This window comes from Hemiscyllium ocellatum, chromosome 35 (assembly GCF_020745735.1).
Source record: "Hemiscyllium ocellatum isolate sHemOce1 chromosome 35, sHemOce1.pat.X.cur, whole genome shotgun sequence".
Taxonomy (NCBI): Eukaryota; Metazoa; Chordata; class Chondrichthyes; order Orectolobiformes; family Hemiscylliidae; genus Hemiscyllium; species Hemiscyllium ocellatum.
Genome location: NC_083435.1, coordinates 15,167,052 through 15,239,140, shown reverse-complemented (window position 1 = coordinate 15,239,140; position 72,089 = coordinate 15,167,052). Strand labels below are relative to the sequence as shown.

General features: G+C 48.7%; 2 protein-coding genes across 3 annotated transcripts in view; both read left to right on the top strand.

Moving 5' to 3' along the window:
- The window catches only part of LOC132832750 (uncharacterized), a 58,868-nt gene extending 48,609 nt beyond the window's left edge, over positions 1–10,259 (top strand). For both annotated transcript variants that reach the window (XM_060850875.1, XM_060850876.1), the window contains exon 7: positions 7,574–10,259. In XM_060850875.1, coding sequence (XP_060706858.1) covers positions 7,574–7,807 — 234 coding nt within the window. In that variant the 3' untranslated portion in view covers positions 7,808–10,259. The remainder of the gene's footprint in view (positions 1–7,573) is intronic.
- A 3,073-nt stretch (positions 10,260–13,332) lies between these two features.
- Positions 13,333–70,910, top strand: LOC132832435 (vesicle-trafficking protein SEC22b-like). The gene is made up of 5 exons (XM_060850419.1): positions 13,333–13,611; positions 54,062–54,171; positions 61,126–61,286; positions 65,906–66,052; positions 69,852–70,910. The coding sequence occupies exons 1-5, from the start codon at positions 13,537–13,539 to the stop codon at positions 69,998–70,000; spliced, it is 642 nt and encodes a 213-aa protein (XP_060706402.1). The 5' UTR covers positions 13,333–13,536; the 3' UTR covers positions 70,001–70,910.
- Positions 70,911–72,089: the final 1,179 nt, after the last annotated feature.

Genomic DNA, 72,089 nt, shown 5'->3' with positions numbered 1-72,089 from the left:
TCAGAAGAGATTTACAAGGATGTTGCCAGGGTTGGAGGGTTTGAGCTATAGGGGGAGGCTGAACAGGCTGGGGCTGTTTTCCCTGGAGCGTCAGAGGCTGAGGGGGTGACCTTATAGAGGTTTATAAAATCATGAGGGACATGGATAGGGTAAATAGACAAAGTCTTTTCCCTGGGGTGAGGCAGTCCAGAACTAGAGGGCACAAGTTTCGGGTGAGAGGGGAAAGATATAAAAGAGACCTAAGGAGCAACATTTTCTCACAGAGGGTGGTACGTGTATGGAATGAGCTGCCAGAGGATGTGGTGGAGGCTGGTACAATTACAACATTTAAGAGGCATCTGGATGGGTATATGAATAGGAAGGGTTTGGAGGGATATGGGCCGGGTGCTGGCAGGTGGGACTAGATTGGGCTGGGATATCTGGTCGGCATGGACGGGTTGGACCGAAGGGTCTGTTTCGGCGATGTACACCTCTATCACTCTCCCTAACTCTATATTTATCTAACAGCCAATAACTTTTCCAATATACTGGTCAATATGACACTGCCACTTTCTTGAGGGCAATTGTGACTGGCCTGGTCAGTGATGTCCATACCCCAGGGGCACATCTGAAAAGGTGTTGCTGATGTTGAAGAAGGAGCCAAAAAGTGACCCTCTAGCAAACCCCAGGAAGGCGTTTCAGGGAGCTGGGGGTGTCGGGGGTGGGGGAGAGATGGTTTATTCTATGTCCTGTGTATTTATTGACTTGGCTGACGCTGCTGAGTATGTGCAAAACAAATCTACTGATGTTACAGAAACAGAGAGGAAGGCAGATTGGATTCAACGTCTGCAAAGTGAGCTGGATCAGGCGGGGTTGGGGGTTTGCAAGGGTTTGGCAGGTGGAGTAGAGTGTGGTAAAATGGGAGGCTGGGTCAGAGGAACAGAAATGTTCCGATGGGGGAAGAGCTATGAACAGGCCCCTCAGTCCAGCTATACCATCCAACACGATGATGGTGATCTGTCCGGGCCCCCACCCCATATTCATACAGCACAGACACAGGCCGTTCGCTCCAACCAGTCCATGCTGACCATAATCCAAAACTAAATGAGTCCCACCTGCCTGCTCCTGGCCCATATCCCTCCTAACCGTTTCCTATTTACGTACTTATCCTATTTCCTATTTACAAAGCTCATTCCTCACACACAAACCACGCTCTGTGTAAAATAAAGTTGCCCCTCCTGTCTTTTTTAAAGCTTTCTCCTCTCAACTCCGAACTTTGACCCCTGGTCTTGAAATCCCCTCCCTGAGGGAAAAGTCACCTTCCACGCACCTTATCTACGTCCCTCATGATTTTGATAAACCTCTGTAAGGTCACCTCTCAACTCCTAAGCTCCCAAAGAAAAAGTCCCAGCCTCTCCTTACAACACAAAGCCCTCCGTTCGTGGTAACATCCTGGTAAACCACTTCTGAGCCCTCTCCAGTTCAATAACATCCTTCCTGTCACGGAATGGGGCACAGTATTCCAAAGGTGGCCTCACCAACATCCTGTACAACATCAACGTGATGTTCCCAACTCCTCCACTCAAAGAACTGAGCAATGAAAGCAAGCATGTTAAACACCTTCTTAACCACCCTGTCGACAAATTCTGTATTCGGACCTTCAAGGGATCCCTCACGGCATCCTTCAGCCTGTATTGCTGGAATGATTACCTTCCAGTTCATGTCCTGGGTCGGAAAGGACAAAGGTAGTTTTGCACACCATTCTGGATGTGGTCTCTCCAATGGCCTGTACAAGTGTAGAAACATACCCCTACCTTCATGTTCCAATCCCTTTGCAATACGTGACGATGTTGCATCCTCCTGCATAATGTGCTGCAGATCTGTTAGCTATTTATGTTAATATTGGCCTTTATTAGATTAGATTACTTACAGTGTGGAAACAGGCCCTTCGGCCCAACAAGTCCACACCGACCCACCGAAGCGCGACCCACCCATACCCCTACATATACCCCTTACCTAACACTACGGGCAATTTAGCATGGCCAATTCACCTGACCCGCACATCTTTGGACTGTGGGAGGAAACTGGAGCACCCGGAGGAAACCACGCAGACACAGGGAGAACATGCAAACGCCACACAGTCGCCTGAGGTGGGAATTGAACACTGTGAGGCAACAGTGCTAACCACTGTGCCACCCTTCTAAAGGTGATGGAGTGTCAAAGTCAAGACGTCTCACCGGAACTGTGCAAATGAACAGGAAGGGTTTAAAATGATGTGCTGACAAATGGAACTCAGTTAGGTTAGGATATCTGGTCGGCATGGACGAGTCGGGCCGAAGGGTCTGTTTCCGTGCCTGTACGTCTCCATGACTGGGAAGTGGGCCGGAGGCAGTTGGGGAGTGGGAGTGAGTTGGGAAGGTAGGGGTTGTAATGAGGTGGGGTCTTTGTTGTGCTTGCAGGGGTTTGAGAACGGAGATGGGAGGGAACGGGAGGTGAGTGAGGGAATGCCGAATCTAGGGGACGCAAATATAAGATTATCATTGGTAATTCCAGGCTTGCTGGCTGAGCTGGAAGGTTTGTTTTCAGACGTTTCGCCACCATGCTCGGTAACATCATCAGTGAGCCTCTGGTGAAGCACTGGTGTTGGTGACCCACTTTCTACTTACATGTCTCGGTCTGTTGTGGTAGGTGATATCGTTTAGGGTTCTGTTTCTCAGAGGTTGGTAAACGGAGTCCAAATCGATGGGTTTATTGATGGAGTTAAAAATCACACAGGTTATAGCCCAACAGGTTTATTTTGGTGATTGTGGAGAATAAGATTGTAAGACGCAGAATTTGTTGCTCAGGGTTACAGTGTGATATAACTGGAATTATACATTGAAAAAGACCTGGATTGTTTGTTAAGTCTCTCATCTTTTAGAATGACCATGTTGGTTTTAGTTCTTTCATTTGTCAAGCACAAAACTTCTTAAAAAGTTACATTCTCAAGTGAATGCTAACAATTGGTGTCATGCCGGCCTGGAGAATGCATTGTAGGTGTTAACTCCCTGTGAGACACTGTCTGTACCACAACGGTCAGACTGACTCTATTCCAAAAAAAAAACAGAGTTACAGAATCTTACATGGATTCATGCAGTTTTTGAGCAAAATAAAATGTAATTCTCCAATTTATTGATGGAGTTCTGGTCTGAATGCCAGGCCTCTAGGAATTCCTGTGAGTGTCTCTGTTTAGCCTATCCCAGGATGGATGCGTTATCCCAGGCAAACTAATGTCCCTCTTTGGCTGTGTGTAAGGATACTAGTGATAGTGGATCATATCTTTTGGTAGCCAGTCGGTGTTCGTGTATCCTGATGGCTAATTTCCTGCCTGTCTGTCCCATGTCGTGTTTGTCACCGTCCTTGCAGGGTATTTTGTAAATGACATTAGATTTTCTGGTTGTAGGTACTGGGTCCTTTCGGGTTGTCAGGAGCTGTTTCAGTGTCTTGGTAACTTTTGTGGGCTCCCACGATGCCAACAGGTCGGGATAACTCAGATCGGGAATCCGGGCGAAATGACCTCAAAAGGACCGGGTCAAGAATACGGCATGGTGGCTCAGTGGTTAGCACTGCTGCCTCACAGCTCCAGGGACCCAGGTTCGATCCCAGTCTCGGGCGACTGTCTGGGTGGAGTTTGCACGTTCTCCCCGTGTCTGCGTGGGTTTCCTCCGGGTGCTCCGGTTTCCTCCCACAGTCACAAAGATGGTGCAGGTTAGGGTGGATTGGCCTTGCTAAATTATGTTAGGTGCATTAGGCAGGGGTAAATATAGGATTGGGATGGGTTACTCTTCAGAGGGTCGGTGTGGACTTGTTGGGCCGAAGGGCCTGTTTCCACATTGTAGGGAATCTAATCTATTCTAATATCCTAATGCGCAGGCCGTGTGGAGGATCGTGGCAGTCCATTCAAAGGGAAACTATGATTTTCCATCAGGGAGGCGGGAACAGAAGGATTTGTTAATGAGGAACAGGGGCCAGCACAGAGTAGATGGACCGAACGGGCTGGACGTTTTCCACTTAACGCTCTGTAAAGGGACGTGGCTACCTATTAGTCAGAATCGGTTTGGTTATTGAAAAATATTTCGAGATATTTGAGCTGTAGGGGGAGGCTGGGATTTATTTTCACGTGGAGCACAGGAGACTTGAGGGGGTGACTTGCATAGAGGTTTATAAAACCTTGAGAGGCAGAGATAAGGCCTACTCCAGGTAGGGGTGAGGGCAGAGGCTTCAGGTGAGTGGGGAAGAGATACAAAATGGGCAAGGTTTTCACACAGAGCGGCCTGGTGTCAGGGGTAGGACTGAAGGCCAACCTGATTTTGTCGTCTTTGAAGGCAGAGGTAGATGTATCCTTGATGGCCCAGGGAGGTGGGGGATTACCAGGAGTAGAGACATTCCCCCGTGACCTCCTGGCCCCTGACCTCCGCCCTTCGCACCACCCACCTCCCCCCCTACCCCCCCGCGCCTCTCCTCCCTCGTCACTGCGCGGGATTTCCCCCGGCCTCCCGTCTGAGTTGTGAACTCGTGATCCAGCCCTCACCTGGGGGGAGGGGGAGGGGGGGGTGAGGGGGCGAGACAGAGAGAGAGGAGAAATGGCGAAGGCAAACGGGATCGGAATTCCTGGTTTTCCACGTTTCCTTCCGGAGTTACCCCGGGTTCGACGGCGGTCGATGCCCCACCTCCCGTTACCAACGTCTCGAACTCGTCGCGACTCGCGCCCAGCTGTCCGTCTTCTGTCTGCCGCACTCTCCCGAGGGGGGGATGGGTGGGGTGGTGGGGGGGGGGGAGCTCACCATCTCAGCCAGATGGCGACCCCCCTCCCCCCTCCCACGCGCGGAGCTCAGCAATTTCCGATCCTCCCTGGCCTCCAATCTGCTCTGCCCATTCTTGCTCCTTCCCTTTGGGATTTTCTGGCCGTTCTGGGATTTTGGCGTTTTCTATTTTGGTGCGGCCTTTGAGCTGTTGCCCTTGGTGTTGGGCCACCAGGGCCAGAGTTAGCCCATTGCCTCCTCGCCGCGGTTATACAGAGCCACGGTGAGGCCCCCACCTCGAGTGCGGTTACGGCCTCCTGCTCAGAGGAAGGGCACTGTTGCTACTGACCGAGTCCAGAGTCGAGAGTGTGGCGCTGGAAAAGCACAGCAGGGTCAGGAGGAGCGGGAGGGTCAACGTTTCGGGCATAAGCCCTTCATCAGGGATGAGGCTTGTGGGCCGGGGAGCTGAGAGATAAATGGGGGGGGGGGGGGGGGGGGGGCTGTGGGGTTGAGGGGGGATGGTAGCTGGGAATGGGATAGGAAGATGAAGGAGGGGTGGGGGTGGGGAGGAGGGTGGAGCGGAGAAATGGGAAGGACGACGGACAGGTCAAGAGGGCGGGTGCCGAGTTGGAAAGTTGGGGCTGGGGATAAGGTGGTGGGGGTGGGGCTGGAGGATGTGGAGAAACTGGTGAAGTCCACGTTGATGCCCTGGGGTCGGAGGGTCCCAAGGGGGAAGTTGAGGTGTTCTTCCTCCAGGTGTCGGGTGGTCAGGGTTTGGCGATGGAGGAGGCCGAGAGTCCGGCGACGGTTCCCAGGTTCGGCGGGACGGGCGCGCAAGGAAAGACTGGGCTCGGCCGGGATTTTACTCACTGGAATTTCGAATACTGGAGGGGGGGGGGGGGGGGGGGGGGGTAGTCTCGTCGAAACGTCAAAAATCCTGTGAGGGAGTGGACAGGCTAGATGCAGGAAGGATGTTCCCGATGAGGCGGAAGTCTGGGGCGAGGGGGGGGGGTGGGGAGGCAAGGTCACAGTCTCAGAATGAGGGGCAACCGATTCAGGACGGAGATGGGGATGAATTTCCTGTAGCTATCTCTCCCACAGGAAGATGGGGGAGGGGGTGTGGGGGGGTGCAGTTTGCTAGATATATTCAAGAGGCAGCCGGATGTGTCCCTTGAGACTAAAGGGACCAAGGGGTATGGAGAGAAAGCGGGAATGCGAAACTGAGATTGTATGGTCAGCCACTTCCCTGTCTTTTTCCCAAAAACCCTTGATTCCCCTCCTGATTAAAAAAATCTGTCAGTCACAGCCTTGATTAGACTCAATGACCCAACCTTAACAGTAAAGAAATCCACAGATTCACTCCCCTCTGAGAGAGGAAACTCCCCCTCACCTCTCTGTGTGAAATGTGTGACTCCTTACCCTGAGACGCTGCCCTGTGGTCCCTGCCTCTCCCACAACACTCTCTTCAGAAGGCATACGGTGTGCTAGCCTTCGCTGATGGAGGGATTGAGTCTCAGAGCCATGAGGTTATGCTGCAGCTGTACACAACTCTGGTGAGGCCGCTTTATTGTGTACAGTTCTGGTCACCGCATTATAGGAAGGATGTGGACGTTTCGGATACGGTTCAGAGGAGATTTAGATTAGATTCCCTACAGTGTGGAAACAGGCCCTTCGGCCCAACAAGTCCGCACCGACCCTTCGAAGAGTAACCCAACCAAACCCATTTCCCCTCTGACTTTTGCGCCTAATACTATGGGCAACTTAGCATGGCCAATTCACCCTGACCTGCACATCTGGGAGGAAACCAGAGCACCCGGAGGAAACCCACGCAGACACGGGGAGAATGTGCAAACTCCACACAGACAGTCACCCGAGGGTGGGATCGAACCCAGGTCCCTGGCGCTGTGAGGCAGCAGCGCTAACCACTGAGCCATCCCAGGATGTTGCCTGGTATGGAGGGCAGATCTTACGAGGAAAGGCTGAGGGACTCGAGGCTGTTTTCGTTAGAGAGAAGGAGGTTGAGAGGTGACTTAATTGAGAGATAGAAGATAATCAGAGGGTTAGGTAGGGTGGACAGGGAGGGCCTTTTTCCTCAGATAGTGATGGCCAGCACGAGGGGACATAGCTTTAAAGTGAGGGGTGATAGATATAGGACAGACGTCAGAGGTAGGATCTTTACTCAGGGAGTAGTAGGGGCGGGGAACGTCCTGCCTGCAACAGTAGTAGACTCGCCAACGTTAAGGGCATTTAAATGGTGATTGGACAGACAAATGGACGAGAATGGAATAGTGTAGGTTAGATGGCCCTCACATTGAGGGCCTGTACTGTGCTGTCATGTTGCCTATTTTTAAATTCCATTAAAACAAATGGCGACATCCCACTTGCCTTCCCCTTTAACCCCATCGAGATTTTAACCTCCGTGCCCTCTGACCTCGCCTATCCTCCAGCCAATCACTGACCGAGCTATGGTCTTCGAGCCACCAATCCCACGTCGAGGATCAAGTTTTGACAGCACGAAAGGGGCTGGGGGATGGGGTGGGGAAGATGGCGCTCAACGCCCAGTGGCGGCACAGCGACGCGAACAGCCGAGGGTCACTCCCTCTGTCTCTCCCCCCCACCCTCCCGCCCGAGGGCGAGCGGAGGGGATTTGAGCTCAGGACCCTGTAGTGAACCCCGAGCGGAGTTTGGAGGGGAGGGTGATGGGATCGCGGTGAGGGGGGGAACCGGGGCCAGGGAAGGTATTTGGGAATCGTGTGTGACGGGGCGTTGTTTGTTTGTTTTCTCTGTGTCCCCTCCCCCCTCCCCACCCGCAGTCGGCCAGTGCCCGGATTGAAGACCAGCGCTGTCACCCTCCGGCCTACAGCTCCCAGGCTCTCCTTGATCTGCTGCAGCGGCTGCAGGAGCAGCGAATGGACGAGCAACGAGCACCCCTCCCACCGGGACTGGCACCCAAGAGGGTGTCCCCCCGGGCCCAGGAGGACAGGCGATCCTCCATCTTCGCTCCCCTACTGAAAGGCATGTCGCAACGACGGGCCAACTCCAGCTAAAGGGACACGGCAGCGGGACAGGAGCAGCGGGACGAACACCCACCCCCCACACACACACACACACACACACACACACACATACACTCACACACACAGACACACACACATTCTCACACACACACACATGCACAGACACACACACTCACACACACACACACATACACACACACAGATACAGACTCATACATACACACACGCACAGATACAGACACACACATACACACATATATCCACACACACACACACAGACGCACACACATACACACACACATACACACACACACAGACACAAACATACTCACACACACAGACGTGCACACACACACAGACACACACACACAGAGGCAGGCAGACAGACACACACAAAACACACACACACACACACACACACACAAACACACACACACAGACAGACACACACAAACACACAGACACACACACACAGAGACACACACACACACACAGACATACATACACACAGACACGCACACACAAAAACAGAGACAGACACACAGACACATACACACACAGAGGCAGACACACACACAGACAGAGGCAGACAGACACACAGATAGACAGACACACACAGACACATACACACAAAGACAGACACACACGCACAAAGACACACACACAGACACATACAGACACACACACACAGACAGACACACACATACATACACACAGACACATACACACAAAGACAGACACACACACACAGACAGAAACACACATACATACACACACAGACACATACACACAAAGACAGACATAAAGACAGACATACACATACAGACACACACAGAGACAGACACACACACACAGATACACACACAAACAGATACACACAGAGACAGGCACATACACAGACACACACACAGAGATGGACACAGACACGCACACAGACACACACGCACATACAGATGCAGACACACACACATGGGCAGACAGACACACACAGACAGACAGCCACATGGACACATACATACACAGACACACACACACAGATACAGATACACACACATACACACAGACAGACAGAGGCAGACGCAGACACACTGACACCAAAATTCCCATCAGTCGGCTGATATGAGGTGGTACCAGTGAACTGACTGCAGTCAGCAGGAAAACTGGGAAAAATGCCTTGTTGTAGACTGTAATCCCCAGAGAGGGGTCAAACCCCCCCCACAACCTTAATGTTTGTCCCTTTCCTTCCACCTTCAGCTGGATTGTTGCTTCTGGGGGAAAGCGCCCCCTCCCCCAGCGTGTTTCCATTCAGGGACGGAGGGGTGTGCTGGTCCGGGAGAGTGAGTGGGGGGGGGCACAATGGGGAATCTCACCGTCCATCCCCATCGTTCACACCCCCTCCCCGGAATAACGCCAGGCCATGTGACTGCTCAGAGCTGTGCTCCTGTCCACCCCTCCCGGAGTCTGGGTGGGGGAGGGGGGTGGTGCGGAGGAGAGGGTGGGGTAGTTACGTGTTCCCCTTGCCTCATTTACCACAGGCCCGCTAACGGCAGACGGCCTCCACTCACCTCGCAACCACCCCTCAACTCGCGCTCCCCCCCCGCTTCAACACCAACGCAAAGCCCTCCTCTTCCTCGCCCCCACCCTGTCTCACCCCAGCTGGTCCTGTAGCTAACCCGACCCTCTTTCTTAATCGCCTGGACCCTCTCCCCTTAAGATACTGTCTGTAAACCCCCACCACTGTCAATAGTTTACCGCGACAACGTCCCCTTGGGCATATGCCCCCTTGCGCCACACAAATGCAGGTCAGAGTTGCCAAGTGTCTCCTCTCCGGGATGGGAGTGGGTGGGATTAGGGCCATGTCTAACTATATCCGTCCCCCCAGCATCAATGGAGGCTGAGAGGAGTGGGGGTGGGAGGGGTTGGATGACCACTGAAGTGGGCGCGTGTGTGTGTGTGTGTGAGTGTGTGTTGGGGGGTCCACCCCCCCAACCCCACCCCCCTTTCTCTCCAACGAGGGGAGACGCTGCGCCTTGCCCCTCCCAACCCCCACGCCTGTCCCATCCCTAGCGCGCCCTCGGCCTGGAATTGGATCCGGCACATGTCGGTTAACCCGGTTGTCTGGGGCCATCGCCCGTCCCTAGTTGCCCCCCACCCCTTGAGAAGGTCCGGGGGGTGGGGGGGGGGGGGGGTGAGCTGCCTTCTTGAACCGCTGCTGCCCACCTGCTGTGGGTTGACCCTCAGTGCCCCTGAGGGAGGGGGAATTCCAGGATTCAGTCCCAGCGACAGCGAAGGAACGGCTGATGTATTTCCAAGTCGGGACGGTGAGGGGGTCGGAGGGGAACTTGCAGGGGGGTGGTGTTCCCGCGTATCTACTCCCCCTTATCCTTCCAGACGGAAGTGGCCGTGAGTTTGGAAGGTGCTGCCTGAGGATCTTTGGTGACTTCCTGCAGTGTGTCTCGTAGATGGTACACACTGCTGCTACTGAGCGTGGGTGGGGGGGAAGGAGGGAGGGAGGGGATGTGGTTCCATTCAAACTGGGTTGGGGTGGGGTGGGGGCTGCTTTATCCTGGGCGATGTCGAGTTACCTGAGTGTTGTCGGAGTTGCAAAAATAAAATTTGGATTATCCTCACCCCATCCCAGGGTCGTGTCGTATCTCTCTGTCTCTCTGTCTGTGTGTGTGACGGTGGTCTCTGAGATGGATGGGGTCCCACACCATGGCCGGGCCTATCGTTTACTGAGACAGGGCATCCTCACCCGCCCAGGACGATAACGCCAACACAGGGCAAATAAAAGCCAGCTCACTGGGCAGTGGAACCTTCTGGAAAGATTGGTTCGAGGGGCTGGTCTGGGTGTCCCGCTCTCCCACATTACCATTAGCTCAACCAGCTGCTGCTGGTGACGGTGGGTGCGTGGGGGGGACGGGGAGGGGGAGGATGATATTTGACCAGGACCCCTCACCCCCACCCTGCCCTGTGACAGTACCTCATGGCAGAGTAAGATGGGGAGGGGAGGGGAGGGGAGGGGTGGGGAGGTTTCTCGCTTCCACACCCCCGACCCGTCTCCTGTGCTGTCCCTCCTTCCTGGTGCACCCCTCTCCTACCCTTCACTCTCCTGCCCCCTCCTCTCTCTCCCTCCTCCCCCACCCACTTCTCCCCCTCCCCCTCAAACTCCCTCTTCCATACCTCTCCCCTCTTCCTCTCTACTCCCTCCTGCTCTCTATCCCTCTGTCCTTCCCCCTCCCCTCCCCATTCCTTTCTGCTCCCCATCCACCTCCTCTCCCCACCCCCATCTCCCTCCCCTCACCCTCGCCTCCCCCATCCCCCTCCCCCATCGTCCTCTCCACCGGCATCCCCCTCCCCATATCCCTCCCCTCCCTCATCCCCCTCCCCTCCAATCCCCTCCCCTCCCCCTCCCCCTCCCCAACCCCCATCCCCATCCCCTCCCCCATCTCCCTCTGCTCCACATGCCCCTCCCCTCCCCCTCTGCTCCACATCCCCTTCCTCTCCCCATCCCCCTCCCCTCCCCCATCTCCCTCTGCTCCACATGCCCTTCCCCTCCCCATCCCTTTCCCCTCCCCATCACCCTCGCCTCCCCCATCCACTCCCCACTCCCGTCCCCTCCCCATCCCCTTCTGCTCCCCATCCCCCATCTCCCTCTGCTCCACATGCCCTTCCCCTCCCCATCACCCTAGCCTCCCCCATCCCCTCCCCTCCCCATTCCCCTCCCCTCGCCATCCCCCTCCCCTTCCCTCCCCAATCCCCCTCTCTCCTCCCCATCCCCCTCCGCTCCCCATCCCCCCTCTCCCCATCCCCCTCCCCTCCCCATTCCCATCCCCTCTCCCATCTCCCTCTGCTCCACATGCCCTTCCCCTCCCCATCCCTCTCCCCTCCCCATCCCCCTCCCTTCACCCATCCCCTTCTGCTCCCCATTCCCTTCCCCCATCCCCTTCAGCTCCCCCATCCCCCTCCCCATTCCCCTATCCCCCATCCCCCCTCCCTTCCCACATTCCCCTCCCCATCCCCCTCCTCTCCCCATCCCTCTCCCTTCCCTAACACCCGCCACCCCCATCCCCTCCCCCATCCACTGCCACTCCCCCAAACCCCTTCCCTCCCCTTCCCCATCCTCTCCCCTCACCAATCCTTCTCCCCATCCCCCTCCCCTCCCCATCCCCCTCCTGTCCCCATCCCCCTCCCCTCCCCCCATTGCATCCTCTTCCCCCTCCACTTCCCCTTCCCATCCCCATCCTCGTCCCATCCCCCTCCCCTCCCCCTCCACATCCCCTTTCCATCCCCATCCCCTCCCCATCCCCCTCCCCTCCACATCCCCTCCCCATTCCCCTCCCCACTCCCCTCCCCACCTCCATCCCCCTCCCCTTTCCCATCCCACACCGCTCTCCCTATCCCTCTCCCCTCCCCTCCCCTCTGTTTGTGTGCTTGTGTATGTGTGTCTGTGTCCATGTACGTATCTGTATCTGTGTCTGTTAGTGTGTGTATGTGTTGCTGTGTATGTGTCTGTGTCTGTGTATCTGTGAGCGTGTGAGTGTGTATCTGTGACTGTGCCTGTGTGTATCTGTGAGTGTATCTGTGAGTGTATCTGTGAGTGTGTGTATTTGTGTGTATCTGTGAGTGTGTCTGTGTGTGTATCTGTGAGTGTGAGTGTATGCATATATCTGTGTCTGTGTGTGTATGTCTGTGTATGTATTTGTGAGTGTGTTTGTGTGTGTGTATCTGTGAGTGTGAGTGTATGTGTATATCTGTGTGTCTGTGTGTGTATATCTGTGCCTGTGTGTGTGTATATCTGTGTGTGAGTGTGTCTGTCAGTGTGTATATCTGTGTGTGTGTGGGGGGGTGTGTGCCTGTGTGTATATCTGTGAGTGTGTGTCTATGTGAGTGTGTGTGTGTCTGTCTGTGTGTATATCTGTGAATGTGTCTGTGTGTATATCTGTGTCTGTGTGTCTGTGTGTGTATATCTGTGTGTGTGTGTCAGTGTGTATATCTGTGAGTGTGTGTGTCTGTCTGTGTGTACATCTGTGAATGTGTCTGTGTGTATATCTGTGTCTGTGTGTGTGTATATCTGTGTGTGTGTCAGTGTGTATATCTGTGAGTGTGTGTGTCTGTCTGTGTGTACATCTGTGAGTGTGTGTCTGTATACCTGTGAGTGTGTGGGTATGTGTATATCTGTGAGTGTGTGTGTGTCTGTCTGTGTGTATATCTGTGAATGTGTCTGTGTGTGTATATGTGTGTCTGTGTGTGTGAGTGTGTCAGTGTGTATATCTGTGTGTGTGGGGTTGTGTGCCTGTGTGTATATTTGTGTGTGTGTGTATATATATCTCTGTGTGTATGTGTGTGTGTCTGTCTGTGTGTATATCTGTGAGTGTGAGTGTGTGTGTGTCTGTCTGTGCGTATATCTATGTGAGTGTGTCTGTGTGTGTGTATATCTGTGAGTGTATGTGTGTGTGTGGGTGTGGGTGGTGAAGGTGCTGACGCGGAGCTGCAGTGTGGAAACAGCCACGTCACTCTCTCCCTCCCTCTCTCTCTCTCCCTCCCTCCCTCTCTCTCTCTCTCCCTCTCCCTCTCCTGGGGCTCTCGGAGTTTACTTCCAGCTGCTGCGGCTCTCTCTCTCCCTCCCTGTGTGTCTCTGTGTGTGTGTGTGTATCTCTAACACACACAGCCAGCCCCCCAGCAGCAGCAGCAGCAGCAGCAGCTCTGTGTGTGTGTCTCTCTCTCTCTCTAACACACACTCAGCCCCCTACAGCAAGATGATCCTGATGACCATGATCGCCCGGGTGGCGGATGGACTACCCCTGGCCGCTTCCATGCAGGAGAACGAGCAGGTAAAGGTGCTGGGGAGGGAGGGGAGACTGGCTGGAGATAGGAGGGCTGCTGCAGGGACCGGGAGTGAGACAGCCTCTGTCTGTGTGTGTGTCCCACACACTCACACTGACCATCCCCAGCTGCTGAGACCCTGAGGGCAGAGCAGCCAGACGGACCGTGATCACACACACACACGGCTGGGTTTGTGTGGAACACAAGGACAGTCAGATTAGTACAGGGCCCTTTCTGTTGTTATAAAGAGGGGTGAGCTCTGTGCATCCATCCCACTATAGACACACACACACACAGGGACACATACAGAGGCACACAGACACACACACATATAGAGACACAGGGACACACACACGTAGAGACACACAGACACACACACACATATATATATAGAGACACACAGACATAGAGAGACACACAGGGACACACACACATATAGAGACACACACACACTTAGAGAGAGACACACACAGTCACAGGGACACACACATATAGAGACACACAGACACATATAGAGACACACACACACAGAGAGACACACACAGTCACAGGGACACACACATAGAGAGACACACACACGGACACACACAGAACACAGACACACACACACACAGACACAGACGCACACAGGGACACACACACACACAGTGACACAGACACACACACACAGACACACACACAGACACACACATACAGAGACACACACAGACACAGACACGCGCACACACACACACACACACAGGGACACACACACTCAGACACACACATACACACAGGGACACACACATACAGAGACACAGACACACGCGCGCGCGCGCGCACATACACACACACAGACACACACACACACACACACACAGGGACACACCCCCACAGAATGTGTCCCACATCTGGTAGGTTGCATGCTAACGGTCCCATACGGCCTGTTGCTGTCCTCCTGGAGCCGGTGTAGTGGAGGGAGGGAGGGAGGGAGGGAGGAGGTGGAGCTGTGAACTTGTTTTGCTAGGATTGTGTCACCCCATACCACCTGGGAACCCGCGGCTGGGTCACACCCTCCCTGTAGTGCCAGCCTGCCCCAGCTCTGTGTTCATTCAGTCAGAGGGCTGAGTGTGTTTGGGATTCACAGAGAGAGAGAGAGAGAGAGTCAGAATGAGAGTGGGGGTGGGGAAGGTGCACAGAGCCCTCCTGTATATCTCAGGGTGAGGTAGATGGGTTCTTGACCAGTAGGGAAATCGATGGAAAAGGGTAGGAATGCTGGTGTTGGATCAGCCACAGACTCCCGTGTGGTGTGGGAACCGGTCGGCCTGTCTAGTCCGTACTGGCCCTCCAAAGGGCATCCCACCCAGACCCGACCCACCCCACACCCCTGTAACCCTGCGTTTCCAGGGCTAACCCACCTCACCGGCACATTCCTGGTCACTAGGCTGTAATCTAGAACGGCCAATCCACCCTGACCCGCAAATCTTTGGACTGTGGGAGGAAACCGGAGCACCCGGAGGAAACCCACACAGACACAGGGAGAATGTGCAAACTCCACACAGTCAGTCGCCTGAGGGTGGAATTGAACCCGGGTCCCTGGTGCTGTGAGGATGGGGATGGGGATTCAACTGTTATTAATATCCCGTGGGCGGCACGGTGGCACAGTGGCTCAGTGGCTAGCACTGCTGCCTCACAGCCACGGGGACCCAGGTTCGATTCCAGCCTCGAGCGACTGTCTGTGTGGAGTTTGCACATTCTCCCTGTGTCTGCGTTGGCTTCCTCCAGGTGCTCCAGTTTCCTCCCACAGTCCAAAGGTGTGTAGGTCAGGGCCATGAGAAATGTGGGGTTAAAGGGATAGGATGGGGAGTGGGGGGAGAATGGTTTGTGTCTGAGTGGGATGCTCTTCGGAGGGTCAGTGTGGACTCAATGGGCCAAACGGCCTGCGTAGGGACTCTATGGCGTTCGTCGGTGTTGCGAAACATTGCGAGGAGTGACCGCCAGCTGATGGAGAGATCGTGGCAGAGGAGAGCAACTGAAATGCAGAGAGTAACTTCACGGTGACAGACTTTGGAGAGGTCATGGACAAAAGACTCTTGGCTGTCCTTCACTCATAAGGCACTGGGAGGACAGGCGACTGAGAAGGCCAGTCGGCCATCTTGGATCTGAGTATAAAGCAGCGGGGTGTGTCTGAATCCGATTTATCGGCGTGACCACTCCTGGACTATTACAGGTTTAGTTTCCACACTGACGGGAAGGTGTGCCAGGAATGCCAAACGCATCCCTTCCTTCGAGGGATCCTCCAACAAGGAATGATGAAATGGCTGAGAAGAGGGAACGGCTAAGGCTAGAACAGCGAAAGCTTTCAAGAAGCAGTTGTGACGTGATCCTCAGGGGTTTGGGCGGCATGGTGGCACAGTGGTGAGCACTGCTGCCTCACAGCGCCAGAAACCTGGGTTCAATTCCCACCTCAGGCAACTGACTGTGTGGAGTTTGCGCGTTCTCCCCGTGTCTGCGTGGGTTTCCTCTGGGTGCTCCGGTTTCCTCCCACAGTCCAAAGATGTGCGGGTCAGGTGAATTGGCCATGCTAAATTGCCCGTAGTGTTAGGGGTAAATGTAGGGGTATGGGTGGGTTGCGCTTCGGCGGGTCGGTGTGGACTTGTTGGGCCAAAGGGCCTGTTTCCACACTGTAAGTAATCTAATCTCATCTAAAAGTTAACGAGATTGTGGGGGAAACAGGGCACTGAGCTAGACAATTGTGTGGGATAGCACAACAGGCTCAAAGGGCTGAATGGCCCACCCCTGCTCTGGTTTTCTCTGACTCGTTTAAACACAGATACTGCCCGGCGTGGGAAGGTTGTTCCCTCTGGCGTGGGGAGGGAAAGTTTAGATTCAGTGCCGGGATGGAAAGGAATTGGTCACTCAGAGGTTGGTGGGTCTCTGGAATCCCGTGCCACTGAGCGTTGTGGACACTCTAGAGTAGAAATGGAACATGGAACAGAAATGCGAGAGAACGAGTGCAGAATTTGAGGCGTGGAGGGGTCTGGGTGTCCGAGTGGCAAAATGTTAGCGTCCAGCCCCAACACGTGATTAGGCGAATTGATACAACACCAGGGGACTTGGGTGTAAAAGGACATCGTGCTACAGTTATAGTGGACATTGGTGAGACCACATCTAGGACACGGTGTGCAATTCAGGCTCCTCATGGTAAGGATGTAAGTTGACCGACACCTGAAATGAGATGGTTTTTGAGGATAGGTGCAACAAGAGCACGTACCACGTTAACACTGTACACGACGTTGGTTCGGCTGCATTTAGAATACTGTGTACAGTTCTGGGCGTCACATTACCAAAAGGATGTGGTCGCTTGGGAGAGGGTGCAGGTTTCCCAGGATGTTGCCTGGTCTGGAAGGTGCTAGCTATGAAGAGAGGTTGAGTAGGTTAGGTTTGTTTTCACGAGAAAAAAGGAGATTGAGGGGAGACCTGATTGAAGTTTATAAAATCATTGAAGGGTATAGACAGGGTGGATAGAGACAAGCTTTTTCCCCAGGGTGAGGGATTCAGTAACGAGAGGTCACGCTTTCAAGGTGAGAGGTGGAAAGGTGATACACGCGGCAAGTACTTCACACAGAGGGTGGTGGGTGTCTGGAACATGTTGCCAGCAGAGGTGGTAAAGGCAGGCACAGTAGATTCATTTAAGATGTGTCTGGACAGAGGCATGAGAAAGTGGAGAGCAGAGGGACACAGATGCTCAGGAATTGACCAACAGGTTTAGACAGAACGTTTGGATCGGCTCAGGCTTGGAGGGCCGAAGGGCCTGATCCTGGGCTGTAAAGTTTCTTCTTTGCTCTTTAAAGAGTGGCACGGTGGCTCAGTGGTTAGCACCGCTGCCTCACAGCAGCGTCAGGGACCCGGGTTCGATCCCAGCCTTGGGCGACTCTCTGTGTGGAGTTTGCATATTTTCCCCGTGTCTGCCTGGGTTTCCTCCGGGTGCTCCGTTTTCCAACCACAATCTAAAGATGTGCAGGTCAGGGTGAATTGACCGTGCTAAATTGCCCGTAGTGTTCATCGATGTACAGGCGAGGGGAATTAGCCATGGGGAATACAGGGATAGGGGGATGGGTGTGGATGGGATGCTGTGCGCTGTGGGACAAACTGCCTCACAGTTTTGATACTGAAAGGAATCTGTGAAAATTCTATGAAGCCGGGGCTTGTATCCGCTGGAGTTGGGAAAAGTGGGGAACAATATGATGAAGGGTATACAGGACTGGACAAAGTGGTTCCAAATGGACAGGTCCAGGAAGAAGGACACTGCGTTAAGCTGAAAGCCACCGTTACAGGGCAGAGATGAAGGGAATTTTATATGGCTGTACCACGTTGAAACTCTTCACCTCACGAGAGGGGAGTGGATGATTCCAAGACAGAAGAAGATACCTGTCAGGCAAGGGAACTGAGGGGTCTAGGGAATAGATAGGAATTCACAAAAACAAAGAGATCAGCAGTGAGCTCATTGAGTGACAAAGCAGAGAGTAAGCATCTGCCTCTACCTCATGTGTCAGAAACACAAGACAGGTCTTTGTCTTCAAAACATCAAGGGACACAGGGCTAGGGGTAGGAGAGGAGTGCAGTATTCCATATATAAACCATCTGAACCCCTCGATTAGATTCCAACCTGTAACTCACTCCCAAGTGTCCGTTATTCTGTACATAAACCATCGGAACCCCTCGATTAGATTCCAGTCTGTAACTCACTCCCAGGTATCCATTATGCTCTATATAAACGAAATGAACACCTCGATTAGAATCCAGTCTGTAACTCACCCCCAGGTATCCATTATTCTCTATTACCTTAGATTACTTACAGTGTGGAAACAGGCCCTTCAGCCCAACAAGTCCACACCGACCCGCCAAAGCGCAACCCACCCATACCCCTACATTTACCCCTTATCGAACACTACGAGCAATTTAGCATGGCCAATTCACCTGACCCGCACATCTTTGGACTGTGGGAGGAAACCGGAGTACCCGGAGGAAACCCACGCAGACACGGGGAGAATGTGCAAACTCCACACAGTCAGTCGCCTGAGTCTGGAATTGAACCTGGGTCTCTGGCGCTGTGAGGCAGCAGTGCTAACCACTGTGGCACCATGCCGCCCACTAACCAAATATCAACCATCTGAACCTCTCGATTAGATTCCAGTCTGTAACTCACTCCCAGGTATCCATTATTCTCTATATAAACCATCTGAACCCCTCGATTAGATTCCAGTCTGTAACTCATTCCCTGGTACCCATTATTCTGTATGTAAACCATCTGAACACCTCGATTAGATTTCAGTCTGTAACACACTCCCAGGTATCTGTTATTCTGTAAATAAACCATCTGAAGCCCTCGATTAGATTCCAGTCTGTACCTCACATGCAGGTATCCATTATTCTGTATATAAACCATCTGAACACCTCGATTAGATTCCAGTCTGTGACTTACACCCAGGTATCCATTATTCTGTATATAAACCATCTGAACCCCTCGATTAGATTCCAGTCTGTAACTCACTCCCAGGTATCCATTATGCTCTATATAAACGAAATGAACACCTCGATTAGAATCCAGTCTGTAACTCACCCCCAGGTATCCATTATTCTCTATTACCTTAGATTACTTACAGTGTGGAAACAGGCCCTTCGGCCCAACAAGTCCACACCGACCCGCCAAAGCGCAACCCACCCATACCCCTACATTTACCCCTTATCGAACACTACGGGCAATTTAGCATGGCCAATTCACCTGACCCGCACATCTTTGGACTGTGGGAGGAAACCGGAGTACCCGGAGGAAACCCACGCAGACACGGGGAGAATGTGCAAACTCCACACAGTCAGTCGCCTGAGTCTGGAATTGAACCTGGGTCTCTGGCGCTGTGAGGCAGCAGTGCTAACCACTGTGGCACCATGCCGCCCACTAACCAAATATCAACCATCTGAACCTCTCGATTAGATTCCAGTCTGTAACTCACTCCCAGGTATCCATTATTCTCTATATAAACCATCTGAACCCCTCGATTAGATTCCAGTCTGTAACTCACTCCCTGGTACCCATTATTCTGTATGTAAACCATCTGAACACCTCGATTAGATTTCAGTCTGTAACACACTCCCAGGTATCTGTTATTCTGTAAATAAACCATCTGAAGCCCTCGATTAGATTCCAGTCTGTACCTCACATGCAGGTATCCATTATTCTGTATATAAACCATCTGAACACCTCGATTAGATTCCAGTCTGTGACTTACACCCAGGTATCCATTATTCTGTATATAAACCATCTGAACCCCTCGATTAGATTCCAGTCTGTAACTCACTCCCAGGTATCCATTATGCTCTATATAAACGAAATGAACACCTCGATTAGAATCCAGTCTGTAACTCACCCCCAGGTATCCATTATTCTCTATTACCTTAGATTACTTACAGTGTGGAAACAGGCCCTTCGGCCCAACAAGTCCACACCGACCCGCCAAAGCGCAACCCACCCATACCCCTACATTTACCCCTTATCGAACACTACGGGCAATTTAGCATGGCCAATTCACCTGACCCGCACATCTTTGGACTGTGGGAGGAAACCGGAGTACCCGGAGGAAACCCACGCAGACACGGGGAGAATGTGCAAACTCCACACAGTCAGTCGCCTGAGTCTGGAATTGAACCTGGGTCTCTGGCGCTGTGAGGCAGCAGTGCTAACCACTGTGGCACCATGCCGCCCACTAACCAAATATCAACCATCTGAACCCCTCGATTAGATTCCAGTCTGTAACTCACTCCCTGGTACCCATTATTCTGTATGTAAACCATCTGAACACCTCGATTAGATTTCAGTCTGTAACACACTCCCAGGTATCTGTTATTCTGTAAATAAACCATCTGAAGCCCTCGATTAGATTCCAGTCTGTACCTCACATGCAGGTATCCATTATTCTGTAGATAAACCATCTGAATCCCCCGATTAGATTCCAATCTGTAACTCACTCCCAGGTATCCATTATTCTGTATATAAACCATCTGAACCCCTCGACTAGATTCCAGTCTGTAACACACTCCCAGGTATCCATTATTCTCTATATAAACCATCTGAACCCCTCGATTAGATTCCAGTCTGTAACTCACTCATAGGTATCCATTATTCTGTATAAAAACCATCTGAACCCCTCGATTAGATTCCAGTCTGCAACTCACCCCCAGGTATCCATTATTCTCTATATAAACGAACTGAACACCACGATTAGATTCCAGTCTGATACACACTCCCAGGTATCCATTACTCTGTATATAGACCATCTGAACCTCTCGATAATATGCCAGACTGTAACCCAATCCCAGGTATCCACTAACCATATATCAACCATCTGAACCCCTCGATTAGATTCCAGTCTGTAACTCACCCCCAGGTATCCATTATTCTGAATATAAACCATCTGAACCCCTCGATTAAATTACAGTCTGTAACTCCCCCCACCAGGTATCCATTATTCTCTATATAAACCATCTGAACCCCTCGATTAGATTCCAGTCTGTAACTCACACATAGGTATCCATTATTCTGTATATAAACCAACTGTGCCCCTCGATTTGATTCCAGTCTCTAACTCATCCCCAGGTATCCATTATTCTCTTTATAAACCATCTGAACCCCTCGATTATATTCCCGTCTGTAACTCACCCCCAGGTATCCATTATTCTCTATATAAACCATCTGAACCCCTCGATTAGATTCCAGTCTGTAACTCACTCATAGGTATTCATTATTCTGTATATAAACCAACTGAGCCCCTCGATTTGATTCCAGCCTCTAACTCACCCCCAGGTATCCATTATTCTGTATATAAGCCATCTGAACCCCTCGATTAAATTACAGTCTGTAACTCACCCCCAGGTATCCATTATTCTCTATATAAACCATCTGAACCCCGCGATTAGATTCCAATCTGTAACTCACTCCCAGGTATTCATTATTCTGTATATAAACCATCTGAACCCCTCGATTAGAATCCAGTCTGTAACTCACTCCCAGGTATCAATTATGCTCTATATACACGAACTGAACACCTCGATTAGATTCCGGTCTGTAACACACTCCCTGCTATCCATTATTCTGTATACAAACCAACTGAACCCCTCGATAAGATTCCAGTCTGTAACTCACTCCCAGGTATCCATTATTCTGTATATAAACCATCTGAACCCCTCGATTAGATTCCAGTCTGTAACTCACTCCCAGGTATCCATTATTCTGTATATAAACCATCTGAACCCCTCGATTAGATTCCAGTCTGTAACTCACTCCCAGGTATCCATTATTCTGTATACAAATCATCTGAAGCCCTCGATTAGATTCCAGTCTGTAACTCACTCCCAAGTGTCCGTTATTCTGTAGATAAACCATCTGAACCCCTCGATTAGATTCCAGTCTGTAACTCACTCATAGGTATCCATTATTCTGTATATAAACCATCTGAACCCCTCGATTAGATTCCAGTCTGCAACTCACCTCCAGGTATCCATTATTCTCTATATAAACGAACTGAACACCTCGATTAGATTCCAGTCTGATACACACTCCCAGGTATCCTTTATTCTCTTTATAAACCATCTGAACCCCTCGATTATATTCCAGTCTGTAACTCACCCCCAGGTATCGATTATTCTCTATATAAACCATCTGAACCCCGCGATTAGATTCCAATCTGTAACTCACTCCCAGGTATCCATTATTCTGTATATAATCCATCTGAACCCCTCGATTAGATTCCATTCTATAACACACTCCCAGGTATCCATTATTCTCTATATAAACCATCTGAACCCCGCGATTAGATTACAATCTGTAACTCACTCCCAGGTATCCATTATTCTGTATATAAACCATCTGAACCCCTCGATTAGAATCCAGTCTGTAACTCACTCCCAGGTATCCATTATGCTTGATATAAACGAACTGAACACCTCGATTAGATTCCGGTCTGTAACACACTCCCTGGTATCCATTATTCTGTATTTCAACCATCTGAACCCCTCGATTAGATTCCAGTCTGTAACTCACCCCCAGGTATCCATTATTCTGTATATAAACCATCTGAACCCCTCGATTAGATTCCACTCTGTAACTCACACATAGGTATCCATTATTCTGTATATAAACCAACTGTGCCCCTGATTTGATTCCAGTCTCTAACTCATCCCCAGGTATCCATTAGTCTCTTTATAAACCATCTGAACCCCTCGATTATATTCCAGTCTGTAACTCACCCCCAGGTATCCATTATTCTCTATATAAACCATCTGAACCCCTCGATTAGATTCCAGTCTGTAACTCACTCATAGGTATCCATTATTCTGTATATAAACCATCTGAACCCCTCGATTAGATTCCAGTCTGTAACTCACTCCCAGGTATCCATTATTCTGTATATAAACCATCTGAACCCCTCGATTAGATTCCAGTCTGTAACTCACCCCCAGGTATCCATTATTCTGTATACAAACCAACTGAGCCCCTCGATTTGATTCCAGTCTCTAACTCACCCCCAGGTATCCATTATTCTCTATATAAACCATCTGAACCCCGCGATTAGATTCCAATCTGTAACTCACTCCCAGGTATCCATTATTCTGTATATAAACCATCTGAACCCCTCGATTAGATTCCATTCTGTAACACACTCCCAGGTATCCATTATTCTCTATATAAACCATCTGAACCCCTCGATTAGATTCCATTCTGTAACACACTCCCAGGTATCCATTATTCTCTATATAAACCATCTGAACCCCTCGATTAGAATCCAGTCTGTAACTCACTCCCAGGTATCCATTATGCTCTATATAAACGAACTGAACCCCTCGATTAGATTCCAGTCTGTAACTCACTCCCAGGTATCCATTATTCTGTATATAAACCATCTGAACCCCTCGATTGGAATCCAGTCTGTAACTCACTCCCAGGTATCCATTATTCTGTATATAAACCATCTGAAACCCTCGATTAGATTCCAGTCTGTAACTCACTCCCAGGTATCCATTATTCTCTATTAGATTAGATTACTTAGAGTGTGGAAACAGGCCCTTCGGCCCAACAAGTCCACACCGACCCGCCGAAGCGCAACCCACCCATACCCCTACATATACCCCATATCTAACACTACGGGCAATTTAGCATGGCCAATTCAACTGACCAGCACATCTTTGGACTGTGGGAGGAAACCGGAGTACCCAGACGAAACCCACGCAGACACGGGGAGAATGTGCAAACTCCACACAGTCAGTCGCCTTAGTCGGGAATTGAACCTGGGTCTCTGGCGCTGTGTGCCACCATGCCGCTAACTAGCCAGATATCAACCATCTGAACCCCTCGATTAGATTCCAGTCTATAACTCACTCCCAGGTATCCATTATACTATATATAAACTATCTGAACCCCTCGATTAAATTACAGTCTGTAACTCACCCCCAGGTATCCATTATTCTCCATATAAACCAACTGAACCCCTCGATACGATTCCAGTCTGTAACTCACTCCCAGGTATCCATTATTCTGTATATAATCCATCTGAACCCCTCGATTAGATTCCATTCTATAACACACTCCCAGGTATCCATTATTCTCTATATAAACCATCTGAACCCCGCGATTAGATTCCAGTCTGTAACACACTCCCAGGTATCCATTATTCTGTATCTAAACCATCTGAACCCCTCGATTAGATTCCAGTCTGTAACTCACTCCAGGTATCCATTATTCTGTACATAAACCATCTGAACCCCTCGATTAGATTCCAGTCTGTAACACACTCCCAGGTATCCATTATTCTGTATATAAACCATCTGAACCCCTCGATTAGAATCCAGTCTGTAACTCTTTCCCAGGTATCCAATATGCTCTATATATACGAATTGAACACCTCGATTAGATTCCAGCCTGTAATACACTCTCCCAGGTATCCATTATTCTGTATATAAACGACCTGAACACCTCGATTAGATTCCGGTCTGTAACACACCCCCAGGTATCCATTTTTCTATATATAAGCCATCTGAACCCCTCGATTAGATTCCAGTCTGTAACTCACCCCCAGGTATCGATTATTCTCTATATAAACGAACTGAACACCTCGATTAGATTCCGGTCTGTAACACACTCCCAGGTATCCATTATTCTGTATATAAACCATCTGAACCCCTCAATTAGATTCCAGTCTGTAACCCACTCCCAGTTATCCATTATTCTGTATATGAACCATCTGAACCCCTCGATTAGATTCCAGTCTGTAACTCACTCATAGGTATCCATTATTCTGTATATAAACCGTCTGAACCCCTTGATTAGATTCCAGTCTGTATCTCATCCCCAGGTATACACTCTTCTGTGTATAAACCATCTGAACCCCTCGATTAGAATCCATTCTGTAACTCACTCCCAGGTATCCATTATTCTGTATATAAACCATCTGAACCCCTCGATTAGCTTCCAGTCTGGAACTCACTCCCTGGTATCCATTATTCAGTATATAAACCATCTGATCCCCTCGATTAAATTCCAGTCTGTAACTCACTCCCAGGTATCCATTATTCTGTATATAAACCATCAGAACCTCTCGATTTGATTCCAGTCTGTAACTCACCCCCAGGTATCCATTATTCTGTATATAAACCATCTGAACCCCTCGATTAGATTCCAGTCTGTAACTCACTCCCAGGTATCCATTATTCTGTATCTAAATCATCTGAATCCCTCGATTAGATTCCAGTCTGTAACTCACTCCCAGGTATCCATTATTCTATATATAAACCATCTGAACCCCTCGATTAGACTCCAGTCTGTAACTCACCCCCAGGTATCCATTATTCTCCATATAAACCAACTGAACCCCTCGATACGATTCCAGTCTGTAACTCACTCCCAGGTATCCATTATTCTCTATATAATCCATCTGAACCCCTCGATTAGATTCCATTCTATAACACACTCCCAGGTATCCATTATTCTCTATATAAACCATCTGAACCCCGCGATTAGATTACAATCTGTAACTCACTCCCAGGTATCCATTATTCTGTATATAAACCATCTGAACCCCTCGATTAGATTCCAGTCTGTAACACACTCCCAGGTATCCATTATTCTATATATAAACCATCTGAACTCCTTGATTAGATTCCAGGCTGTAACTCACACCCAGGTATCCGTTATTCTGTATATAAACCATCTGAACCCCTCGATTAGATTCCATTCTGTAACTCACACCCAGGTATCCGTTATTCTGTATATAAACCATCTGAACCCCTCGATTAGATTCCAGTCTGTAACTCACTCCCAGGTATCCATTATTCTGTATATAAACTATCTGAACCCCTCGATTAAATGACAGTCTGTAACTCACCCCCAGGTATCCATTATTCTCTATATAAACCATCTGAACCCCTCGATTAGATTCCAGTCTGTAACTCACTCATAGGTATCCATTATTCTGTATATAAACCTTCTGAAACCCTCGATTATATTCCAGTCTGTAACTCACCCCCAGGTATCGATTATTCTCTATGTAAACGAACTGAACACCTCGATTAGATTCTGGTCTGTAACTCACTCCCAGGTATCCATTATTCTGTACATAAACCATCTGAACCCCTCGATTAGATTCCAGTCTGTAACACACTCCCAGGTATCCATTCTTCTCTACTAGATTAGATTAGACTTACAGTGTGGAAACAGGCCCTTCGGCCCAGCAAGTCCACACCGACCCGCCGAAGCGCAACCCACCCATACCCCTACATTTACCCCTTACCTAACACTACGGGCAATTTAGCATGGCCAATTCAACTGACCTGCACAACTTTGGACTGTGGGAGGAAACCGGAGTACCCAGACGAAACCCACGCAGACACGGGGAGAACGTGCAAACTCCACACAGTCAGTCGCCTGAGATGGGAATTGAACCTGGGTCTCTGGCGCTGTTTGCCACCATGCCACTAACTAGCCAGATATCAACCATCTGAACCCCTCGATTAGATTCCAGTCTGTAACTCACTCCCAGGTATCCATTATTCTGTATATAAACCATCTGAACCCCTCGATTAGATTCCAGTCTGTAACTCACTCCCAGGTATCCATTATTCTGTATATAAACCATCTGAACCTCACGATTAGGTTCCAGTCTCTAATTCACTCCCTGCTACCCATTATTCTGTACATAAACCATCTGAACCCCTCGATTAGATTCCAGTCTGTAACACGCTCCCAGGTAACCATTATTCTGTATATAAACCATCTGAACCCCTCGATTAGATTCCAGTCTGTAACTCACTCCCAAGTGTCCGTTATTCTGTATATAAACCATCTGAATCCGCCGATTAGATTCCAATCTGTAACGCACTCCAGGTATCCATTATTCTGTATATAAACCTTCTAAACCCCTCGATTAGAATCCAGTCTGTAACTCACTCCCAGGTATCCATTATTCTGTATATAAACCATCTGAACCTCACGATTAGGTTCCAGTCTCTAATTCACTCCCTGCTACCCATTATTCTGTACATAAACCATCTGAACCCCTCGATTAGATTCCAGTCTGTAACACGCTCCCAGGTAACCATTATTCTGTATATAAACCATCTGAACCCCTCGATTAGATTCCAGTCTGTAACTCACTCCCAAGTGTCCGTTATTCTGTATATAAACCATCTGAATCCCCCGATTAGATTCCAATCTGTAACGCACTCCAGGTATCCATTATTCTGTATATAAACCTTCTAAACCCCTCGATTAGAATCCAGTCTGTAACTCACCCCCAGGTATCCATTATTCTCTATTACCTTAGATTACTTACAGTGTGGAAACAGGCCCTTCGGCCCAACAAGTCCACACCGACCCGCCGAAGCGCAACCCACCCATACCCCTACATTTACCCCTTATCGAACACTACGGGCAATTTAGCATGGTCCATTCACCTGACCCGCACATCTTTGTGACTGTGGGAGGAAACCGGAGTACCCGGAGGAAACCCATGCAGACACGGGGAGAACGTGCAAACTCCACAAAATCAGTCGCCTGAGGTAGGAATTGAACCTGGGTCTCTGGCGCTGTGTGCCACCATGCCCCCCCCTAACCATATATCAACCATCTGAACCCCTCGATTAGATTCCAGTCTGTAACACACTCCCAGGTATCCATTATTCTCTATATAAACCATCTGAACCCCTCGATTAGATTCCAGTCTGTAACTCACTCATAGGTATCCATTATTCTGTATATAAACCAACTGAGCCCCTCGATTTGATTCCAGTCTCTAACACATCCCCAGGTATCCATTATTCTCTTTATAAACCATCACACCCAGGTATGCGTTATTCTGTATATAAACCATCTGAACCCCTCGATTAGATTCCAGTCTGTAACTCACTCCCAGGTATCCATTATGCTCTATATAAACGAATTGAACACCTCGATTAGATTCCAGTCTGTAACTCACTCCCAGGTATCTATTATTCTGTATATAAACCATCTGAAACCCTCGATTAGATTCCAGTCTGTAACTCACTCCCAGGTATCCATTATTCTGTATATAAACCATCTGAACCCCTCGATTGGAATCCAGTCTGTAACTCACTCCCAGGTATCCATTATTCTGTATATAAACCATCTGAACCCCTCGATTAGATTCCAGTCTGTAACTCACTCCCAGGTATCCATTATTCTGTATATAAACCATCTGAACCCCTCGATTAGATTCCAGTCTGTAACTCACTCCCAGGTATCCATTATTCTGTATATAAACCATCTGAACCTCACGATTAGGTTCCAGTCTCTAATTCACTCCCTGCTACCCATTATTCTGTACATAAACCATCTGAACCCCTCGATTAGATTCCAGTCTGTAACACGCTCCCAGGTAACCATTATTCTGTATATAAACCATCTGAACCCCTCGATTAGATTCCAGTCTGTAACTCACTCCCAAGTGTCCGTTATTCTGTATATAAACCATCTGAATCCGCCGATTAGATTCCAATCTGTAACGCACTCCAGGTATCCATTATTCTGTATATAAACCTTCTAAACCCCTCGATTAGAATCCAGTCTGTAACTCACTCCCAGGTATCCATTATTCTGTATATAAACCATCTGAACCTCACGATTAGGTTCCAGTCTCTAATTCACTCCCTGCTACCCATTATTCTGTACATAAACCATCTGAACCCCTCGATTAGATTCCAGTCTGTAACACGCTCCCAGGTAACCATTATTCTGTATATAAACCATCTGAACCCTCGATTAGATTCCAGTCTGTAACTCACTCCCAAGTGTCCGTTATTCTGTATATAAACCATCTGAATCCCCCGATTAGATTCCAATCTGTAACGCACTCCAGGTATCCATTATTCTGTATATAAACCTTCTAAACCCCTCGATTAGAATCCAGTCTGTAACTCACCCCCAGGTATCCATTATTCTCTATTACCTTAGATTACTTACAGTGTGGAAACAGGCCCTTCGGCCCAACAAGTCCACACCGACCCGCCGAAGCGCAACCCACCCATACCCCTACATTTACCCCTTATCGAACACTACGGGCAATTTAGCATGGTCCATTCACCTGACCCGCACATCTTTGTGACTGTGGGAGGAAACCGGAGTACCCGGAGGAAACCCATGCAGACACGGGGAGAACGTGCAAACTCCACAAAATCAGTCGCCTGAGGTAGGAATTGAACCTGGGTCTCTGGCGCTGTGTGCCACCATGCCCCCCACTAACCATATATCAACCATCTGAACCCCTCGATTAGATTCCAGTCTGTAACACACTCCCAGGTATCCATTATTCTCTATATAAACCATCTGAACCCCTCGATTAGATTCCAGTCTGTAACTCACTCATAGGTATCCATTATTCTGTATATAAACCAACTGAGCCCCTCGATTTGATTCCAGTCTCTAACACATCCCCAGGTATCCATTATTCTCTTTATAAACCATCACACCCAGGTATGCGTTATTCTGTATATAAACCATCTGAACCCCTCGATTAGATTCCAGTCTGTAACTCACTCCCAGGTATCCATTATGCTCTATATAAACGAATTGAACACCTCGATTAGATTCCAGTCTGTAACTCACTCCCAGGTATCTATTATTCTGTATATAAACCATCTGAAACCCTCGATTAGATTCCAGTCTGTAACTCACTCCCAGGTATCCATTATTCTGTATATAAACCATCTGAACCCCTCGATTGGAATCCAGTCTGTAACTCACTCCCAGGTATCCATTATTCTGTATATAAACCATCTGAACCCCTCGATTAGATTCCAGTCTGTAACTCACTCCCAGGTATCCATTATTCTGTATATAAACCATCTGAACCTCTCGATTAGATTCCAGTCTGTAACTCACTCCCAGGTATCCATTATTCTCTATTAGATTAGATTACTTACAGCGTGGAAACAGGCCCTACGGCCCAACAAGTCCACACCGACCCGCCGAAGCGCAACCCACCCATACCCCTACATTTACCCCATATGTAGCACTACGGGCAATTTAGCATGGCCAATTCAACTGACCTGCACATCTTTGGACTGTGGGAGGAAACCGGAGTACCCAGACGAAACCCACGCAGACACGGGGAGAATGTGCATACTCCACAAAGTCAGTCGCCTGAGTCGGGAATTGAACCTTGGTCTCTGGCGCTATGTGCCACCATGCCGCTAACTAGCCAGATATCAACCATCTGAACCCCTCGATTAGATTCCAGTCTGTAACTCACACCCAGGTATCCATTATTCTGTTTCTAAACCATCTGAACCCCTCGATTAGATTCCAGTCTGTAACTCACTCCCAGGTATCCATTATTCTGTACATAAACCATCTGAACCCCTCGATTAGATTCCAGTCTGTAACACACTCCCAGGTATCCATTATTCTGTATATAAACCATCTGAACCCCTCGATTAGAATCCAGTCTGTAACTCTTTCCCAGGTATCCAATATGCTCTATATATACGAATTGAACACCTCGATTAGATTCCAGTCTGTAACTCACTCCCAGGTATCCATTATTCTATATATAAACCATCTGAACCCCTCGATTAAATTACAGTCTGTAACTCACTCCCAGGTATCCATTATTATCTATATAAACCATCTGAACCCCTCGATTAGATTCCAGTCTGTAACTCACTCATAGGTATCCATTATTCTGTATATAAACCAACTGAGTCCCTCGATTTGATTCCAGTCTGTAACTCATCCCCAGGTATCCATTATTCTCTTTATAAACCATCTGAACCCTTCGATTAGATTCCAGTCTGTAACTCACCCCCACGTATCCATTATTCTGTATATAAACGACCTGAACACCTCGATTAGATTCCAGCCTGTAACACACCCCCAGGTATCCATTATTCTATATATAAGCCATCTGAACCCCTCGATTAGATTCCAGTCTGTAACTCACCCCCAGGTATCGATTATTCTCTATATAAACGAACTGAACACCTCGATTAGATTCCGGTCTGTAACACACTCCCAGGTATCCATTATTCTGTATATAAACCATCTGAACCCCTCAATTAGATTCCAGTCTGTAACCCACTCCCAGTTATCCATTATTCTGTATATGAACCATCTGAACCCCTCGATTAGATTCCAGTCTGTAACTCACTCATAGGTATCCATTATTCTGTATATAAACCGTCTGAACCCCTTGATTAGATTCCAGTCTGTATCTCATCCCCAGGTATACACTCTTCTGTATATAAACCATCTGAACACCTCGATTAGATTCCATTCTGTAACTCACTCCCAGGTATCCATTATTCTGTATATAAACCATCTGAACCCCTCGATTAGCTTCCAGTCTGGAACTCACTCCCTGGTATCCATTATTCAGTATATAAACCATCTGATCCCCTCGATTAAATTCCAGTCTGTAACTCTCTCCCAGGTATCCATTATTCTGTATATAAACCATCAGAACCTCTCGATTTGATTCCAGTCTGTCACTCACCCGCAGGTATCCATTATTCTGTATCTAAATCATCTGAACCCCTTGATTAGATTCCATTTTGTAACTCACTCCCAGGTATCCATTATTCTGTATATAAACCATCAGAACCTCTCGATTTGATTCCAGTCTGTAACTCACCCCCAGGTATCCATTATTCTGTATCTAAACCATCTGAACCCCTCGATTAGATTCCAGTCTGTAACTCACTCATAGGTATCCATTATTCTGTACATAAACCAACTGAGCCCCTCGATTTGATTCCAGTCTCTAACACATCCCCAGGTATCCATTATTCTCTTTATAAACCATCACACCCAGGTATGCGTTATTCTGTATATAAACCATCTGAACCCCTCGATTAGATTCCAGTCTGTAACTCACTCCCAGGTATCCATTATTCTGTATATAAACCATCTGAACCCCTCGATTAGATTCCAGTCTGTAACTCACTCCCAGGTATCCATTATTCTCTATTAGATTAGATTACTTACAGCGTGGAAACAGGCCCTACGGCCCAACAAGTCCACACCGACCCGCCGAAGCGCAACCCACCCATACCCCTACATTTACCCCATATGTAGCACTACGGGCAATTTAGCATGGCCAATTCAACTGACCTGCACATCTTTGGACTGTGGGAGGAAACCGGAGTACCCAGACGAAACCCACGCAGACACGGGGAGAATGTGCATACTCCACAAAGTCAGTCGCCTGAGTCGGGAATTGAACCTTGGTCTCTGGCGCTATGTGCCACCATGCCGCTAACTAGCCAGATATCAACCATCTGAACCCCTCGATTAGATTCCAGTCTGTAACTCACACCCAGGTATCCATTATTCTGTATCTAAACCATCTGAACCCCTCGATTAGATTCCAGTCTGTAACTCACTCCCAGGTATCCATTATTCTGTACATAAACCATCTGAACCCCTCGATTAGATTCCAGTCTGTAACACACTCCCAGGTATCCATTATTCTGTATATAAACCATCTGAACCCCTCGATTAGAATCCAGTCTGTAACTCTTTCCCAGGTATCCAATATGCTCTATATATACGAATTGAACACCTCGATTAGATTCCAGTCTGTAACTCACTCCCAGGTATCCATTATTCTATATATAAACCATCTGAACCCCTCGATTAAATTACAGTCTGTAACTCACTCCCAGGTATCCATTATTCTCTATATAAACCATCTGAACCCCTCGATTAGATTCCAGTCTGTAACTCACTCATAGGTATCCATTATTCTGTATATAAACCAACTGAGTCCCTCGATTTGATTCCAGTCTGTAACTCATCCCCAGGTATCCATTATTCTCTTTATAAACCATCTGAACCCTTCGATTAGATTCCAGTCTGTAACTCACCCCCACGTATCCATTATTCTCTATATAAACGAACTGAACACCTCGATTAGATTCCAGCCTGTAATACACTCTCCCAGGTATCCATTATTCTGTATATAAACGACCTGAACACCTCGATTAGATTCCGGTCTGTAACACACCCCCAGGTATCCATTATTCTATATATAAGCCATCTGAACCCCTCGATTAGATTCCAGTCTGTAACTCACCCCCAGGTATCGATTATTCTCTATATAAACGAACTGAACACCTCGATTAGATTCCGGTCTGTAACACACTCCCAGGTATCCATTATTCTGTATATAAACCATCTGAACCCCTCAATTAGATTCCAGTCTGTAACCCACTCCCAGTTATCCATTATTCTGTATATGAACCATCTGAACCCCTCGATTAGATTCCAGTCTGTAACTCACTCATAGGTATCCATTATTCTGTATATAAACCGTCTGAACCCCTTGATTAGATTCCAGTCTGTATCTCATCCCCAGGTATACACTCTTCTGTATATAAACCATCTGAACACCTCGATTAGATTCCATTCTGTAACTCACTCCCAGGTATCCATTATTCTGTATATAAACCATCTGAACCCCTCGATTAGCTTCCAGTCTGGAACTCACTCCCTGGTATCCATTATTCAGTATATAAACCATCTGATCCCCTCGATTAAATTCCAGTCTGTAACTCTCTCCCAGGTATCCATTATTCTGTATATAAACCATCAGAACCTCTCGATTTGATTCCAGTCTGTCACTCACCCGCAGGTATCCATTATTCTGTATCTAAATCATCTGAACCCCTTGATTAGATTCCATTTTGTAACTCACTCCCAGGTATCCATTATTCTGTATATAAACCATCAGAACCTCTCGATTTGATTCCAGTCTGTAACTCACCCCCAGGTATCCATTATTCTGTATCTAAACCATCTGAACCCCTCGATTAGATTCCAGTCTGTAACTCACTCCCAGGTATCCATTATTCTGTATCTAAATCATCTGAACCCCTCGATTAGATTCCAGTCTGTAACTCACTCCCAGGTATCCATTATTCTATATATAAACCATCTGAACCCCTCGATTAGACTCCAGTCTGTAACTCACTCCCAGGTATCCATTATTCTATATATAAACCATCTGAACCCCTCGATTAGACTCCAGTCTGTAACTCACTCCCAAGTATCCATTATTCTCTATATAACCATCTGAGCCTCTCCATTTGATCCCTGTCTGTAACTCAACCCCAGGAATCCGTTATTCTGTCTATAAACGATCTGAACCCCTCGATTTGATTCCAATCTGTAACTCACACCCAGGTATCCATTATTCTATGTATAAACCATAGGAACGCCTCGATTAGATTCCAGTCTGTAACTCACTCCCAGGTATCCAGTATTCTGTGTATAAACCATCTGAACCCCTCGATTAGATTCCAGTCTGTAACTCACTCCCTGGTATCCATTATTCTGTATGTAAACCATCTGAACCCCTCAATTAGATTCCAGTCTGTAACTCACTCCCAGGTATCCATTATTCTGTATATAAACCATCAGAACCCCTCGATTAGATTCCAGTCTGTAACGCACTCCCAGGTATCCAGTATTCTGTATATAAACCATCTGAACCCCTCGATTAGATTCCAGTCTGTACCTCACACCCAGGTATCCATTATTCTCTTTATAAACCATCTGAACCCCTCGATTATATTCCAGTCTGCAACTCACCCCCAGGTATCCATTATTCTCTATATAAACGAACTGAACAGCTCGATTAGATTCCAGTCTGTAACACACTCCCAGGTATCCATTATTCTGTATATAAACCATCTGAACCCCTTGATTAAATTCCAGGCTGGAACTCACTCCCAGGTATCCATTATTCTGTATATAGACCATCTGAACCCCTCGATTAGATTCCAGTCTGTAACTCACTCCCTGGGATCGATTATTGTGTATATAAATCATCTGAACCCCTCGATTAGATTCCAGTCTGTATCTCACCCCCAGGTATCCATTATTCTGTATATAAACCATCTGAACCCCTCGATTAGATTCCAGTCTGTAACTCACTCCCAGGTATCCATTATTCTGCATCTAAATCATCTGAACCCCTCGATTAGATTCCAGTCTGTAACTCACTCCCAGGTATCCATTATTCTATATATAAACCATCTGAACCCCTCGATTAGACTCCAGTCTGTAACTCACTCCCAAGTATCCATTATTCTCTATATAACCATCTGAGCCTCTCCATTTGATCCCTGTCTGTAACTCAAACCCAGGAATCCGTTATTCTGTCTATAAACGATCTGAACCCCTCGATTTGATTCCAATCTGTAACTCACACCCAGGTATCCATTATTCTATGTATAAACCATAGGAACGCCTCGATTAGATTCCAGTCTGTAACTCACTCACAGGTATCCATTACACTGTATATAAACCATCTGAACCCCTCGATTAGATTCCAGTCTGTAACTCACTCCCAGGTATCCAGTATTCTGTATATAAACCATCTGAACCCCTCAATTAGATTCCAGTGTGTAACCCTCTCCCTGGTATATATTATTCAGTATATAAACCATCTGAACCCCTCGATTAGATTGCAGTCTGTTCTCACCCCCCGGTATCCATTATTCTGTATATAAACCATCTGAACCCCTCGATTAGATTCCAGTCTGTAACTCACCCCCAGGTATCCATTATTCTGTATATAAACCATCTGAACCCCTCGATTAGATTGCAGTCTGTAACTCACTCCCAGGTATCCATTATTCTGTATCTAAATCATCTGAACCCATCGATTAGATTCCAGTCTGTAACTCACTCCCAGGTATCCATTATTCTATATACAAACAATCTGAACCCCTCGATTAAATTACAGTCTGTAACTCACCCCCAGGTATCCATTATTCTCTATATAAACCATCTGAACCCCTCGATTATATTCCAGTCTGCAACTCACCCCCAGGTATCCATTATTCTCTATCTAAACGAACTGAACCCCTCGATTAAATTCCAGGCTGGAACTCACTCCTAGGTATCCATTATTCTGTATATAAACCATCTGAACCTGTTGATTAGATGCCAGTCTGTAGCTCACTCCCAGGTATCCATTATTCTGTATATAAACCATCTGAACCCCTCGATTAAATTCCAGGCTGGAACTCACTCCCAGGTATCCATTATTCTGTATATAAACCATCTGAACCTGTTGATTAGATGCCAGTCTGTAGCTCACTCCCAGGTATCCATTATTCTGTATATAAACCATCTGAACCCCTCGATTAAATTCCAGGCTGGAACTCACTCCCAGGTATCCATTATTCTGTATATAAACCATCTGAACCCCTCGATTAAATTCCAGGCTGGAACTCACTCCCAGGTATCCATTATTCTGTATATAAACCATCTGAACCTGTTGATTAGATGCCAGTCTGTAGCTCACTCCCAGGTATCCATTATTCTGTATATAAACCATCTGAACCCCTCGATTAGACTCTTATCTGTAACTCAGTCCCAGGTATCCATTATTCTGTATCCAAAACATCTGAACCCTGATTAAATTCCAGTCTGTAACTCACTCCCAGGTATCCATTATTCTGTATATAAAACATCTGAACCTGTTGATTAGAATCCAGTCTGTAACTCTCTCCCAGGTATTCATTATTCTTTACGTAAACCATCTTAACCTCTCGATTAGATTCCAGTCTGTAATTCACTTCCTGGTACCCATTATTCTGTATATAAACCATCTGAACCCCTCGATTAGATTCCAGTCTGTAACTCACTCATAGGTATCCATTATTCTCTATATAACCGAACTGAACACCTCGATTAGATTCCAGTCTGATACACACTCCCAGGTATCCATTATTCTGTATATAGACCATCTGAACCCCTCGATAATATGCCAGACTGTAACCCAATCCCAGGTATCCACTAACCATATATCAACCATCTGAACCCCTCGATTAGATTCCAGTCTGTAACTCACCCCCAGGTATCCATTATTCTGAATATAAACCATCTGAACCCCTCGATTAAATTACAGTCTGTAACTCCCCCCCAGGTATCCATTATTCTCTATATAAACCATCTGAACCCCTCGATTAGATTCCAGTCTGTAACTCACACATAGGTATCCATTATTCTGTATATAAACCAACTGTGCCCCTCGATTTGATTCCAGTCTCTAACTCATCCCCAGGTATCCATTATTCTCTTTATAAACCATCTGAACCCCTCGATTATATTCCCGTCTGTAACTCACCCCCAGGTATCCATTATTCTCTATATAAACCATCTGAACCCCTCGATTAGATTCCAGTCTGTAACTCACTCATAGGTATTCATTATTCTGTATATAAACCAACTGAGCCCCTCGATTTGATTCCAGCCTCTAACTCACCCCCAGGTATCCATTATACTGTATATAAGCCATCTGAACCCCTCGATTAAATTACAGTCTGTAACTCACCCCCAGGTATCCATTATTCTCTATATAAACCATCTGAACCCCGCGATTAGATTCCAATCTGTAACTCACTCCCAGGTATTCATTATTCTGTATATAAACCATCTGAACCCCTCGATTAGAATCCAGTCTGTAACTCACTCCCAGGTATCAATTATGCTCTATATAAACGAACTGAACACCTCGATTAGATTCCGGTCTGTAACACACTCCCTGGTATCCATTATTCTGTATATAAACCAACTGAACCCGTCAATTTGATTCCAGTCTGTAACTCACTCCCAAGTGTCCGTTATTCTGTATATACACCATCTGAACCCCTCGATTAGATTCCAATCTGTAACTCACTCCCAGGTATCCATTATTCTGTATATAAACCATCTGAACCCCTCGATTAGATTCCAGTCTGTAACTCACTCCCAAGTGTCCGTTATTCTGCAGATAAACCATCTGAATCCCCCGATTAGATTGCAATCTGTAACTCACTCCCAGGTATCCATTATTCTGTATATAAACCATCTGAACCCCTCGACTAGATTCCAGTCTGTAACACACTCCCAGGTATCCATTATTCTCTATATAAACCAACTGAACCCCTCGATAAGATTCCAGTCTGTAACTCACTCCCAGGTATCCATTATTCTGTATATAAACCATCTGAACCCCTCGATTAGATTCCAGTCTGTAACTCACTCATAGGTATCCATTATTCTGTATGTAAACCATCTGAACCCCTCGATTAGATTCCAGTCTGCAACTCACCTCCAGGTATCCATTATTCTCTATATAAACGAACTGAACACCTCGATTAGATTCCAGTCTGATACACACTCCCAGGTATCCTTTATTCTCTTTATAAACCATCTGAACCCCTCGATTATATTCCAGTCTGTAACTCACCCCCAGGTATCGATTATTCTCTATATAAACCATCTGAACCCCGCGATTAGATTCCAATCTGTAACTCACTCCCAGGTATCCATTATTCTGTATATTATCCATCTGAACCCCTCGATTAGATTCCATTCTATAACACACTCCCAGGTATCCATTATTCTCTATATAAACCATCTGAACCCCGCGATTAGATTACAATCTGTAACTCACTCCCAGGTATCCATTATTCTGTACATAAACCATCTGAACCCCTCGATTAGATTCCAGTCTGTAACACACTCCCAGGTATCCATTATTCTGTATATAAACCATCTGAACCCCTCGATTAGAATCCAGTCTGTAACTCTTTCCCAGGTATCCAATATGCTCTATATATACGAATTGAACACCTCGATTAGATTCCAGTCTGTAACTCACTCCCAGGTATCCATTATTCTATATATAAACCATCTGAACCCCTCGATTAAATTACAGTCTGTAACTCACTCCCAGGTGTCCATTATTCTCTATATAAACCATCTGAACCCCTCGATTAGATTCCAGTCTGTAACTCACTCATAGGTATCCATTATTCTGTATATAAACCAACTGAGTCCCTCGATTTGATTCCAGTCTGTAACTCATCCCCAGGTATCCATTATTCTCTTTATAAACCATCTGAACCCTTCGATTAGATTCCAGTCTGTAACTCACCCCCACGTATCCATTATTCTCTATATAAACGAACTGAACACCTCGATTAGATTCCAGCCTGTAATACACTCTCCCAGGTATCCATTATTCTGTATATAAACGACCTGAACACCTCGATTAGATTCCGGTCTGTAACACACCCCCAGGTATCCATTATTCTGTATATAAACCATCTGAACCCCTCGATTAGATTCCAGTCTGTAACTCACTCCCAGGTATCCATTATTCTGTATATAAACCATCTGAACCCCTCGATTAGATTCCAGTCTGTAACTCACCCCCAGGTATCCATTATTCTGTATACAAACCAACTGAGCCCCTCGATTTGATTCCAGTCTCTAACTCACCCCCAGGTATCCATTATTCTCTATATAAACCATCTGAACCCCGCAATTAGATTCCAATCTGTAACTCACTCCCAGGTATCCATTATTCTGTATATCAACCATCTGAACCCCTCGATTAGATTCCATTCTGTAACACAATCCCAGGTATCCATTATTCTCTATATAAACCATCTGAACCCCTCGATTAGATTCCATTCTGTAACACACTCCCAGGTATCCATTATTCTCTATATAAACCATCTGAACCCCTCGATTAGAATCCAGTCTGTAACTCACTCCCAGGTATCCATTATGCTCTATATAAACGAACTGAACCCCTCGATTAGATTCCAGTCTGTAACTCACTCCCAGGTATCCATTATTCTGTATATAAACCATCTGAACCCCTCGATTGGAATCCAGTCTGTAACTCACTCCCAGGTATCCATTATTCTGTATATAATCCATCTGAAACCCTCGATTAGATTCCAGTCTGTAACTCACTCCCAGGTATCCATTATTCTCTATTAGATTAGATTACTTAGAGTGTGGAAACAGGCCCTTCGGCCCAACAAGTCCACACCGACCCGCCGAAGCGCAACCCACCCATACCCCTACATTTACCCCATATCTAACACTATGGGCAATTTAGCATGGCCAATTCAACTGACCAGCACATCTTTGGACTGTGGGAGGAAACCGGAGTACCCAGACGAAACCCACGCAGACACGGGGAGAATGTGCAAACTCCACACAGACAGTCGCCTTAGTCGGGAATTGAACCTGGGTCTCTGGCGCTGTGTGCCACCATGCCGCTAACTAGCCAGATATCAACCATCTGAACCCCTCGATTAGATTCCAGTCTATAACTCACTCCCAGGTATCCATTATACTATATATAAACTATCTGAACCCCTCGATTAAATTTCAGTCTGTAACTCACCCCCAGGTATTCATTATTCTCCATATAAACCAACTGAACCCCTCGATACGATTCCAGTCTGTAACTCACTCCCAGGTATCCATTATTCTGTATATAATCCATCTGAACCCCTCGATTAGATTCCATTCTATAACACACTCCCAGGTATCCATTATTCTCTATATAAACCATCTGAACCCCACGATTAGATTACAATCTGTAACTCACTCCCAGGTATCCATTATTCTGTATATAAACCATCTGAACCCCTCGATTAGATTCCAGTCTGTAACACACTCCCAGGTATCCATTATTCTATATATAAACCATCTGAACCCCTTGATTAGATTCGAGGCTGTAACTCACACCCAGGTATCCGTTATTCTGTATATAAACCATCTGAACCCCTCGATTAGATTCCATTCTTGTACCTCACACCCAGGTATCCGTTATTCTGTATATAAACCATCTGAACCCCTCGATTAGATTCCATTCTGTAACTCACTCCCAGGTATCCATTATTCTGTATATAAACTATCTGAACCCCTCGATTAAATTACAGTCTGTAACTCACCCCCAGGTATCCATTATTCTCTATATAAACCATCTGAACCCCTCGATTAGATTCCAGTCTGTAACTCACTCATAGGTATCCATTATTCTGTATATAAACCTTCTGAAACCCTCGATTATATTCCAGTCTGTAACTCACCCCCAGGTATCGATTATTCTCTATGTAAACGAACTGAACACCTCGATTAGATTCTGGTCTGTAACTCACTCCCAGGTATCCATTATTCTGTACATAAACCATCTGAACCCCTCGATTAGATTCCAGTCTGTAACACACTCCCAGGTATCCATTCTTCTCTACTAGATTAGATTAGACTTACAGTGTGGAAACAGGCCCTTCGGCCCAGCAAGTCCACACCGACCCGCCGAAGCGCAACCCACCCATACCCCTACATTTACCCCTTACCTAACACTACGGGCAATTTAGCATGGCCAATTCAACTGACCTGCACATCTTTGGACTGTGGGAGGAAACCGGAGTACCCAGACGAAACCCACGCAGACACGGGGAGAATGTACAAACTCCACACAGTCAGTCGCCTGAGATGGGAATTGAACCTGGGTCTCTGGCGCTGTTTGCCACCATGCCGCTAACTAGCCAGATATCAACCATCTGAACCCCTCGATTAGATTCCAGTCTGTAACTCACTCCCAGGTATCCATTATTCTGTATATAAACCATCTGAACCCCTCGATTAGATTCCAGTCTGTAACTCACTCCCAGGTATCCATTATTCTGTATATAAACCATCTGAACCTCACGATTAGGTTCCAGTCTCTAATTCACTCCCTGCTACCCATTATTCTGTACATAAACCATCTGAACCCCTCGATTAGATTCCAGTCTGTAACACGCTCCCAGGTAACCATTATTCTGTATATAAACCATCTGAACCCCTCGATTAGATTCCAGTCTGTAACTCACTCCCAAGTGTCCGTTATTCTGTATATAAACCATCTGAATCCCCCGATTAGATTCCAATCTGTAACGCACTCCAGGTATCCATTATTCTGTATATAAACCTTCTAAACCCCTCGATTAGAATCCAGTCTGTAACTCACCCCCAGGTATCCATTATTCTCTATTACCTTAGATTACTTACAGTGTGGAAACAGGCCCTTCGGCCCAACAAGTCCACACCGACCCGCCGAAGCGCAACCCACCCATACCCCTACATTTACCCCTTATCGAACACTACGGGCAATTTAGCATGGTCCATTCACCTGACCCGCACATCTTTGTGACTGTGGGAGGAAACCGGAGTACCCGGAGGAAACCCATGCAGACACGGGGAGAACGTGCAAACTCCACAAAATCAGTCGCCTGAGGTGGGAATTGAACCTGGGTCTCTGGCGCTGTGTGCCACCATGCCCCCCACTAACCATATATCAACCATCTGAACCCCTCGATTAGATTCCAGTCTGTAACACACTCCCAGGTATCCATTATTCTCTATATAAACCATCTGAACCCCTCGATTAGATTCCAATCTGTAACTCACTCATAGGTATCCATTATTCTGTATATAAACCAACTGAGCCCCTCGATTTGATTCCAGTCTCTAACACATCCCCAGGTATTCATTATTCTCTTTATAAACCATCACACCCAGGTATCCGTTATTCTGTATATAAACCATCTGAACCCCTCGATTAGATTCCAGTCTGTAACTCACTCCCAGGTATCCATTATTCTGTATATAAACCATCTGAACCCCTCGATTAGATTCCAGTCTGTAACTCACTCCCAGGTATCCATTATGCTCTATATAAACAAATTGAACACCTCGATTAGATTCCAGTCTGTAACTCACTCCCAGGTATCTATTATTCTGTATATAAACCATCTGAAACCCTCGATTAGATTCCAGTCTGTAACTCACTCCCAGGTATCCATTATTCTGTATATAAACCATCTGAACCCCTCGATTGGAATCCAGTCTGTAACTCACTCCCAGGTATCCATTATTCTCTATTAGATTAGATTACTTACAGCGTGGAAACAGGCCCTACGGCCCAACAAGTCCACACCGACCCGCCGAAGCACAACCCACCCATACCCCTACATTTACCCCATATGTAGCACTACGGGCAATTTAGCATGGCCAATTCAACTGACCTGCACATCTTTGGACTGTGGGAGGAAACCGGAGTACCCAGACGAAACCCACGCAGACACGGGGAGAATGTGCATACTCCACAAAGTCAGTCGCCTGAGTCGGGAATTGAACCTTGGTCTCTGGCGCTATGTGCCACCATGCCGCTAACTAGCCAGATATCAACCATCTGAACCCCTCGATTAGATTCCAGTCTGTAACTCACACCCAGGTATCCATTATTCTGTATCTAAACCATCTGAACCCCTCGATTAGATTCCAGTCTGTAACTCACTCCCAGGTATCAATTATTCTGTATCTAAATCATCTGAACCCCTCGATTAGATTCCAGTCTGTAACTCACTCCCAGGTATCTATTATTTTCGAGATAAACCATCTGAACCCCTCGATTTGATTCCAGTCTGTAACTCACTCCCAGGTAACCATTATTCTGTATATAAACCATCTGAACCCCTCGATTAGAATCCAATCTGTTCCTCACCCCCAGGTATCTGTCATTCTGTATATAAACCATCTTAACCTCTCGATTAGATTCCAGTCTGTAATTCACTTCCTGGTACCCATTATTCTGTAAATAAATCATCTGAACCCCTCGATTAGATTCCAGTCTGTAACACACTCCCAGGTATCCATTATTCTATATATAAACCATCTGAACCCCTCGATTAGATTCCAGTCTGTAACTCACTCCCAGGTATCCATTATGCTCTATATAAACGAATTGAACACCTCGATTAGATTCCAGTCTGTAACTCACTCCCAGGTATCTATTATTCTGTATATAAACCATCTGAAACCCTCGATTAGATTCCAGTCTGTAACTCACTCCCAGGTATCCATTATTCTGTATATAAACCATCTGAACCCCTCGATTGGAATCCAGTCTGTAACTCACTCCCAGGTATCCATTATTCTGTATATAAACCATCTGAACCCCTCGATTAGATTCCAGTCTGTAACTCACTCCCAGGTATCCATTATTCTGTATATAAACCATCTGAACCCCTCGATTAGATTCCAGTCTGTAACTCACTCCCAGGTATCCATTATTCTCTATTACCTTAGATTACTTACAGTGTGGAAACAGGCCCTACGGCCCAACAAGTCCACACCGACCCGCCGAAGCGCAACCCACCCATACCCCTACATTTACCCCATATGTAGCACTACGGGCAATTTAGCATGGCCAATTCAACTGACCCGCACATCTTTGGACTGTGGGAGGAAACCGGAGTACCCAGACGAAACCCACGCAGACACGGGGAGAATGTGCATACTCCACAAAGTCAGTCGCCTGAGTCGGGAATTGAACCTTGGTCTCTGGCGCTATGTGCCACCATGCCGCTAACTAGCCAGATATCAACCATCTGAACCCCTCGATTAGATTCCAGTCTGTAACTCACACCCAGGTATCCATTATTCTGTATCTAAACCATCTGAACCCCTCGATTAGATTCCAGTCTGTAACTCACTCCCAGGTATCCATTATTCTGTACATAAACCATCTGAACCCCTCGATTAGATTCCAGTCTGTAACTCACTCCCATGTATCAATTATTCTGTATCTAAATCATCTGAACCCCTCGATTAGATTCCAGTCTGTAACTCACTCCCAGGTATCTATTATTTTCGAGATAAACCATCTGAACCCCTCGATTTGATTCCAGTCTGTAACCCCATCCCAGGTAACCATTATTCTGTATATAAACCATCTGAACCCCTCGATTAGAATCCAATCTGTTACTCACCCCCAGGTATCTGTCATTCTGTATATAAACCATCTTAACCTCTCGATTAGATTCCAGTCTGTAATTCACTTCCTGGTACCCATTATTCTGTAAATAAACCATCTGAACCCCTCGATTAGATTCCAGTCTGTAACACACTCCCAGGTATCCATTATTCTGTATATAAACCATCTGAACCCCTCAATTAGATTCCAGTCTGTAACTCACTCCCAGGTATCCATTATTCTGTATATAAACCATCTGAGCGTCTCCATTTGATTCCAGTCTGTAACTCAACGCCAGGAATCCGTTATTCTGTCTATAAACCATCTGAACCCCTCGATTTGATTCCAGTCAGGACCTCCCTCCCAGATATCCATTAATCGATATGTCAACCATCTCAACCCCTCGATTAGATTCCTGTCTGTAGCTCACCCACCGGAATCCGTTATTCTGTATATAAATCATCTGAACCCCTGAATTTGATTCCAATCTGTAACTCACACCCAGGTATCCATTACACTGTATATAAAACATCTGAACCCCTCGATTAGATTCCAGTCTGTAACTCACTCCCAGGTATCCAGTATTCTGTATATAAACCATCTGAACCCCTCGATTAAATTCCAGTCTGTACCTCACACCCAGGTATCCATTATTCTGTATATAAACCATCTGAACCCCTCAATTAGATTCCAGTCTGCAACTCACCCCCAGATATCCATTATTCTCTATATAAACGAACTGAACAGCTCGATTAGATTCCAGTCTGTAACACACTCCCAGGTATCCATTATTCTGTATATAAACCATCTGAACCCCTCGATTAAATTCCAGGCTGGAACTCACTCCCAGGTATCCATTATTCTGTATATAGACCATCTGAACCTGTTGATTAGATTCCAGCCTGTAGCTCACACCCAGGTATCCATTATTCTGTATATAAACCATCTGAACCCCTCAATTAGAATCCAGTCTGTAGCTCTCTCCCAGGTATCCATTATTCTGTATATAAACCATCTGAACCCCTCGATGAGATTCCAGTCTGTAACTCACTCCCAGGTATCCAGTATTCTGTATATAAACCATCTGAACACCTCGATTAGATTCCAGTCTGTGACTTACACCCAGGTATCCATTATTCTGTATGTAACCCATCTGAACCCCTCAATTAGATTCCAGTGTGTAACCCTCTCCCTGGTATATATTATTCAGTATATAAACCATCTGAACCCCTCAATTAGATTCCAGTCTGTAACTCACTCCCTGGGATCGATTATTGTGTATATAAACCATCTGAACCCCTCGATTCGATTCCAGTCTGTATCTCACCCCCAGGTATCCATTATTCTGTAGAGAAACCATCTGAAACGCTCGATTAGATTCCAGTCTGTAACTCACCCCCAGGTATCCATTATTCTGTATATAAACCATCTGAACCCCTCGATTAGATTCCAGTCTGTAACTCACTCCCAGGTATCCATTATTCTGTATCTAAATCATCTGAACCCCTCGATTAGATTCCAGTCTGTAACTCACTCCCAGGTATCCATTATTCTATATATAAACCATCTGAACCCCTCGATTAGACTCCAGTCTGTAACTCACTCCCAAGTATCCATTATTCTCTATATAACCATCTGAGCCTCTCCATTTGATCCCTGTCTGTAACTCAACCCCAGGAATCCGTTATTCTGTCTATAAACGATCTGAACCCCTCGATTTGATTCCAATCTGTAACTCACACCCAGGTATCCATTATTCTATGTATAAACCATAGGAACGCCTCGATTAGATTCCAGTCTGTAACTCACTCACAGGTATCCAGTATTCTGTATATAAACCATCTGAACCCCTCGATTAGATTCCAGTCTGTAACTCACTCCCTGGTATCCATTATTCTGTATGTAAACCATCTGAACCCCTCAATTAGATTCCAGTCTGTAACTCACTCCCAGGTATCCATTATTCTGTATATAAACCATCAGAACCCCTCGATTAGATTCCAGTCTGTAACGCACTCCCAGGTATCCAGTATTCTGTATATAAACCATCTGAACCCCTCGATTAGATTCCAGTCTGTACCTCACACCCAGGTATCCATTATTCTCTTTATAAACCATCTGAACCCCTCGATTATATTCCAGTCTGCAACTCACCCCCAGGTATCCATTATTCTCTATATAAACGAACTGAACAGCTCGATTAGATTCCAGTCTGTAACACACTCCCAGGTATCCATTATTCTGTATATAAACCATTTGAACCCCTTGATTAAATTCCAGGCTGGAACTCACTCCCAGGTATCCATTATTCTGTATATAGACCATCTTAACCTGTTGATTAGATTCCAGCCTGTAGCTCACACCCAGGTATCCATTATTCTGTATATAAACCATCTGAACCCCTCAATTAGAATCCAGTCTGTAGCTCTCTCCCAGGTATCCAGTATTCTGTATATAAACCATCTGAACACCTCGATTCGATTCCAGTCTGTGACTTACACCCAGGTATCCATTATTCTGTATGTAACCCATCTGAACCCCTCAATTAGATTCCAGTGTGTAACCCTCTCCCTGGTATATATTATTCAGTATATAAACCATCTGAACCCCTCAATTAGATTCCAGTCTGTAACTCACTCCCTGGGATCGATTATTGTGTATATAAACCATCTGAACCCCTCGATTAGATTCCAGTCTGTATCTCACCCCCAGGTATCCATTATTCTGTAGAGAAACCATCTGAAACCCTCGATTAGATTCCAGTCTATAACTCGCCCCCAGGTATCCATTATTCTGTATATAAACCATCTGAACCCCTCGATTAGATTCCAGTCTGTAACTCACTCCCAGGTATCCATTATTCTGTATATAAAACATCTGAACCTGTTGATTAGAATCCAGTCTGTAACTCTCTCCCAGGTATTCATTATTCTTTACGTAAACCATCTTAACCTCTCGATTAGATTCCAGTCTGTAATTCACTTCCTGGTACCCATTATTCTGTATATAAACCATCTGAACCCCTCGATTAGATTCCAGTCTGTAACTCACTCATAGGTATCCATTATTCTGTATATAAACCAACTGAGCCCCTCGATTTGATTCCAGTCTGTAACTCATCCCCAGGTATCCATTATTCTCTTTATAAACCATCTGAACCACTCGATTATATTCCAGTCTGCAACTCACCCCCAGGTATCCATTATTCTCTATATAAACGAACTGAACACCTCGATTAGATTCCAGTCTGTAACACACTCCCAGGTATCCATTATTCTGTATATAAACCATCTGAACCCCTCGGTTAAATTCCAGGCTGGAACTCACTCCCAGGTATCCATTATTCAGTATGTAAACCATCTGAACCTGTTGATTAGATTCCAGCCTATAGCTCACACCCAGGTATCCATTATTCTGTATATAAACCATCTGAACCCCTCGATTAGAATCCAGTCTGTAACTCACTCCCAGGTATCCATTATTCTGTATATAAACCATCTGAACCCCTCGATTAGATTCCAGTCTGTAAGTCACTCCCAGGTATCCACTATTCTCTATATAACCGTCTGAGCCTTTCCATTTGATCCCTGTCTGTAACTCAACCCCAGGAATCCATTATTCTGTCTATAAACCATCTTAACCTCTCGATTAGATTCCAGTCTGTAATTCACTTCCTGGTACCCATTATTCTGTATATAAACCATCTGAACCCCTTGATTAGATTCCAGTCTGTAACTCACTCCCAGGTATCCAGTATTCTGTATATAAACCATCTGAACCCCTCGATTAAATTCCAGTCTGTACCTCACACCCAGGTATCCATTATTCTCTATATAAACCATCTGAACCCCTCGATTAGATTCCAGTCTGTAACTCACTCCCAGGTGTCCATTATTCTATGTATAAACCATCGGAACGCCTCGATTAGATTCCAGTCTGTAACTCACTCCCAGGTATCCATTATTCTATATATAAACCATCTGAACCCCTCGATTAGATTCCAGTCTGTAACTCTCTCCCAGGTATCCATTATTCTGTATATAAACCATCTTAACCTCTCGATTAGATTCCAGTCTGTAACTCACTCCCAGGTATCCATTATTCTGTATGTAAACCATCTGAACCCCTCAATTAGATTCTAGTCTGTAACTCACTCCCAGGTATCCATTATTCTGTATATAAACCATCTGAACCCCTCGGTTAGATTCCAGTCTGGAACTCACTCCCAGGTATCCATTATTCTCTATATAAACCATCTGAACCCCTCAATTAGATTTCAGTCTGTAACTCACTCATAGGTATTCATTATTCTGTATATAAACCATCTGAACCCCTCGGTTAGATTCCAATCTGGAACTCACTCCCAGGTATCCATTATTCTGTATATAAAACATCTGAACCTGTTGATTAGAATCCAGTCTGTAACTCTCTCCCAGGTATTCATTATTCTTTACGTAAACCATCTTAACCTCTCGATTAGATTCCAGTCCGTAATTCACTTCCTGGTACCCATTATTCTGTATATAAACCATCTGAACCCCTCGATTAAATTCCAGTCTGTAACTCACTCATAGGTATCCATTATTCTGTATATAAACCAACTGAGCCCCTCGATTTGATTCCAGTCTGTAACTCATCCCCAGATATCCATTATTCTCTTTATAAACCATCTGAACCACTCGATTATATTCCAGTCTGCAACTCACCCCCAGGTATCCATTATTCTGTATATAAACCATCTGAACCCCTCGGTTAAATTCCAGGCTGGAACTCACTCCCAGGTATCCATTATTCAGTATGTAAACCATCTGAACGTGTTGATTAGATTCCAGCCTATAGCTCACACCCAGGTATCCATTATTCTGTATATAAACCATCTGAACCCCTCGATTAGATTCCAGTCTGTAACTCACTCCCAGGTATTCACTATTCTCTATATAACCGTCTGAGCCTCTCCATTTGATCCCTGTCTGTAACTCAACCCCAGGAATCCATTATTCTGTCTATAAACCATCTGAACCCCTCGATTTGATTCCCATCTGTAACTCACACCCAGGTATCCATTATTCTATGTATAAACCTTCGGAACGCCTCGATTCAACTCTATTCTGTAACTCAGTCCCAGGTATCCATTACTCTGTATATAAACCACCTTAACCTCTCGATTAGATTCCAGTCTGTAACTCACTCCCAGGTATCGTCATTCTGTATATAAACCATCTGAACCCCTCGATTAGATTCTATTCTGTAACTCCCTCCCAGGTATCTATTATTCTGTATATAAACCATCTGAACCCATTTAAATTCCAGTCTGTAACTCACTCCCAGGTATCTCTTATTCTGTATGGAAACCATCTGAATCCCTCGATTTTATTCCAGTCTGTATCTCACCCCCAGGCATACATTCTTCTGTATATAAACCATGTGAACCACTCGATTAGATTCCAGACTGTAACTCACTCCCAGGTATCCATTATTCTGTATATAAACCATCTTAACCTCTCGATTAGATTCCAGTCTGTAACTCACTCCCAGGTATCCGTTACTCTGTATATAAACCATCTTAACCTCTCGATTAGATTCCAGTCTGTTACTCACCCCCAGGTATCGTCATTCTGTATATAAACCATCTGAACCCCTTGATTTGATTCCAGTCTGTAATTCACTCCCTTGTACCCATTATTCTGTATATAAACAATCTGAACCCCTTGATTAGATTCCATTCTGTAACTCCCTCCCAGGTATCTAGTATTCTGTATATAAACCATCTGAACCCAGATTAATTTCCAGTCTGCAACTCTGTACCAGGTGATCCATTATTCTGTGTATAAACCATCTGAACCCCTCGATTTGATTCCAGTCTGTAACTCACCCCCAGGTATCCATTATTCTGTATATTATATTACTTACAGTGTGGAAACAGGCCCTTCGGCCCAACAAGTCCACACCGACCCGCCGAAGCGCAACCCACCCATACCCCTACATATACCCCTTACCTAACACTACGGGCAATTTAGCATGGCCCATTCACCTGACCTGCACATCTTTGGACTGTGGGAGGAATCCAGAGCACCCGGAGGAAACCCACGCAGACACGGGGAGAACGTGCAAACTCCACACAGTCAGTCGCCTGAGATGGGAATTGAACCCGGGTCTCGGGCACTGTGAGGCAGCAGTGCTAACCACTGTGCCACCGTGCCGCCCACCGTCTGAACCCCTCGATTCGATTCCAGTCTGTAACTCACACCCAGGTATCCGTTTTTCTGTATTTAAATCTCTGTCAGAGAGTCAGTCGTGACGGTGTGTTGCACTGTCATGAGTGTGTGAGTCAGTCTTTACATTGCAACAACTCCTCCTTTCCCTTCGTTCCTCTTTCCCCAATTCCACTCCAATTCACATTCAACACGTACTCTCATGTTACTGCTTTACCCATCCAGTCTTCGTGGCCCTGGTGAACATTGGATCTAGAACCATAGAATCCCTGTTGTGTGGGAGCTGGGAATTCATCCATCGAGTCCACCGCTTCCCATTGGCCAGCAGCCTATTCCTTTAACCCTGCGTTTCCCATGGTGAACCCATTTCACCTGCGTGCCTTTGCCCTGATGGGGAGAAGCTGGAGCACCCGGAGGAAACCACGCAGACACGGGGAGAGTGTGCAAACTCCACCCAGTCACCCGAGGCTGGGTTCGAACTCGTGTCCCCGGGGCTGTGAGGCAGCAGTGCTAACCACCGGGCCACTGCACTTGCCGTGGTAACAGCATCTCTGTCCACTCCAAGTATTCCACGTCTTATTGCAGACCTGTCCCTACACCTGGTGCAGCAATAGACGTAAACATCACCACGGGAGAAGGCCCAGGGTAGTCAGATAGTGGGCCTGGTCAGCGGGTCAGGAAAGTACCTGATTCTCCCTCCCATTGTGTCAATGTTTGCCTGTATCGGAACAGATTCTCATCTCAGCAAACACAAACAGTCGATTGCAAACTGCTCAGGGCGGACGAGCCCTGGTGCTCAGCAAGGATGGTCAGAATCTGTCACAGATCCACAGTTCTGTCTGTCAGAGAGCCTGGCTGTCACCAGGTTGTACAGAGTGATGGGGAGTGAACGGCAGAGTCCACTCTCACCATGCTGATGTGCTCTGCAAATACTTCAGCACAGTGTTGGGGAGCATTTCCCAGTATCTAACCCTGTACTGTCCCTGTCCCAGTATCTAATCCCGTACTGTCCCTGTCCCAGTATCTAACCCTGTACTGTCCCTGTCCTGGGAGGGTTTGATGGGGACAGTGTAGAGGGAGCTTTACTCTGTATCTAACCCCGTGCTGTCCCTGTCCTGGGAGTGTTTGATGGGGGACAGTGTAGAGGGAGCTTTACTCTGTATCTAACCCCGTGCTGTCCCTGTCCTGGGAGTGTTTGATGGGGGACAGTGTAGAGGAAGCTTTACTCTGTATCTAACCCCGTGCTGTCCCTGTCCTGGGAGTGTTTGATGGGGGACAGTGTAGAGGAAGCTTTACTCTGTATCTAACCCCGTGCTGTCCCTGTCCTGGGAGGGTTTGGTGGTGCTGAACCTTATGCTGATGTACTCTACAATAACACTGCTCTGTGAAGTTCATGTGAGGGTACTGTAGTTACTGTAATGTGGTCAGCCAAGTGCACCACTTGGAACATGAGTGCGCTGCCTGGACCAGATTACCAGCCCCAATCAGGGAGTCCTGGCTGACAGGTACAAACTGGAGTTGGCTCTGAGGGAGCTGGGTCAGTGTCCCGGACTCACCGTTTGTGAACAAAGGGGGACTTGTTGATGGCATACCCGCCTCTGTAGAACTATTTCAGGTTGTTTTTCAGATTTGTGGAGGGGAGTGGTCTGATGTCTCAATATTGGAGCATAATTTCAACATTGGTTCCTTGCACAAAAGCAGGACATATAAGAGAAGACAATCATAGACCCTCCGTAGCGTAATTAACCCAGACCCATTCCCCTACCCTATTACTCTACATTAACCCCTGACTAATGCACCCAACCTACACATCCCTGAACACTGTGTACAACCTCGCACGGCCAATCCACCCTAACCTGCACATCTTTGGACTGTGGGAGGAAACCGGAGCATCCGGAGGAAGCCCACGCAGAGAATGTGTAAACTCCACACAGACAGTCGCCCGAGGCTGGAATCGAACCCAGGTCCCTGGTGCTGGGAGGCAGCAGCGCTAACCACTGAGCCGCCATGCCACCCCTGAATAGGCTCTTACCTGGGGAAGGGCTTCTTGCCCGATTTTCCTGCCTCTTGGATGCTGTGTGACCTGCTGTGCTTTTCCAGCACCTCACACTCGACTCTATTACCTGGGGAAGACAGGCGAACAGCTCGCACTGATAATGGGAAGGTTGGAAATTACGCCAGAAGGGCTTCAGATTGGAAATGTAGTGAGGTAGCTGAGATGTGTGGGCCAAAGACTGGGGGCTCTGTATGTAACACAGGGTGTAGTGAAGGGACGGTGAGCTGACTGTGTGGTATCTCCCAGACCACAAAAGAGTGGAGTGCGAATTATGGGGGTGTTAGAGGGAGCTTATGTAACTCTGGTTAAGAAACGGCCAGTGCATGGGTCCCAGCCCTGAAAGGGTCTTTGAGAGGCAGGAAGTCGGTGGCACAGTGGTTAGCACTGCTGCCTCACAGCGCCAGAGACCCGGGTTCAATTCCCGCCTCAGGCGACTGACTGTGTGGAGTTTGCACATTCTCCCCGTGTCTGCGTGGGTTTCCTCCGGGTGCTCCGGTTTCCTCCCACAAAGATGTGCAGGTTAGGTGAATTGGCCATGGTAAATTTCCTGTAGTGTTAGGTAAGGGGTAAATGTAGGGGTATGGGTGGGTTGTGCTTCGGTGGGTCGGTGTGGACTTGTTGGGCCGAAGGGCCTGTTTCCACACTGTAAGTAATCTAATCTAATTAAAGTGACACAGGATTTTTCTAGGCAATGTTTGCGAGGGTTTGACCCATTGGGTTCGGTGGGAGAAGCTGGGGGATCGATTCTCCCTGGGACAGAGAGGGTAGGGACGGAGTGAGGGGAGCGGGGAATCTGATGGGATTGTCCCAATCCGTGACAAGTACCACCCCCGCAAACCCTCCTCGATGTTCTGAAGACGTTGAGGGCTCAGGAGGATTGGAAATGGGACCAGCGCTCAAAGGGAAATCAGCTTCCAAGACTCAGGGGATCGAGGTGGGGGAGAGGGGACAGGTGGAGTCAGATGGAGGGTTGTGCTCTTAAAAACGGGCAGGCAGGTGTTGGATAGGCCGAATGGTCGGTGAGTAATGCTGTTTGTCCTTACAGTCAGGGCGAAACCTGCAGGAGTATCAGAACCAGGCCAAGCAGCTCTTCCGGAAGTTGACGGAACATTCTCCGACCCGGTGCACCCTGGAGACCGGCCTCCTGATGTTTCAGTAGGTATCAGGGAGCGCAGGGTGATGGATTGGTGTGGGTGCGGTGCAGCAGCGTTACTGTGCAGGGACCCGCGAGGGGGAGGAGGGGGCCAATGCCAGAATATCTGGTCACCCTGGCCATAGGGGAGCAACTTCAGCAGAGGATAACGCTGAGGGACATTGGGAAGCTGTTACCCCCCAGTTACTGTGTGAGTGTAGGTGCTGAGGGTAACACTGAGGGACATTGGGAAGCTGTTACCCCCAGTTACTGTGTGAGTGTAGGTGCTGAGGGTAACACTGAGGGACATTGGGAAGCTGTTACCCCCCAGTTACTGTGTGAGTGTAGGTGCTGAGGGTAACGCTGAGGGACATTGGGAAGCTGTTACCCCCCAGTTACTGTGTGAGTGTAAGTGCTGAGGGTAACACTGAGGGACGTTGGGAAGCTGTTACCCCCCAGTTACTGTGTGAGTGTAGGTGCTGAGGGTAACACTGAGGGACATTGGGAAGCTGTTACCCCCCAGTTACTGTGTGAGTGTAGGTGCTGAGAGTAACACTGAGGGACATTGGGAAGCTGTTACCCCCCAGTTACTGTGTGAGTGTAGGTGCTGAGAGTAACACTGAGGGACATTGGGAAGCTGTTACCCCCCAGTTACTGTGTGAGTGTAGGTGCTGAGGGTAACACTGAGGGACGTTGGGAAGCTGTTACCCCCCAGTTACTGTGTGAGTGTAAGTGCTGAGGGTAACGCTGAGGGACATTGGGAAGCTGTTACCCCTCAGTTACTGTGTGAGTGTAGGTGCTGAGGGTAACACTGAGGGACATTGGGAAGCTGTTACCCCTCAGTTACTGTGTGAGTGTAGGTGCTGAGGGTAACACTGAGGGACATTGGGAAGCTGTTACCCCTCAGTTACTGTGTGAGTGTAGGTGCTGAGGGTAACACTGAGGGACATTGGGAAGCTGTTACTCCCCAGTTACTGTGTGAGTGTAGGTGCTGAGAGTAACACTGAGGGACATTGGGAAGCTGTTACCCCCCAGTTACTGTGTGAGTGTAGGTGCTGAGGGTAACACTGAGGGACATTGGGAAGCTGTTACTCCCCAGTTACTGTGTGAGTGTAGGTGCTGAGAGTAACACTGAGGGACATTGGGAAGCTGTTACCCCTCAGTTACTGTGTGAGTGTAGGTGCTGAGGGTAACACTGAGGGACATTGGGAAGCTGTTACCCCTCAGTTACTGTGTGAGTGTAGGTGCTGAGGGTAACACTGAGGGACATTGGGAAGCTGTTACTCCCCAGTTACTGTGTGAGTGTAGGTGCTGAGAGTAACACTGAGGGACATTGGGAAGCTGTTACTCCCCAGTTACTGTGTGAGTGTAGGTGCTGAGGGTAACACTGAGGGACATTGGGAAGCTGTTACCCCCCAGTTACTGTGTGAGTGTAGGTGCTGAGGGTAACACTGAGGGACATTGGGAAGCTGTTACCCCTCAGTTACTGTGTGAGTGTAGGTGCTGAGAGTAACACTGAGGGACATTGGGAAGCTGTTACCCCTCAGTTACTGTGTGAGTGTAGGTGCTGAGAGTAACACTGAGGGACATTGGGAAGCTGTTACCCCCCAGTTACTGTGTGAGTGTAGGTGCTGAGGGTAACACTGAGGGACATTGGGAAGCTGTTACCCCCCAGTTACTGTGTGAGTGTAGGTGCTGAGAGTAACACTGAGGGACATTGGGAATCTGTTACCCCCCAGTTACTGTGTGAGTGTAGGTGCTGAGAGTAACACTGAGGGACATTGGGAAGCTGTTACCCCCCAGTTACTGTGTGAGTGTAGGTGCTGAGAGTAACACTGAGGGACATTGGGAAGCTGTTACCCCCCAGTTACTGTGTGAGTGTAGGTGCTGAGGGTAACACTGAGGGACATTGGGAAGCTGTTACCCCCCAGTTACTGTGTGAGTGTAGGTGCTGAGGGTAACACTGAGGGACGTTGGGAAGCTGTTACCCCACAGTTACTGTGTGAGTGTAGGTGCTGAGGGTAACACTGAGGGACATTGGGAAGCTGTTACCCCCCAGTTACTGTGTGAGTGTAGGTGCTGAGGGTAACACTGAGGGACATTGGGAAGCTGTTACCCCCCAGTTACTGTGTGAGTGTAGGTGCTGAGGGTAACACTGAGGGACGTTGGGAAGCTGTTACCCCACAGTTACTGTGTGAGTGTAGGTGCTGAGGGTAACACTGAGGGACATTGGGAAGCTGTTACCCCCCAGTTACTGTGTGAGTGTAAGTGCTGAGGGTAACACTGAGGGACATTGGGAAGCTGTTACCCCACAGTTACTGTGTGAGTGTAGGTGCTGAGGGTAACACTGAGGGACATTGGGAAGCTGTTACCCCTCAGTTACTGTGTGAGTGTAGGTGCTGAGAGTAACACTGAGGGACATTGGGAATCTGTTACCCCCCAGTTACTGTGTGAGTGTAGGTGCTGAGAGTAACACTGAGGGACATTGGGAATCTGTTACCCCCCAGTTACTGTGTGAGTGTAGGTGCTGAGAGTAACACTGAGGGACATTGGGAATCTGTTACCCCCCAGTTACTGTGTGAGTGTAGGTGCTGAGGGTAACACTGAGGGACATCGGGAAGCTGTTACCCCCCAGTTACTGTGTGAGTGTAGGTGCTGAGAGTAACACTGAGGGACATTGGGAAGCTGTTACCCCCCAGTTACTGTGTGAGTGTAGGTGCTGAGGGTAACACTGAGGGACGTTGGGAAGCTGTTACCCCACAGTTACTGTGTGAGTGTAGGTGCTGAGGGTAACACTGAGGGACATTGGGAAGCTGTTACCCCTCAGTTACTGTGTGAGTGTAGGTGCTGAGGGTAACACTGAGGGACATTGGGAGGCTGTTACTCCCCAGTTACTGTGTGAGTGTAGGTGCTGAGGGTAACACTGAGGGACATTGGGAAGCTGTTACCCCCCAGTTACTGTGTGAGTGTAGGTGCTGAGGGTAACACTGAGGGACATCGGGAAGCTGTTACTCCCCAGTTACTGTGTGAGTGTAGGTGCTGAGGGTAACGCTGAGGGACATTGGGAAGCTGTTACCCCTCAGTTACTGTGTGAGTGTAGGTGCTGAGGGTAACACTGAGGGACATTGGGAAGCTGTTACCCCTCAGTTACTGTGTGAGTGTAGGTGCTGAGAGTAACACTGAGGGACATTGGGAAGCTGTTACCCCCCAGTTACTGTGTGAGTGTAGGTGCTGAGGGTAACACTGAGGGACATTGGGAAGCTGTTACCCCCCAGTTACTGTGTGAGTGTAGGTGCTGAGAGTAACACTGAGGGACATTGGGAAGCTGTTACCCCCCAGTTACTGTGTGAGTGTAGGTGCTGAGGGTAACACTGAGGGACATTGGGAAGCTGTTACCCCCAGTTACTGTGTGAGTGTAGGTGCTGAGGGTAACACTGAGGGACATTGGGAAGCTGTTACTCCCCAGTTACTGTGTGAGTGTAGGTGCTGAGAGTAACACTGAGGGACATTGGGAAGCTGTTACCCCCCAGTTACTGTGTGAGTGTAGGTGCTGAGGGTAACACTGAGGGACATTGGGAAGCTGTTACCCCTCAGTTACTGTGTGAGTGTAGGTGCTGAGGGTAACACTGAGGGACATTGGGAAGCTGTTACCCCCCAGTTACTGTGTGAGTGTAGGTGCTGAGAGTAACACTGAGGGACATTGGGAAGCTGTTACCCCCCAGTTACTGTGTGAGTGTAAGTGCTGAGGGTAACACTGAGGGACATTGGGAAGCTGTTACCCCTCAGTTACTGTGTGAGTGTAGGTGCTGAGGGTAACACTGAGGGACATTGGGAAGCTGTTACCCCTCAGTTACTGTGTGAGTGTAGGTGCTGAGGGTAACACTGAGGGACATTGGGAAGCTGTTACCCCCCAGTTACTGTGTGAGTGTAGGTGCTGAGAGTAACACTGAGGGACATTGGGAAGCTGTTACCCCCCAGTTACTGTGTGAGTGTAAGTGCTGAGGGTAACACTGAGGGACATTGGGAAGCTGTTACCCCTCAGTTACTGTGTGAGTGTAGGTGCTGAGGGTAACACTGAGGGACATTGGGAAGCTGTTACCCCTCAGTTACTGTGTGAGTGTAGGTGCTGAGGGTAACACTGAGGGACATTGGGAGGCTGTTACCCCTCAGTTACTGTGTGAGTGTAGGTGCTGAGGGTAACACTGAGGGACATTGGGAAGCTGTTACCCCCCAGTTACTGTGTGAGTGTAGGTGCTGAGAGTAACACTGAGGGACATTGGGAAGCTGTTACTCCCCAGTTACTGTGTGAGTGTAGGTGCTGAGGGTAACACTGAGGGACATTGGGAGGCTGTTACTCCCCAGTTACTGTGTGAGTGTAGGTGCTGAGGGTAACACTGAGGGACATTGGGAAGCTGTTACCCCTCAGTTACTGTGTGAGTGTAGGTGCTGAGAGTAACACTGAGGGACATTGGGAAGCTGTTACCCCTCAGTTACTGTGTGAGTGTAGGTGCTGAGGGTAACACTGAGGGACATTGGGAAGCTGTTACCCCTCAGTTACTGTGTGAGTGTAGGTGCTGAGGGTAACACTGAGGGACATTGGGAAGCTGTTACCCCTCAGTTACTGTGTGAGTGTAGGTGCTGAGGGTAACACTGAGGGACATTGGGAGGCTGTTACCCCCCAGTTACTGTGTGAGTGTAGGTGCTGAGGGTAACACTGAGGGACATTGGGAGGCTGTTACCCCCCAGTTACTGTGTGAGTGTAGGTGCTGAGGGTAACACTGAGGGACATTGGGAGGCTGTTACCCCCCAGTTACTGTGTGAGTGTAGGTGCTGAGGGTAACGCTGAGGGACGTTGGGAGGCTGTTACCCCCCAGTTACTGTGTGAGTGTAGGTGCTGAGGGTAACACTGAGGGACATTGGGAAGCTGTTACCCCCCAGTTACTGTGTGAGTACAGAGCTCCATGCGCTGAGCTGAATGACAGTTCCCGAGTCCATCCGTCTGGTCCTGCACTGACCCCGCCTGTCCTTGCTGCTTATCAGGCGTCTGGGGAATGATAATTCCAGCTCGGATCACTTCCTGGATTGTGACTGCGACATACTGCACTGTGCACCATTGGGTGCTGTAGCTGATGTTGCATCCTGGGTATGTCTCATCCAAGGCCCAGGAATTACAGACCGTCTTACTCTTGACATTCTTGTCAGTGGGTATGCTATGGGAAGCACGCCTTTCCCACCCACATCATAGGGCCTTTCTCCCTAGAACGTCAGTCACACTGCATTGGTCTCAAATTTCCTGAAACAATTGGAGTCACAGGTAGATAGGATAGTGAAGGCGGTGTTTGGTATGCTTTCCTTTATTGGTCAGAGTATTGAGTACTGGAGCTGGGAGGTCATGTTGCGGCTGTACAGGACATTGGTTAGGCCACTGTTGGAATATTGCATGCAATTCTGGTCTCCTTCTATTGGAAAGATGTTGTGAAACGTGAAAGGGTTCAGAAAAGATTTACAAGGATGTTGCCAGGGTTGGAGGATCTGAGCTACAGGGAGAGGCTGAATAGGCTGGGGCTGTCTTCCCTGGAGTGTCGGAGGCTGAGGGGTGACCTTATAGAGGTTTACAAAATCATGAGGAGCACGGATAGGGTAAATAAACAAGGTCTTTTCCCTGGGGTCGGGGAGTCCAGAACTAGAGGGTTAGAGTGAGAGGGGAAAGATATAAAAGAGGCAACTTTTTCACACAGAGGGTGGTACGTGTATGGAATGAGCTGCCAGAGGATGTGATGGAGGCTGGTACAATTGCAACATTTAAGAGGCATTTGGATGGGTATATGAATAGGAAGGGTTTGGAGGGATATGGGCCGGGTGCTGGCAGGTGGGTCTGGATTGGGTTGGGATATCTGGATGGGTTGGACTGAAGGGTCTGTACATCTCTGTGACTCTCTCACTCTAATTCCCATGGGTTCCTGGATTCCCTACTGCGTCATGCAGACCAGACAGACTGCAGCTAACCCTGCTGACCAGAGTGGTTCACTCATCACCTTCTTTCAGGATTGGCTCTTACTTTGAGTTGGAGCACTGAGAACGTACTGTCTCACTGCAAGAAGGTGCGCCTGTATTCACTGGAATAGGGTGGAACTGGATTTAGAATATTGTTACTGAAAAATTCAACTTTCTTTGGGGTGTTGACGGGGGTAGGTGTGGGGAGATTGCTTCCCCTGTGTAATCTCAGAGTAAGGGGTCGCACGTTTCCGACAGAGTTGGGGGCGGAGGAGATGTTCAGCTTGCACGAGTCCGCTGGGTAGGCCTCAGCTGGAGTATTGAGTCCCGGGTCTGGGTGCCTGCGGGGTTGGGAAGCTGTGAGCGCCCGAGGGACAGGGCAGAAGCGATTTGCAAGGGACGGTTCCAGGGATGCGGAAGGTTAGCGGTGAGCGTGGGTTAAAGAAGGTGCGAGCGGCTCTCTCCCTGGGGAGGGGGAAGGCTGAGGTGAGAGGTTTGCAGAGCTGCGAGCGGGCTGCAGGGAGCAGATGGCGGGGGGGGGAGAAGCTCGTGAAAGAATAAGGAGGGGGGGGGGGGGGAAGGGGTGGGGGCTGGTCGATGCCAAGGGACGTGCGGGGAGGAGAGAATGAACATTTTCACCCAGCGCGGTGGGGGGGGAATGCGCTGCCTGGAAATGTGATGGAGGCAGGTTCAGTTGAGGGGAATTTGTCTTGATGTTAAAAAGGGTGTGCGGGGATATGGAGAAAAGGCAGGAGGTGGGATAGAACCGGTGCAGGCAGGATGGGCCGAATTGCCTCAGTCTGCTGCTGTGTCTGTGCTGATCGTACAGAGGTGATCTCTGCCCGCATCCCCCCACCCCTCCAACAACCCCGAACCCATCCCATCAAACCCCCTGCTCACCCTGCATTGCCCGATGTTGGTTCCCTGACTGTGGGTCTGTCACACTGGCATCTCTCTCTCTCTCTCTCTGTGTCTACGGGCAGCTACCTGATAGACCGGGGGGTCTGCTACTTGGTCCTGTGCGAGGGGAACTACGCCAAAAAGATGGCCTACGCCTTCCTGGACGATCTGCAGGCTGAGTTCAGTGAGCTGTACATCAGAAAGGTCGCTACCGTCTCCAGGCCCTACGTTTTCATCGAGTTTGGTGAGTCAGTGGGCGATACAGGAGGGGTGGGGATGGAATTGGACGGAGGGGAGGGGGATGGCTGGGAGGTTGTGTGGAGGATCCCTCCACTCCCCACCCACCACCACCACCCGCCCAGTGGTGCGTAACCCGCAGCCAGATCCGCCCTTGGCCAGGAGAACACCCGCTCGGTCTCGGCACAGACAACCCACTTGTTCCCAGAAAACAGGGCGCGCCAACACGTTCCTGGCCTGGGTTAGCCCCCATCACTGCCCTCCCCCCCCTACCGTTGTCAAGGTGGCAGGCTGAGGGAGGGCAGGGTGGAGGAGGGGAGCTGTGGAAGGCTTCCATCCTGCAGTCACCAGGACAGAATCGCAAGAATCCCAAACTCCGACTGGAGCACACGGGCAAGTCGTGAGGGCCGTGGTTCCCTAGTGCATTCACCATGGCAACGCCTCGACCAACCTGTTGACAATCTGACCCCCTCAGCTGACCACCGAGCCAATCAGCAGCCTTTTCCTATTCAACAGACACAGCTGCTCCCCCTGATAAATTGGCATTCTTGCAGAGGTCCTGATGAGGGGCAGGATGGCTCTTTTGTTTTTTGTAAGAATACATGTCTGGGGATTGACCTCACTTGGGACGAGAATTCGATTCCATACAGTGTGTAAACAGGCCCTTCGGCCCAACAAGACCACACCAATCCTCTGAAGAGTAACCTGCCCAGACCCATTCCCCTACCCTGTTACTCAATATTTACCCCTGACTAATTCACCTCACCTACACATCCCTGAACACTGTGGGACAAATTAGCACGGCCAATCCCACCCTAACCTACACATCCCTGAACACTGTGGGACAAATTAGCACGGCCAATCCCACCCTAACCTATACATCCCTGAACACTGTGGGACAAATTAGCACGGCCAATCCCACCCTAACCTACACATCCCTGAACACTATGGGACAATTTAGCACGGCCAATCCCACCCTAACCTACACATCCCTGAACACTGTGGGACAAATTAGCACGGCCAATCCACCCTAACCTACACATCCCTGAACACTGTGGGACAATTTAGCACGGCCAATCCACCCTAACCTACACATCCCTGAACACTATGGGACAATTTAGCACGGACAATCGGCCCTAACCTACACATCCCTGAACACTATGGGACAATGTAGCACGGCCAACTCACCCTAACCTACACATCCCTGAACACTATGGGACAATTTAGCACGGCCAATCCACCCTAACCTACACATCCCTGAACACTATGGGACAATTTAGCACGGCCAATCCACCCTAACCTACACATCCCTGAACACTTATGGGACAATTTAGCACGGCCAATCCACCCTAACCTACACATCCCTGAACACTTATGGGACAATTTAGCACGGCCAATCCACCCTAACCTACACATCCCTGAACACTATGGGACAATTTAGCACGGCCAATCCACCCTAACCTACACATCCCTGAACACTATGGGACAATTTAGCACGGCCAATCCACCCTAACCTACACATCCCTGAACACTATGGGACAATTTAGCACGGCCAATCCACCCTAACCTACACATCCCTGAACACTTATGGGACAATTTAGCACGGCCAATCCACCCTAACCTACACATCCCTGAACACTTATGGGACAATTTAGCACGGCCAATCCACCCTAACCTACACATTCCTGAACACTATACTGAGCCACCGTACTGCCCCTCTTTTTTATTTGATAGGACATCTCGGAGATGACTGCGGGATGTTTGAGTGCCCGTTGACCCCCGCGGGATGCCCAGCGTTGGAGCGGTCTCAGGGATATTGGTTTTGGCGTTGCCCGCCACAGTGGCAGACTGTTTCACCCTCGGTTACTCCCTGAGCTTGTGGGTGGGGGGAGTGTTGGAGGGGGGTGGGGGTGTGGAGGGGGAGCAGGACCTGCTGGGTGTGGGGTCCAGGTGTGGTGTAAGCGCACAGAAGCTGCCTTCGTGGGTGAGCGAGCCGGGTGGTGGTGGGGGAGAGGGGAATCCCAGGAGGAGGAGGCCGAGGGAGGGAGGGAGGGGGGGTTAGTTCTGCCCGAAAGGAGCCGCGTAACCTGAGAGACACATCGTGAGGCTGTTTGCCGAGGGAGTGAGCGGGTGGCTGTGTAAACACAAGCAGATGCCTCTCCAGGGAGGGTTACCGTGGTGACAGCTCCCTGGGAAGCAGAGACAGCAGCAGCCATCCATTCCCTGGAGCATTCCCCGATCCGACACGGTAATCCAGCACGGTTCACGGCTGGGTCACACTCAGCGGATTAACCCGTGCCGGCTTCGGTCTGCACCTGCCTTTTACTGGCGCCTGTCACCACCCACCCCACCCCAGCAGAGGGGAGCCCTTGCTGCAGGCTCCCACAGGCTGCAGGCGGCTGTATTCTGATCTGGCCGTTTCCCCTCTGCATGGGCATTGAGGGATTAATGTGGGACATGGGCAGAGCTTCCTCACTCCACTCGGAAACAGTGCTCCACAATCGCTGATGTTTACCCCGAAGGGCAGCACAATTCGCAACTGGCTGAATCATTCAAACATAACCACCCTCTGACAGTGTGGCACTCCCTCAGTACAGACCCTCCGACAGTGCAGCACTCCCTCAGTACTGACCCTCCGACAGTGCAGCACTCCCTCAGTACTGACCCTCCGACAATGTGGCACTCCCTCAGTACTGACCCTCTGACAGTGCAGCACTCCCTCAGTACTGACCCTCTGACAGTACGGCACTCCCTCAGTACTGACCCTCTGACAGTGGCTCTCCCTCAGTGCAGACCCTCTGACAGTGACTCTCCCTCAGTGCAGACCCTCTGACAGTGCAGCACTCCCTCAGTACTGACCCTCTGACAGTGCGGCGCACCCTCAGCACTGACCCTCTGACAGCTCGGAACTCCCTCAGTACTGACCCTCTGACAATGCGGAACTCCCTCAGTACTGACCCTCTGACAGTGCAGCACTCCCTCAGTACTGACCCCCTGACAGTGCGGCACTCCCTCAGTACTGACCCTCTGACAGTGCGGCACTCCCTCAGTACTGACCCTCTGACAGTGCAGCACTCCCTCAGTCCTGACCCTCTGATAGTGTGGCACTCCCTCAGTACTGACCCTCTGACAGTGCAGCACTCCCTCAGTACTGACCCTCTGACAGTGTGGCACTCCCTCAGTACTGACCCTCTGACAGTGCAACATTCCCTCAGTACTGACCCTCTGACAGTGCAGCACTCCCTCTGTACTGACCCTCTGACAGTGTGGCACTCCCTCTGTACTGACCCTCTGACAGTGTAGCACTCCCTCAGTACTGACCCTCTGACAGTGCGGCACTCCCTCAGTACTGACCCTCTGACAGTGTGGCACTCCCTCAGTACTGACCCTCTGACAGTGAGGCACTCCCTCAGTACTGACCCTCTGACAGTGTGGCACTCCCTCAGTACTGACCCTCTGACAGTGCGGCACTCCCTCAGTACTGATTCTCTGACAGTGAGGCACTCCCTCAGTACTGACCCTCTGACAGTGAGGCACTCCCTCAGTACTGACCCTCTGACAGTGCGGCACTCCCTCAGTACTGATCCTCTGACAGTGTGGCACTCCCACAGGACTGACCCTCTGACAGTGAGGCACTCCCTCAGTACTGATCCTCTGACAGTGCGGCACTCCCTCAGTACTGACCCTCTGACAGTGTGGCACTCCCCCAGTACTGACCCTCTGACAATGTGGCACTCCCTCAGCACTGGCCCTCTGACAGTGCGCTACTCCCTCAGTACTGACCCTCTGACAGTGCAGCACTCCCTCAGTACTGACCCTCTGACAGTGCGGCACTCCCTCAGTACTGACCCTCTGACAGTGCGGCACTCCCTCAGTACTGACCCTCTGACAGTGCGGCACTCCCTCAGTATTGACCCTCTGACAGTGCGGCACTCCCTCAGTATTGACCCTCTGACAGTGCGGCACTCCCTCAGTATTGACCCTCTGACAGAGCGGCACTCCCTCAGTATTGACCCTCTGACAGTGCGGCACTCCCTCAGTACTGACCTTCTGACAGAGCGGCACTCCCTCAAACCCGGAGCCTTTGAATTAAACCAATCCTGTGGATGCTGATGATCTGAAACCAATCGAGAGGTTGTTGGAGGAATCTCGCTGATTGCACAGATTCCTGCGGGGAGGGGGTGGTGCAGTTTCAATCCCCCGTCCTGAAGATGGGTCTTCCCCGGACTGGAGAGGTTCCCTCTGTCTCTCTCTCTGTCCTCCCGCTGCTGTCGGGATCTGCTGAGTTTCTCCGGCAGCTTTCTGCTTCCTTTCACCAACTGGAGCAGCCAGGTGGCTCAGGTCCTTAGCCTGGCCGCTGGGTCAGTGTGCCCACTCCCCCCGGGGTTGTGCCAGGACCATTGGCCATGTGTCCTCTGCCCCCACACCGATGTGATTGGCACCACCATAGGCAGTGTACTGGAGGCCATTTGGCCCGTTGAAATTGTAGGTTACTCCTGGGCACCCCCTGTCAGCCGCTGGCAGAGCTCGCTTTCTGACTTTGTTCCCACCGTCTCCCCACACCCCCCCTCTCTCTCTCTCCCCACTACCTTCCCCCCCGGCCCTCGCGGCCCCCTGTCCTCGCAGACACCTACATCCAGAAGCTGAAGAAGTCGTACAGTGACTCCTGGTCACGCCGCAAGTTGGGCTCCATCAACAGCGAGCTCCACGACGTTCAGAAGATCATGGTGACCAACATCGAGGAGGTGCTGCAGCGAGGGGAGGCCCTCTCAGGTAAGAGCGCGGGTGGGGGCGACAGTGGGGGGAGGGGTGTGGGTGTCAGGAGGGAGGGGCTTGGCGGGGGGATACAGTCCCACTGCCCCACACTTCCCCGAGGGGCGCACTGGTGAAAGGGTTCGCTCTGCCCTGTGCCGGTGGTGAGACCCAGACCACACTGTGTGTGGAAGGAAGGGGCTGTGCCACGTTCGGACAGAGGCAGCGCCCGATGCTGAGCATTTGGGACCTTCCTTTATCCTCCCTCCCTCTCGGCAGGGCATGGCCTACAGGAGTGGGGCTGCCTCGGGTGCTCCCGATGTGGTCTTCTCTACATCGGGGAGACCGAACGCAAACTTAGGGAAGGGTTTGCCTAGTATCTCAGCCAGGCCCAGAGGGGGACGCCCGGACCTCCCAGTCATCGTCCGTTTCAACTCCCCTTCCCACTCCCTTTCCAATATTACCATCCCTTGGCCTCCTCCATTGCCGCAACGAACCAGGCCGCAAATTGGAGGGAACCACCCCCTCCTCCTCTCTCCACCTGGGTGACCGGGGGAACTCGACGTTGAGTTCTCCAATTTCCAACAACCTCCCGCCCCATCCCCCGACTCCTTTCCCAGCCCCTCCCCCTCCCTTCCAACCGGATTCACCCCTCCCCTCGACCAACCCAGGTTGTACCCTCTACCGTCTCCACCACCTCACCACCCTTCCCCCCCACCACCCTCCCCCCTTTATCTGCAGCTCCCCCATCACACCCACCCCCCAGTCCCTGTCGAAGGGTGACACTGGAAGGGTTACCTCCCCCACCTCCTGGCCCGCTGTGTTCTCCCAGCCTCCTGGCTGTCCGTGTTAGCCGTGGGGTGGGGTTTTGTGAGGTGGCCGGTGACCAGAACCTTTCGGAGCTGGAGTAAGGCCATTCAGCCCATTGGTTCTGCTCTGCCCCCCATTCAGAGAGTCCAGGCCTCGTTCCCCATCGCCCTCCCTTCTCTCTCTCAGGTATAAAACCTACCACTCTAGGCCTCTGCGGTAAAGAATTCACTCCCCCCCTCAGAGAGGAAATTCCTCCTCACCTCTGTCCTAACTGGGTGACCACTCCCCCCACCATCCTGAGATTACTCCCTCTGGCCCTAGACTCTCCCACAAGGTGGGGAGGGGAGGGCAATCTCTCCACATCTCCTCCAAGAATATTGTATTCCTCAATTAAGTCGCCTCTCGTTCTTCGAGCCCACACAACCTCTCCCCGTCAGGCAATCCCTCCATCCCCAGGGAACCTTCCCTGGGCTCCCTCCATTCACTCCCCAGACCAAGCCCCGCTCTCAGCTGTGTTCGGACTCACACCTTGGCCAGTTTTAGGAAAGCCTTTCCCAGTTGTATCCCCCGTTCTCTTTGTAATTAAATCCCTGTGTGCCTCCCCGATTTTTCACTGTACTCCGATGCCAGCTTTCGGACTCGGATTCTCAAATCCCTCCGTTACAGAACATCGAACACGGAAAAGTACAGCACAGAACAGGCCCTTCGGCCCACGATGTTGTGCCGAGATTTAATCCTAATGTAAAATATAATAACCTCACCTACGCACCTGTCAACTCCCTGCTATCCATGTGCATGGCCAGCAGTCACTTAAATGTCCCCAGTGACTCTGCTCCCACCACCACCGCTGGCAACGCAGTCCATGCATTCACTACTCTCTGCGTAAAGAACCTACCTCTGACATCCCCTCTATACCTTCCTCCTAATATCTTCAAACTATGACCCCCTCGTGCCAGTGAATCCTGCCCTGGGGAAAAGTCTCTGGCTATTGACTCTATCTATTCCTCTCATTATTTTGTACACCTCGATCAGGTCTCCTCTCTTCCTCCCTCTCTCCAGAGAGAAAGTTCCGAGCTTATTCAACCTTTCTTCATAAGGCAAGCCCTCCAGTCCAGGCAGCATCCTGGTAAACCTCCTTTGCACCCTCTCCAAAGCCTCTGGATCTTTCCTATAGTAGGGTGACCAGAGCTGGACACAATATTCCGAGTGTGGTCTCCCCAGGGACTTGGAGAGCTGCAGCTAAACCTCACGGCTCTTAAACCCGATCGCCCTGTTAATGAAAGCCAAAACACCACATGCTTTCTTAACAAGGTAAAAACAGTGACTGCAGATGCTGGAAACCAGATTCTGGATCAGTGGTGCTGGAAGAGCACAGCAGTTCAGGCAGCATCCAACGGGCAGCTTTCCTTTCCCACTTGGGTGGCAACTTTGAGGGATCGATGTACTTGATTACGCCTCTTTCCAAATCTTTTCCCATTGATCCAGCTCCTTTCATTAGGAGAAAGTGAGGACTGCAGATGTTGGAGATCCGAGTCGAGAGTGTGGCGCTGGAAAAGCGCAGCAGGGTCAGGCAGCATCCGAGGAGCGTTTGCCCGAAATGTTGACTCTCCTGCTCCTCGGATGCCGCCCGACCTGCTGTGCTTTTCCAGCGCCTCACTCTCAGCTCCTTCAGTTGTCCTGCCCGTGCACATAACCTCACGCTTTCTCACGTTATGTCCCATCTGCCGGGTATTTTGCCCTCACCCACAACCTCCCTGTCTCTCTCTCTGCGGCCCTCCTCACCACTGCGCCTACCACCTCATTTGTGTCACCCGTAAGCCTGACTGCAGAACATGACCTGTCCCGCATCCAGGTCTTTATTATCGGTTGGGAATACCGTGGGCCCAGCACTGATCCCTGTAGCACTCCAACCTGAAAATGACGAGGGAGAGGCTGAACAGGCTGGGGCTGTTTTCCCCGGAGCGTCGGAGGCTGAGGGGTGACCTTATAGAGGTTTACAAAATTATGAGGGGCATGGATAGGATAAATAGGCAAGGTCTTTTCCCTGGGGTGGGGGAGTCCAGAACGAGAGGGCATAGGTTTAGGGTGAGAGGGGAAAGATATAAAAGAGACCTAAGGGGCAACTTTTTCACACAGAGGGTGGTACGTGTATGGAATGAGCTGCCAGAGGATGTGGTGGAGGCTGGTACAAATGCAACATTTAAGAGGCATTTGGATGGGTATATGAATAGGAAGGGTTTGGAGGGATATGGGCCGGGTGCTGGCAGGTGGGACTAGATTGGGTTGGGATATCTGGTCGGCATGGACGGGTTGGACCGAAGGGTCTGTTTCTGTGCTGCATATCTCTCTGAGTCTCTGCCTTCTACTCGTTAGACAATCGATGTTGAAATACTGCCTTTAAGAATGTTTGGATAGTCCTGGGATAAACGCTGGAGGGAGAATGGTAATGCAGGACATTGGGTAGTGATTGGATCGTTGGATCTGTGAGTCAGCACAGAGGAGGAAGTAGGAGGCTGTGTGTGTGTGTGTGTGTGTGTGTGTGTGTGTGTGTGTGTGTGTGTGTGTGTGTGTGTGTGTTCGTCTGTGCATGTATGTGCATGCTTCTGTGTATGTATGTGTGCGTGCGTCTGTGTGTGTGTATGTTCATCTGTGTGTGTGCACACACATGTGCGGCTGCGTGTGTATGTGTGTGCACGCATCTGTGTGTGTTTGTGCATGTGTCTCTGTATGTGTGTGTGCGTGTGTGTACCTGTGTGTCTGTCTGCGTGCGTCTGTGTGTGCATGCGGGTCTGTGTGTGTGTGGATCTGTGTGTGGGGGTGCGTGTGTGGATTTGAGTATGGTGTGTGTGCGAGTCTGTGTGTGGGTCTGTGTTTGTGTATGCGTGGATCTGTACGTGTGTGTGTCTGTGTGGGTCTGTGTGTGCGTGTGTGTGGGTGCCAGTGGGTCTGCGTGTGTGTGGTTGTGGGTCTGTGTGTTCTGAGCTCTCTCTCTGACCCTCCTCCTCCTCAGCTCTGAACACCAAAGCCAGCAACCTCTCCACCCTGTCTAAGAAATACCAGCAAGACGCCAAAGAGCTGAACTCGCGGTCTCGGTTTACCAAAGTAGCTGCCACGGGGATATGCCTCTTCATGGTGATGCTGTACTTCTGGTGGTTGTGACCAGAGCTGCAGACAGACATACGGACGGACACGGTGGGCAACTCAGGATTGGAGAAACACGGACTTTAACTCGGAACGTTCTGGGACACTAACAAAACCCCGACAGCCAGCTGATAATGTAACCGGGACTCTCGATCGCACCAACCCAGGGTGCTCATGCTTTTGGCAAACGTTTCTCACCATCGCACACACGAGGGATGCTGGGAGGATCCGAAACAGGGAACTCCCGATTTCAGGAAAACTGGCGTCGAACACTCCCAGGACAGGGACAACACGGGGTTAGGTACAGAGTAAAGCATCCTCTACACTGTCCCCTCATCAAATACTCCCAGGACAGGGACAGCACTGGGTTAGATACGGAGTAAAGCTCCCTCTACACTGTCCCCCATCAAACACTCCCAGGGACAGGGAGAGCACGGGGTTACATACAGAGTAAAGCTCCCTCTACACTGTCTCCATCAAACACTCCCAGGACAGGGACAGCATGGGGTTGGATACAGAATAAAGCTTCCTCTACACTGTCCCCCATCAAACACTCCCAGGACAGGGACAGCACAGGGTTAGATACAGAGTAAAGCTCCCTCTACACTTTCCCCCATCAAACACTCCCAGGACAGGGACAGCACGGGGTTAGATACAGAGTAAAGCTCCCTCTACACTGTCCCCATCAAACACTCCCAGGACAGGGACAGCACAGGGTGAGAGTCAATCCGGAACTCGGATGGAGCTGTGCGTTGCTCTGGCTTCGATCTCCTGGAGAGAGTGGGGAAGGCCCTGGTTTTCACTCTGCCTGGGGGCCGGTCTATCTCCGAGTGAGTCAGGTTCAGGTTGGGAGCAGTATGACCATCAGGGCTGCCTGTGTAAGTCCTGCAGATACCACCACACGGTGTAGTGGAGGACAGAGATTGGGGGGGGGGGGGGGGGGGGCTGGCTTTGATTTCGTAAATGTTTCCTTGTCTTGTTTCAGACTGGAGGGGCGAGAGGGAACCGACTGATTTCGGGGGATGGGGGGGAAACACATTGGCCTTACCAACTCCAGGACACAGTCCCATTCCGGGATCCCTGCTCTGATTGGGGTTGCCATTTTTGGGGGGGGTTCAGCCATGAATTTTAATCGGGTCAATCTCCTGACCCCCGCATCCTGTTAAATTGAGGCGAAATAATGCGGACGCTGGAAATCTGAAACGAACGGGGAAATCGCCGGAGACACTGGCGGCGTGTGTGGAGAGTACGAAGCAGAATTAATGTTTCAAACCGGTTAGGATTCCAAAGAGGGGAGAGCAGCAGGGATGCATTGGAAGGGCGAACCTCAGTTTCTATCCCTCCAAAGATGCGGAAGGGCTGTGTTTGAACCAGCATTTTCCGTTCACTGCTAAATTGGATTTTCCTTTTTAAAAATAAATTTCTTTTCTGTGAATCTACTTGATCTTGAGTCTGGGTTAATCCTCCGACGATCTACTGTTCCCAGCTGGGATTGACCTGGCAACACTGTAGAAGAATAATTCAGCTGGATGGGCATCATTCTCTACCCGTGTTCATCCCTCTCTCATTCCCCACACACACTGACTAAGGGATTCTCCCAGGTCAACACATGCTGTTAGTATTATCACCAAGGGAACACAAAGCGCTAAATGGTTCCACTTAGAGTACGATGCATCCAAGAATGCAATATTACTGCACCACAGTGTGTATATTATACACCCGGGAGTGTTACACCCCTGTAACACACAGTGTGTATGTTATACACCCGGGGGAATTACACCCCTGTAACACACAGTGTGTATATAATATATCCAGGAGTGTTACACCCCTGTAACACACAGTGTGTATATAATATATCCGGGAGTGTTACACCCCTGTAACACACAGTGAGTATATAATATATCCGGGAGTGTTACACCCCTGTAACACACAGTGTGTATATAATATATCCGGGAGTGTCACACCCCTGTAACACACAGTGTGCATATAATATATCCAGGAGTGTTATACCCCTGTAACACACAGTGTGTATATAATATATCCGGGAGTGTCACACCCCTGTAACACACAGTGTGTATATAATATATCCGGGAGTGTTACACCCCTG

Bases quoted from the DNA above. Each gene is read 5' to 3' on its own strand.
- LOC132832435 (XM_060850419.1), top strand. From the start codon at position 13,537: ATGATCCTGATGACCATGATCGCCCGGGTGGCGGATGGACTACCCCTG. The intron at 54,172-61,125 runs GTAGGTATCAGG...GTCTACGGGCAG, and splicing joins ACCGGCCTCCTGATGTTTCA to CTACCTGATAGACCGGGGGG. The intron at 66,053-69,851 runs GTAAGAGCGCGG...CCTCCTCCTCAG, and splicing joins GCGAGGGGAGGCCCTCTCAG to CTCTGAACACCAAAGCCAGC.